The sequence below is a fragment of the Rhipicephalus microplus genome, chromosome X (assembly GCF_043290135.1).
Source record: "Rhipicephalus microplus isolate Deutch F79 chromosome X, USDA_Rmic, whole genome shotgun sequence".
Classification (NCBI taxonomy): Eukaryota; Metazoa; Arthropoda; class Arachnida; order Ixodida; family Ixodidae; genus Rhipicephalus; species Rhipicephalus microplus.
Window position 1 is genome coordinate 234,401,620 of NC_134710.1, and position 72,089 is coordinate 234,473,708.

General features: G+C 44.5%; 2 protein-coding genes across 4 annotated transcripts; one reads left to right on the top strand and one right to left on the bottom strand.

Annotated features, from left to right (window-relative positions):
* Window positions 1-7,216: 7,216 nt before the first annotated feature.
* LOC119187776 (pseudouridylate synthase TRUB2, mitochondrial) lies at window positions 7,217-41,242 on the bottom strand. Of its 3 annotated transcripts, none has more exons than XM_037435855.2 (7): window positions 41,143-41,242; window positions 36,377-36,493; window positions 36,192-36,272; window positions 34,992-35,135; window positions 18,452-18,524; window positions 16,583-16,719; window positions 7,217-7,597 (listed from the first exon to the last, which is right to left on the bottom strand). In XM_037435855.2, exons 2-7 carry the CDS (start codon window positions 36,480-36,482, stop codon window positions 7,311-7,313), a joined length of 828 nt encoding a protein of 275 aa, XP_037291752.2. In that variant the 5' UTR covers window positions 36,483-36,493; window positions 41,143-41,242; the 3' UTR covers window positions 7,217-7,310. The 3 variants fall into 3 exon arrangements, with proteins under 3 accessions (XP_037291752.2, XP_037291750.2, XP_037291751.1); XM_037435853.2 differs by lacking the exon at window positions 41,143-41,242 and adding an exon at window positions 40,717-41,000; XM_037435854.2 differs by lacking the exons at window positions 36,192-36,272; window positions 41,143-41,242 and adding an exon at window positions 40,717-41,000.
* A 20-nt stretch (window positions 41,243-41,262) lies between these two features.
* Window positions 41,263-45,152, top strand: LOC119187775 (sterol carrier protein 2). The gene is made up of 2 exons (XM_037435852.2): window positions 41,263-41,422; window positions 43,829-45,152. Exon 2 carries the CDS (start codon window positions 43,833-43,835, stop codon window positions 45,051-45,053), a length of 1,221 nt encoding a protein of 406 aa, XP_037291749.2. The 5' UTR covers window positions 41,263-41,422; window positions 43,829-43,832; the 3' UTR covers window positions 45,054-45,152.
* Window positions 45,153-72,089: the final 26,937 nt, after the last annotated feature.

The window sequence follows — 72,089 nt, forward strand, 5'->3', positions numbered from 1 at the left end:
GGACTTTCAGTGTCAGTGCAGAATAGGACACCACAGGGTCATTCGGTACCCTCGTTCTTTTGTGCCTTCCCCGCTTTTTTCTGTTCGCCAGTCGCGCCAAAGGGGAGCACAAAGGCCAGGGTGCACCGGCACTAATGAGATTTAACCTGAGCGACCACGAAACACACGGTGTTATACGTTTTGCTGACCAAACTTCTTGCATAGCTTTCACAGCGTTGCACCCGATACTCACGGAACACCGACAGAACGACTGACAGGGCATCATGCTGCACTACATATTGCACTGGGAAGCTGATGACGCTGGTGCGGCTTTGTGCAAAGCATTCAAAATGAGGAGAGAAAAAAAGATTGCTGAACAGGTTACTGGCTGCAAGCTTTTTAGCAAACAATATTTAAGAACTGTTTTTGGCTTTTGGAATGGTGCATAACTGAACGGGCAGCATTATGCCCATAAGAAAATAAATAGAAGAAAACTGCGATTTCCCTTCTTTTCCGGTTTTCTTAGCTGAGCATCCTGTTATTGTTTCCTGAAAGAATGGCGACACCAGCTAAACAAAGTGCAATTTTTAAGCTATTCGTATTGAGAACTGTTTTCTAAAATGCCTCTATTTGCATTTATAAACTAGTTAACTTTAACATTAGTGGTGAATACATAGTAACATTTTAACTAGTTAACTTTAACATTAGTGGTGAATACATAGTAACATTTTAATAAATGACCCACAATAGCTTGTAATTATAATCGTGCACAACCAAAGCGCCATCGTCAAAGGGCACCATTTCTCACCACCAAATGAATTTCCTATCTTGAAAGGCTCCTCACCATAGTTGAGCATTAAAAATAAATGAATGCGACATATACCAATTTTCTCAGGGGGATTGATGTCTACGAAATATTAAGTACCTGAAAGGAAGTAGTTGGAACTTAAAAACAGGAAGTGTGCCCTTTCTTTTGAAGGAACCACACTTCAAGAAAGAGTGGAAGTTGCACACACATGCCCATGCAGCAAGCACCCTTTGGAACATCACTGACCAGGACATGTAACTTCTTAACTTCTTCATCCACTGCTCGGCATGTGATTTTGCTGCATGTGAAATTCATGCAGCAAAATGGGAAGGCAAATTGCAGAAACATAGCCTATGCAAAGAGATTTTGTTGGTTTCGACACTAGAAACTCACCAACTTGAGGTACGGTAACGGTACGGTCGCATGTCTTTTACTTTGTTCTTTAATCAAGATAATGAACGTATTTGAAAATTTATTTCTGTAAAACATTCCCTAAATGTTGTCTAGAGCTTCTATTGTGTTACCTAAGTTTGCTAGCAAGTCTGAAGAGGGGCCTCTTAAAAGCCAAGGCTTTGGCAAATTATAATTTCAGCTGCAGTGGTACGATTTTACGCATCATGACATGTTCCTGAATTTGCTTGATCACACAAAGCACATGGTTCATGCAAAATGTGCCTCTGTGTGCATGCTTTTAAAAGATTTTGAACGAAAATTCAAAATGACTCTGAAGCTGAAAGCATTGAAATTTTATCTTGTAAGATGCAACTGTTCTGATAAAGAGTGGTTATTACACATTTTTTTATGGCTGCATTTTGGAGGATTGTGGGGGCACCGTGGCGTGTTGACGCTGCAGCATCAAGAGTCTTGATGTGAGAAGCAGAAGTGAGCAGTGAGTGTGCACTTTCTAGTCCTGCTACTTCTCTTTCTCAACCTTTGCTTGACTTTGCACTCTGCCCCTTACAAAAAGGCACTGATGCCTCTAAATAGGAGGCTGAGAGGAACTGCACGGCTGCTGTTTCATACTGGTTCATATGATATTGCACTGTATTGCTCCGTGACAGGTTGAGAGCGAGACACAGGTGATGGCTGGCAATGTTGATGGATAAGCAATTATGCAAGGAGTGCATTTTCCACCAGTTTCTAGATAAGGGTAAATGTTTTCATCTGGAGCTGGTGCCACACCGAGCTTTGTGTAGGAGTAAGGGAGTAGTGAGGGGCAAGCAAATCTTGTCTGCCATTCCTGTAATAGGATATAATCCTATGACAAGAGTAGATTACCTCTTCTAATTTTTTCCCAATTTGGGTGAGCAGTCCTCCAGGGTCCCCCTCTGTGGTGTATGTTACCCTGCTCTCTATCCCAATCCTTCCATTTTTGCGTGGTAAGCCGCTTTTCGGGCCACTTGCTCAGATGACCAGCTGAGGCTGGTGGACCAGGCCTGCCTAGAGATGTTGGCCAGGGGACTCCTGGACGTCTAGGGGCCCAACCACACTCACTTAGATTACTTCGAATGAAGTTGTATCCATTCATCCACCAGCTTCCAGCGAGTTCAATTATTACGTATTCAAGTTCATTGCACAACTGCTGGATGAGGTAGTTTGAAAAGAAAGCATTAAATTCACTGTATTGCTCTAGTTTTGTCCTTAAAACATGGTTGTGTCTGCCATTTTCAGCAAACAAGCTTTCAATTGGCTTGAAAATCTTTGCACTAATCGTTTTTTTTTTTTGTACTAGCTATTCCTTTCAGTGTATCTCATTAACCTCAGCAAACAATTTTTAACATCTGTGTCAGCTATTGCAAGCAAACGCTAGTAACAGATGGGACTTCTTATACTTTGTTGTATTTCAAGAACGTCAACAGAAAGACATAACCCAATCAGGCTTTACTGTTACACTTGGGAACGTGCACTGAACAGCAAGCATCATTTGACTGTTATTGTCTGACCTATATTGAAGTGAGCTGAATAATCGGTGCCGATTTCAAGCTTTCTTTTCTTGGACATCATTAATTGCCTTGTTCTATTGCACACTGGCAAACATATCAAGCCCCCACAAATCAATCAAATCAATCAAACATATCAAGCTGCAACAGGGTGTACCTGTGTAAGGCAACTAGTGAGCAGCGTGGTTGCAGCAGATCGGCAAACCATGCATCAGGCATGCATATTCAAATAACCACTTTAGACACCCATTAAATGAAATTGAACAGGAAGACAACTATTCATAATCTGCATAAACTCGCAATAATTCAAACTCCAATAATTCATACTTTTGGCTAATTCAAACAAAATTCAATATTTTTGGTTGGCCCCCCATTCTTTCAATGTATTTAAAAGCCTCTTAATTCAAACTCGATCATTCGGTTAATTAATACTTTTTGCAGTTCTATACCAGAAAATATCTGCTGCTTTCCCTCTACTGTTTAAAAATGTCTGTGCTTATATAATTCTAACAGTCTAAAAATGAAAAATAAGCACCTCAGGCCTTCAAGGAAAAAGGCTTTGATAGTAAAAAAATGTTTGAAAAAAAAAAAAAAAATACACCAGGCCTACGAAGAAGGCACAGCACAGTCACAGCGAAAGCTTGAAGAGTGGCCTTTCAGAGCCTTTTCTAAACACTCATTAACTACTGCAAGCACACTTGCTTGATGCCCACTATGGCATTAATAATAAAAATTGTAGGGTAGTAGGCCGGCATTCGCTATGCTATTTCTCGTCATTCCTCTGAGAAGCGTGGTATCCACTAAACCAATGGTTCTCAGCCATGGATGTTTCGAGAATCCCATGTGGACTGGTGGAAGTGATGGGGGACCCCTTGCAGCGGAGGGGACGCAGGTAAATTAACACAACTGGAGCGTGAAACAGGTCCCTTTTATTAAGCTTGTGCAAATAGTGAATTTTGGGAATTGGAAGTGGATAGTGATTTTGGTCGAATAATATCAAATTGAGTTTAAATAGTATATATGACATACTGTGGGGGTGCTGACACCCCCTGTAAAGTTGTCTGCGCTGTTTGGCGCACGTGTCTCTCCCCTAGGCCTCATTTCGGGTGACGACTGCTGGGCGATAGATGGCGTTGTGTTCGCATTGAGTACCACTGTTGGTAGAGTGGTAGCGCCAGCGGTGACCCCTGGGGGAAGGCAGGCCTTGATGGCAGGCGAGAGTTAGCCTCTTCTGCGCGTGGAGGCTAACTCTCGCCCGCCACCAAGGCTAACCACGCGCAGAAGAAGCGAGCCTGTTCTGCGCGTGGCGGCTGCCGCAAACCGTTGTCTCTCGCGGTGGGTCTGCCGTGGACGGCACTGCGGGCCGCCTGCGGTAGGCCCACGTGGTAAGACAAGCGTTGGCGATGCCGCTTTGGGTATGTTAATGTCTGTTTGTCATGTTTTGGAGTGTATGGAAATTGTGTGTAAGGATGTATTAGTGGGTTGATCACGATTGATGTATCGATTCGGCGGACGATATTATCGTTGTAAATTAGTTCAATAAATGTATGTATGTTATTTGGTTTGTACCGACCGCGTCTTCTGTGTCTGTTCACTCCAAGAGCGTGGCGTGGTGCTCGCTCACCACGTCGAGACCCCACAATACAAAGAACAAAAAAATGGGCTGTAGGCCCGTGTGCTCAGATTTGGGTGCACGTTCAAGAACCCCTGGTGGTCGAAATTTCCGGAGCCCTCCACTACGGCGTCTCTCATAATCATACGGTGGTTTTGGGACGTTACACCCCACAAATCCATCCAAAGATAAATGGGCATATTTATCATGACCTAACTAACCAGCACAATATATTTTTGTTTTGAAATAAGACCTCTATGCAAATGTCTTTTTTTTTTCATTCACAGGAAGTTGAAAGAACTTTGAGTAGTAGCGAGATACGAGTTCGGTAGGATGCAAGTGATAACCTGTAAAATAGGTAACATTTTAAATTTTAATATGCTTAAAGCGTATAAGCTCTCATAATAAGCTTTTAAGCTATATAAAATGATGAATTGATTTGAGGGTAACATGTTCATTTAAAGCGGCTCTGCAACACTTTTTTCAAGTAGCAATAGAGCCAGTAAAAAAGCTTGTTGCCTCCCAAACTTACCACCGCAAAATTTTTAGGATCAGTCCAGTACGAGCAGCGGAGTTCCAAAAATTAGTCGTACGCTGCAATTCTATTCTCTCTTCTCATCCCGACGAAATAGCTAGAAGCAGGGAGGAATGGCACGGCGAAAGAAAATATGTCACACGCACCACGTGACCTCGAGCACTTCTTTTTCTTTTTTTTTTCTTAAAATACATTGCTCTTCAGTGTGATTGCGCCCGCACATGTGGACACGTCGCGGGCTCCTGCTGCAGTTCCAGTGACGACCGGGCGCGCCATGTTCAAATTGGCCAATGGCTGATGCAATAGCTATGACGAGTGATTTTCGAGCTTGTGGTGTCATTTGCCGAGAGAAGCGAGCAATTTTCAGCTGGCTTTGAGAATTTACTGTGAATCGCAGGACACATGCTGCGCTATAATATTTGGCTTGCGTGTTCTCGGAAGCCTCGACTACCGATCGGGAGCGTTTTCTGACTATGCTCAAAAATTGTTGCAGGGCCCCTTTAAATTTGCAGGGGGGCTTTGTGGCGAAGCGGATTTTCCCTGGATGGGCGCTTTCATGGCTTAGCACTCCAACACTGCAGCAAAACTACCTTTACAAGCGTTTCGTTCTATGTTAATTAATATACACCTATTCGTTCTTTGCGAATACTTCGAAATTTTCAATAATTTAAATTTGAATTGAAGCGAATTTGAATACTCTATTATTCGTTTGAATATTTGAAGCATTCGAATATTCGCACAAGCCTACCTTTAATTGCTACCAAAAACATCAGACAAACGTGCCACATCACTTCATTTTGGACAGTTCATCAATACGTGGCACAGTCACGCTTAAAGAAAAATGCGGGTGAGGGTTTCGCGGATCATATAAATGGCTTTGCCGAACCCCTATGGTCCGCGGGCTCCCATTTGAGAACCACTGCGCTAAACTATTGCAAGGAATTTTTCTCCAGTTGTTCATGCAGTGGTTGACGACGATGAGGAATTATGCCTGCAGTGGGTATGCGGCACAGTCAATAGCTAAACCAGAACAATCTTTTGTAATGGGTTGGAACATTGGACAACCCACTCATTACGCTATTCGCATTGTGCGAAGACTGCTTGTTCTTTCACTGTTTTAAAGCGCTTTATAAGTCGTATTAACGCGATTGGTTTTCCGACATCAAGCCTGCCTAAAGCAAGTTTGCCAACAAGTCCCAAGCACTGGCGTGACTCAGTGGTAGAATACTCGGCTGGCACCCAGCTGACCCAGTTTCAAGCCCCACTGTGTCATTGGTACTAGGTTTTTTTTCTAATTTCGTACGTTGTGGTTACGGACACTGGTGGATAACTACGGCAGCGCGTGACCCGAGTTTTGATCTTGTAACAGCTTTCGCTGTAACAAAGCACACGCATGGTAAACCGTGATGCTAGTTTTGTGCTGAAGGCACATACCTATACCAAAGAAGCAGTTGGCAGTACATGATTTATTTAAAAGGTCTGATCAGCAGTAAATGGCCAATAAACTTGTGAACCTTAGACCTCTGCTTTTTCTTAGATGCAGTTAGGGTTTAAAATGCTTAAAAATATTTAAATGTGATAAAATCAATGCCTAATCATAATGTGTGAAGTCACCTCACCCACTGTCATCTATCTGAGAACTTCTGATAAGTCAAACTTCTTGATAATTCAAACAAAATTCAGAGGTCCCTTCTAATTTGAATTAACAAGAGTTTACTGTATTAAAGCTTGTAATTCATTTCTTGCAGTCATATGGAAACATAAAATTGTTGGAACAGTTGATTGTAGTTGCTGGCCACACACAATGATCTTTCTGGTTTGTCTAGTACTTCGGCGAGACACTCTTTTGGCATTCAGTTTATGCACATCTTTGTGCAATGATTGAAGGTCATGGCACTCATAAACAAGGTACTGAATATCACGAGACAGTGTCAGTGATATTAGGATGTCGGACAATCTGAGCCTGTGCTTTTTCCACTTCCCCATGGCTTTCCTCATAAGGTCAATGTAGGTGCTGCACAACCACAGGTCCTGCAGCTGTCTTGGTCTGGTCTCACATTATTTTGAGCTCTTTTCAATCATACAGTACCAACTCACCCAGCAGTCTACTCTGAGTTACAGCGGTTCAGGAAATAACCAATGATAATATGAAAATAAGAGATGGAAACCAACAAACCTAACCCAGCTGAGGCAATAGAATGAGTGCTTCAGAACTAAAAAAAGTGTTCGAAACACAACAACAAGGTTTTATCGTATAAAGTGCGCAAATACTGTAAAACTCCATTGTGCTTTCAGAAAAATAAGTTAGCACAACTAATGAAAAGCTTCAGACATAGAGCACATAAATTATCATATATTGTTTTAATTACAAAAACAATAAAGCTAAAATACGCTGACTGCTCAGGGACAGCATCAGCTCACTGTTATTATCTTGACCTAAGAATCTGTTTCACTGCAAGATGACCTGCTAGCTTCATTCAAGTCAATAAAATGTGGTGATTTAGGCTCAAGAAGCTCCTGGTCCACAAGCTGCCGGCAGTCTTCAATATTTCTCAAGATGTATTCTAAAGTCCAGTGCTTTCGTAGCAATGCTAAATCGGTGTTAAATAAACCATAGCGTATAAGTCGTACACGATGGCAGATGGCACATGAACGAAGGTGCAGCCCAATTTCGTGCACCAGCTGCAGAAGATAGTCCTCAGTTTCATGAATGCAACTCAGTTCTGTAAGTGAAAAAAAAAAGAGAGAGAACAAAATATTAATCATGAGAACTCAAACTGCGACGTAAACTTATGTAGATTATAGTAAAAAGTAAATATAAGAGCCCCTGAAAAAACTAGTTTGATGCTTATTGGGCTAGTTTCTGACCAGCCTAGACACGAAATATTGGGGAAACATGATACAAATAAAGTTAAACACAATAACATAGTTTCTGTTACCTTAAAAGGGGTTGAGACATTGAACTTGTGGCTAGCACATTCTTTGTTTCTATAATAAGGATGCTTATAACACTCACGAAAATTCTCTAATAGGGAATTTTTGCATTTATAGCATGTACAGTATTCCAGTATTGATAACTTGTGACACTTTAAACAACCACAATTATAGGCATGTTTCTTTGTTTTTGAAGAGCCTCTGACGAAATAATGATTAAAAATGCAAGATGTCTCAGAAGTGGCACTGCTGCTGAGAATTTTCACCAGAAGAGAAGTAGAGTACACTAGGTTTCTACAGTAAAAATTCTGAGTGTGCCTGGATCAATTCACTGCCACATGTTCCCACTTATATGGCCCCTTGTGCTCATGGCTACAGTTACCCAGCAAGACGCTAACTCAAAGAAGTGTGCATACAAACTAACATATTCTAATGTTGTCCTCGCAGTTTTGCGTTCCAAGTGAGGCACTTTGCAAAATGCCAACAAACTTGGCTAGTTCGGCAACAATGAGAAAAATAAGCAAATGTGCATTCGCTGCCACTGCTCTCTAGGCTTGCCCAGCGCAGCAGTGAAGCAGCTCGTCACTTAATGCATGTCACTCGGGTGTGTTGTAATGTTACTACAACTTTCGTTAGGCTTCCTACACAGTGATATTGGTGTCAGTCAAGCTAACGATGGTTCTTGATTTCGAGTATGAGCATCTGGGAACACTTTGGAAATGAGCTAAAATATATTTTAAATATTTGCTGGGTCCAACATTTAGTGTGAAATGTGTTTGCACGCAGAATTTGGTGTCTCAACCCCATTAAGCACTGCTGATACGCTGACTTGAATAACACACAAGGCTACCTTCAGAAAGGAACCACAGATATATGGTACAGTCAAGCCCGACTATATTGAACCCTAATATATGAAATTATCCCGTATATTGAACAATTCCTAAACAAGGTAAACTTACATTGAGAATATATAGCAAAAGTTACTGTTTTATCTAACGAAAATAGCAACGACAACTGATATATCGAACTCCACGTGCCTCAAAAGTGCCCCAGCAAGTTGGCTTTCCTTCGCAGTGGCGGGGAAAACTGCCGGCACCACCCTGGAAAAAGTTGGTTAGACCAGGTTGTGCACGGGCGAACACCCCCCTGCAAGAAATAATCCTGGCCCGCTCGCAGTGCTTCAGCCAATCAGAGGCCGTCGTGCTTTCTCCGAGGCGTGGAGGCGATAGAAGTGAGCGCCATTTTTTCTTTCTTTATGCTTGAGTGCCTGTAGCTGCCTGTTTTCCTCGAGTCCTCACCCAATGTAGTCTGTGCTGGTGGTGTTCCCTGTTGCTCTGTGAACTGTGTTGGCGTGCTGTCGTCATGGCTTGCACAAGGAGGCAGAATTTGTCGTTCGCCGCGAAACTCGAAATCATAAATCGAGTCGAGCGCGGTGAAAGGAAGCCCCGACGTCGCCGCCGCGTACAAAATTCCTAGGAGCACCTTGATTACTATCCTGAAGAACAAAGCAGACATCAGGGCCAAGTCGGACAAAAGGTCAGGTGCCCGTGGCGCCTGACATGTGCGCACTGCGGTGTACGAAGATGTTGAAGCGGCCATTTACAAGTGTTCCTGGGTGCTGTCGACGGATCGACATTTGACGAGTTCGTCAGTGCAGACGATGATGTCAGTTGCAAGATGAGGACTACATTGCAGATGATGATGAATCAACATTTATTGGGCCCAACATTGTTGGTGGTGCGCGCAGGCACCAGACGGGGCGGTTCCCTAGTTGCAGGACCCGTATGTATCCAGCAGCTCCTGGCCCCTGTCCGTCAGTGCACGCTGAGTCGGTAGGGCGGGGCTGGATAACAAGGTCTCCCATCGCTCAAGGGGTTGAGGATTCGGGGTGTCGGGAGGAAGGGACGGTTGGGGGTTCTTAAGCTTTGTGCACTCTGCCAAGATGTGCGGCAGGGTGCCATTTTCTATTTTACAAAACGGACAGAGCATGTCGTGTTCCGCAGGATACATGCAGTTCAGCAGTACGGGATGCGCAAGCGATCCCGCCTGCGCTCGACGCAATATCGTCTGTTGTTTTCTGGTCAGATCGGGGTGCGGTTCTGGTAGTCTGCACCTTCCCTCTCGGTACATCTGGGTAATGTCCCGAAAGTTTGTAACCGGGTGTGGTAGCTCTTCCGACTCATGCTCGGCCCGTATTGCCATTTCTCGGGCATGATAGTCAGCAATGGTGTTGCCTGCTACCTGCGAGTGAGCCGGGACCCACACGAGCTTCACGGCTCTTCCCGAGGCTTGCATTTGGATAGAATGGCTCGTGCCGCAAATGAGATTACTCCCTTGCGGAAGCTTCTATAGGCTGTCTTTGAGTCGGTGACCACAATGTCCACGCTCGGCTGTACGAGTGCGAGGGCCACAGCCACTTCCTCTGCAATTGCAGAGTCTTTTGCCCTCAGGGACGCGTTGACGATTAGCCTGTCAATGGATGTAACCACTACCGCAGCACGGTCACTGTGTTTTCAGAGTGAGGCGTCCGCATACATGACCCTGGGGTTCTCTTCCAGCTTTCGGGCCATGGCTTTGGCCCGCGCGGTGCGCCTCTCGTCGTCCTTGCCCGGCGTCATGTTCCGGAGAAGAGGTTTCGTTTGAATTGTTGTCTTCCAGTCCTCCGGAAGGGCCGCCTTGATGGGTACTGGCTCGATCTGCCATCCTATCTTGCGTAGGACAGCTTGTCCGTGCTTCGTGTGACTGAGCCAGACTCTCTGATTAGAGAGGTGGGCTTCGATGAGCTCCTCCACCATGTTGTGGGCGCCAATGTCTAGCAATCTTAGCGTAGATGAGTATATTGGCACGCCCAATGCTTGCTTCTTTGCCTTTCATTTCATTTCATTTTATTTCCTTAAAGACCCCTTGCGGGGCATTACATAAGGGGTGGGTACATAAAAATTGAGCAGAAAACAATCGCTTGTCCTAAAGTGAAAGATGATTAGTGATACTGGTTGTGAAGGTAGAAGTACAAGTAATGGCAGGAATGTTGCCTGAAAGGCCATTCCAGGCAACTGCTGTGCGAGGAAGAAATGATGTTGAAAAAGTAACGGTGCGTGCACGTGGGCGTGCGACCTGAAGAGGATGATTAGTTCGTTGAGAGATGTGCGCTGGGGGAACAAAATAAGGTGGCATGCGCATCGAGCTGTGAAAAAACTTATGAAATAACGAAAGACTGGCGATACGGCGGCGGAGGGAGAGGAGGGGCAGTTGAAGTTCTGCCTTTAGTGAAGATACGCTGACATCATGGGAGTAAGAATTATTGATAAATGTAAGAATTGAAAAGTAAGAATTATTGTAAGAAAATTGATAAAAATTATTGAAGCATCGTGTCGAGGGTGTCGCAATTCGCCTTCGTCAGCTGGAGATACGAGCGCAGTATGTAACCCGCGACACGACGAACGCACGTACCAAGCGCATGACATTGTCCTCTTTCAGGCGTCGGTTTCTGTTAGATACCCTTCGAGTCATCTCAAGAATCTGTTCGATTGTAGGCTTGATCTTTGTGACGGCGGCTTGTGCCTTCCTATCACTCTGAAGCAGTAGACCGAGAATCCTGATTTGCTGTGTTGGTTTGATTGCTATTCCGTCGATGGTGATAGTCACGTTAGGCGGCGGCTCTTTCTTAGGTTTTCCTGGTTGAATCATGAGCAGCTCCGATTTTTGGGGAGCGCAGCTCAGTCCACATGACTTGGCATACTTGTGCACGGTCGTCGCCGCCCGCTGCAAGGCTTCCTCTGCCCATGTATCAGACCCGGCTCGGGCCATCCACAACGTGATGTCATCGGCGTAGAACGCGTGGTCCACACCTTCGATTTGCTTGAGCAGACCGGGTAGGGGCAGAAGGACCAGATTGAAGAGCAGGGGCAACAGGACCGACCCCTGAGTGGTGCCTCGATCACCAAGCTCGACAGGGTCCGATTTCTTCTCCCCTATCCTGATGGTCGCTGTTCAGTTTGACAGAAAGTCGCTTATGTAGCCGAATGTCTTGCGGCCACACCTGGTTTTGTTCAAATTTTGCAACACGCTCGCGTGCGACACGTTGTCAAAGGCTCCTTTCAGGTCGAGGGCGAGTATCCCGCGTGGTGCGTGCTTCGTTGCTTGCTTGACGACCAGCTCGTGGAGTTGGATCATCACGTCTTCGGTGCTGAGATGTTGCCTGACGCCGTACATCGTCTCCGGCATCTGATCTGTTTCTTCAAGGTGCTTCTGCAGTGGACGAAGGACCATACACTCCATCACCTTTCCCACACAGGACGTGAGAGAGATGGGCCGCATGTTGTCTATCGTGAGGGCCGTGCCGGGCTTTGGAATAAAGTGGACCTCGGCTTCCTTCAATTCCTTCGGCAACCGCGAGCTCTCCCAGGCTTCGTTGATGTGCTCTAGGAGGCCGCGGGCCACTGCGTCGCTCATGTTACCGAGCAGTTTGTAAGTTATGGCGTCCCTGCCGGGTGCGCTTCTCTTGTTGCTTTCGTCTATCCCTGTCCACATTTCCGTGCTTCTGCAGCCGGTGAAGGACCATACACTTCATCACCTTTCCCACACAGCACGTGAGGGAGCGGGTCCGCATGTTGTCTATCGTGAGGGCCTTCCCGGGCTTTGGAATAAAGTGACCCTCGACTTCCTACGATTCCTTTTGCAACCGCCAGCTCTCCCAGGCTTCCTTGATGTGCTCTAGGAGGCCGCTACGTCGCTCATGTTACCGAGCAGTTTGTAAGTTATGGCGTCCCTGCCGAGTGCGCTTCTCTTGTTGCTTTTGTCTATCGCTGTCCACATTTCCGTCACGGTAAACGACCGATCGAGCTTTTCGTTATCGGGTCCCTCGTACCTCTCGGGCACCGGGTACTGGCCTTTCTCTGTCTTTAGTCTGCGGCCGTCTCCCTTGTACATGTTCAATACTTTGGCAAGGTTGCGATTGGTCACGGTTTTGCTACTCAGCGGGTCGATCAGATGTGTCAAGAGGCACCACGTCTTCCGTGCCGAGAGCTTGCCCTGTAGGTCGTCATAGGTCTTCAGCCAATTTTTTTTGGCCGCGTGCTCGACGATTTGTTTGTTCAAGACTGCTATGCGCTTGGCCAGCTTTTGTTGCGTCTCTGACGCTTCCACCGCCGCGTTAGCGAGTCTTGGGCCGCCCACATATTGGTTAGTCTAGCATCCACGTACGGTGTCTGCGACGTCGTTGCGATTTCTTGGGTAAATTTTTGTAGGGCCTTTTTCTGGTCCCTCGCCCATTCAGTGTAAGTCTGTTTTCTTTCAGATGGCTTCGATTCTTCCTCGTATGCCTCTTCTTGTTCTTGGGTAAACTTCTTCATCTTGTCCCAATCCGTGATACGTGCCTTCCCCAGTACAGCCCGGTATCGGGAGCCTCTGATCGTAATGTCGATCACGCTGTGGTCAGACCCCAAGCCCTCGTCTTCCTTTGCCCAGGTGACGTCTAGTGTGCCCGATAACCACGTCAGGTCTGACGTAGTGTCCCTCGCGACACTGTTGCCTCTTCTGGTGGGGGGGGTTAAAGTCGCCGAGGATCAGGAGTGGCCTAGTTCCCGCCAACGCCTTTGCCTGTCTCACGATGCGGTCAAATTCATACTGACGTTGTGACGGCCGGCAGTACACGCTCATTACGAATAGATTGCCCGAGCTGCCAATTTCTCTTGCATGAATTTCTACCAGCGTGTGCTCACATCCACCCTGTGCCGTGACGTGCTGAGTAGCCACCACGTTGCTCCATACGAGCACCACCCTTCCATTCTCCGTGGGGTCAGTGTATGTGACGTACCCCAGGAGTCTTGGTTTCCCATTCATTTCTTGTAGAGCAATTATATCTGGCTTGTTTTCTTGCCCGTCAATGTGTAACAGTAGCTCCGCTTCTTTATAGCGAATGCCACAGCAGTTCCATTGGTAAATCACGGTAGTGTCCTCCCCGGTCTTGTTATGCTTCTTACTCAGCTTCTGCATCATTCTTTCCGGACGTCTTGAGTCGACCGCGCCTTTTCGCGATCGCGTCCTTTATTCTTTCGGCCGCTCCTTTTTCTTTTTCAGAGACCCGAACTGGTTCCAAACTGACGTTGAGGCTACTTTTGTTGCTAGGCGGTCGCACTTGACCGGGAGCGTGTGACGCTGACTCTCAACAGCGTCGAGTCGGGCATCCATATTGCCTAGCCTTACGTTAATTTGGGTGATTGCAGCCAAAACGGCCGCCAGTTCTCCTTCTCGCGGGATCTGCGTCGTTGCCGCGGTCGTGGTCTCTGCAGTCACACGGCTCTCATCAGCGTCCATAGCCTCTTGGTTATTTTATGTAATTCAATAAATAGGCGAAATCAGTGAAAAAAGAACAGAGCGAAAGAAACGCGCACCTACGCTCGACGCCAGGTGACAGACTCTCCTACATTGCAGACGTCGTGCCGACCACGAGCTAAAGTGACAGCAATAAGGAAATTGACGATGACCCATTGCCTACATCCTCTGAGGTGATTAGTGCACTTGCATTGGTCCGGCGCTATTGCGTGAATGTGGAAGGTTACGGCCTCAGCTGCTCCGACTCGTTGGACAATGTGGAGGCATGCATGCTGTCGCAGGCAGTGAAGTCGTTGACCCAGAAGAAAATTCGAGACTATTTTGTGCCACAGTAGGGGTCGAAAGTAAGCTGCCATATTAAAAAACTACTTTTCTTATAATTTATTATGTGCCTTTGTGTCAAATCCTATACTGGGCCTATATCGAATTATGCCATATATCGAACTAATAAATGTTTTTGGCGAGTTCGATATACCCAGGTTCGACTGTAATAATACATGTTAGCACTCAGATGTATTTCAGGACTGGCACACTATTATATACCTTCCACCACATGATGTACAGGTGTGCACGGGCTGCGGGTAGCCCAAAAGCTCAAGCCGGGCCCAAACCATGGGCTGGGCTTGAGTAGGCCATCCCCTTCTTATTTCGGACATTGACAAATCTGGCTGCCAGTGAGGGCAGTGAAAGGAACTTAATTGACAAGACATGAGATGCATAAAGAATTCAATGAAGCCTGAATCATTGGACAGCTTGTTATTTCGCACGAGAGCTGGTAATCTGTGTTTATAGTGACAGTCATGCTGTTTATGTTTCACTTTAATATGTATAGTGTGAAATTCCACATTATGGGAAAACAATATCTTTTCTCTACAGCAAACCATCATAATGTCGGACCAGGCCAGCCCCAGGCTATCGTTTATGTACGTCAGGGCAGATGGGATGGGCGGGCTCGCACCTCCTTAGCGCTGGGCTCGAAAATGTGGCCTGTGCATAGCTCTAAACATGAATGCAAGATTCAAAGACAAATTTATGAAACCTATATTCTTATCAGGAATGGTACTTGCTGCAATCTAACTTATCTAATAAAATAAATTTTATTAGATAAGGGTTTCCGTGTAGCAAACTTTGTTTTTAGGCTATGGTATCGATTTCAAATGAATTTCAGCTGTAGCATGATTAAACTGATGCTACAGAGAAACACTAAATCAGTTTTGACTTACACATTATTCTTCAAAATCTCTACTGTTATTAACAAAGACATTATCGGTTCATTATCACATGAGCAAATGAAAATCATGTTTTCATATTTCAGGCCGTGTTGGCTCAATAAAGGTTCCTGAAACTTCTCGTGTGAAGTCTTTTGCTTTTTTAGATCACATTGCAATCCATTTTTACCAATACATAATTACACAGGGCTTAGTGGACAGCTTCAAAATCCATGATATCATGGTGTGCTGGGGTGGCAACATCAAGGTAGTGCTGCTACTAGTCTTTCCTTCCTTACACCTTTTCTGGTATCTGATCTAGGTATTGTGGAAACCCAATCTACCTATACAGGTAAAATTTTTCTCTTCGTGTGCCTTTAACTTGAAACACTAGGATACTTTCTTCAGTCAGCCAGTCCACAAAGTGTTTTTTTTTAGTACCCTAGATTTTCTTTTTTAAAAGGCCAGTAAACAACCTCGAAGTTCAAAAATTGTTATGAAGAGAAATATGCACACTTTTCTTTTGCTTTGTGAACACCCTGTCGCAAGAATTTTGTGATTACGTGCTATAATAAAGAAGTTACAGGGGTCAAAACATCAGTTTCAGCTGGTTTCAAATTTTCGCCCGGCTTCGCTACCTTTGTCTGCCATAGGGACGAGGAAGGAATAGTCTGTAGTCTTGACTCCGTCCACTTTAACAATGTAACACGACATCAGCGATACATCATCGGCCTGCACCCAATGGCCGAGCAGGGAATCACCGACATGAGCACATGTCATAAGGGCGCAGGGAGAAGGAAGTGCGATTCGAAAAGCACCCTTCCCCAAGCGGCAAAGTAGTGTGATGCCTCTTTCAAACACCACGACTTTAAAGTCGTGGTCCGTGAAAACTAGAGGTATAGCCTTTTTTTAAATCACAAAAGCTGCACGTAATAAAGATGGTATTCATCATTGAATTATAATGATGATATCAAAAGTGACTGTCCCCGGCATACAGAAAATACAGCCACTCTATTACGTCAAATCGGACCTTGTAGCACTAGTTTAAAAACTGCTCTTCTTCATAACATTTGGACAAATAACTATAGGAAAATACAAGGAAACATTTACAGTAAAGCATTTAAAATTAATATTGTTCTTTAATATGCTCAGTCTTGACCAGCTCTGCAGCTGTAGAAATACAGCAAGACAAACTACTCATTTTTTTTTAACCACCTGCAAACCTTCTCTTACCAAGTGTGAAGTAAGGCAGATCCAGTTCAACACAGCGAATGTTGTATACAAGAGGAGGCGACTTGTCAGCAGGTCGCACTGTGTCTTTGGCTGCCATTTCAAATGCTGCCTGGCTGTTCAGGGGCACACCAGCATATCTGGAGATATATACACATACAGTCGACTCTCGTTAATTCAAACTCAAAGGGACCTCTTTGAGTCCCTTTGATTCAAACTCAAAGGGACTCAAAGAGTTTGAATTATCAAGAAGCTTGAATTATCACAAGTTCTCAGATAGATGACTCCTGGTGAGATGATGCCACACATTATGATCAGGCCTTGATTTTCATCATCATCAGCCTGACTGCATCCACTGCAGGACAAAAGCCTCTCCCATGTTCCGCCAGTCAACTCGGTCCTGTGCTTGCTGCTGCCAATTTATACCCGCAAACTTCTTAATCTCATCTGCCCACTTAACCTTCTGTCTCCCCCTAACCCGCTTGCCTTCTCTAGGAATCCAGTTAGTTACCCTTAATAACCAGCGGTTATCCTGTCTATGCGCTACATTCCCGGCCCATGTCCATTTCCTCTTCTTGATTTCAACTATGATATCCTTAACCCCCGTTTGTTCCCTAATCCACTCTGCTCTCTTCTTGTCTCTTAAGGTTATACCTAACATTTTCTTTCCATTGCTCACTCACTCGTCCTCAATTTAAGCTGAACCCTCTTTGTAAGTCTCCAGGTTTCTGCTCCATAGCTAACTACCGGCAAGATGCAGCTGTTATATACCTTCCTCTTGAGGGATAGTGGCAATCTACCTGTCATGATTTGAGAGTGCTTGCCAAATGTGCTCCACGCCATTCTTATTCTTCTAGTTACTTCAATCTCGTGGTTCCGCTCCGCGGTTATTATCTGCCCTAAGTGGACACGGTCTTTTACAACTTGAAGCGCACTATTACCTATCTCGAAGTGCTGCTCTCTTCCGAGGTTGTTGTACATTACATTGATTTTAACACATTTAAAATATTTAGGTGTTTTTAAGCCCTAACTGCATGCAGTAAACAGAAAGCAGAAGTGTATAGTCCACAAGTTTATTGGCCATTTACTGCTGATCAGACCTTTTAAGGAAATTGTGAACTGCCAACTGCTTCATCGCTATAGGTATTTGCCTTCAGCACAAAGCTTTCTATACCACTTGAGAAGCATCACGGTTTAACACGCGTGTGCTTCGTTTCAAACATTTGTTTATTTGCAAAACCTTTCTCCTTGAAGGCCTCAGGTGCTTATATTTCATTTTTAGACTGTTAGAATTATACATATAAACAAACAAATTTTTAAATAGTAGTGGGAAAACAGCAGATATTTTCTGGCATAAACCTGCAAAAAGCATGAATTAACCGAATGATGCAGTTTGAATTCAAAAGGCTTTTAAATACATTGAAATAGAGGGCCAACCAAAAAATTCAATACGTTTGAATTAACCAAAAGTATGAATTATCAGAGTTTGAACTATCGCGAGTCTACTGTACATCAAGTACACTATGTTCACCCTTGAAAGCACACTCCAGGGTAATATTGGTGTTTTCCAAACAAGATCGGCATTTCCCGACAGCCCTGTGGGCGTCAAAAATGGAGGGCCCCTTCCCCTCCTATTTAGGAATGAAATGAAATCTTGGCTGTGCCCCTGTGTAACCTTGTGTTCAGTCAGTTAACTAAGAGAGGCAATCCAAGTTGTCTGGCAACAATGATTAGACAGCAACTTAGAAATCAAACACTCAGCACCAAGAAACATGCTATACTCTGGCAGGTTTCCTCTGTGTGGCAACTGTGGGGTCAACAACCATACACTTAAGGGAAATCAAGAATAAATGAGTAAATATATAAACTTACTTAAACGCTTGCACTTGATATGATGATTGGATGGAGCCTAAAAGTTGTTCCAGTTTTGCAGCCGTGATGTGACCTAGTAAAGAGAAGGGATACCTTTAACTGGTGCGTGGCTATTTCTTGGAGCAGTTCTTTATGTTACACATTATTTGGCTCCCAACTATAATTGAACAAGCTATCTATCATCTCAGTGACACCTCCTAATAATGTACAATATAAAAGCAACAGTAGGTGTAAACAAAACTGCTATGGTGGTGCTTGCTCATAGTAGTACAATTCAGTGAAGTCCACAAATGTAGACTAAAAATTTTCGTAAGTTGCCATTTTTTTTTTTTTTTGCTAGCTTTGCTTTCTTCCGAGTCATTCCGTGCCAAGCGTGTGACTAGGACATTGCAGATCTTGCATGCGATTTGTGGCTTTTTACTGAACCACATAGAGCATTCTGGCAAAAAAATTCTGTATAAAACAGTTTTTGAAGCCTGCTGGTGCACTATTGAATTTGACTCTCCTTTATCAAACTGTGCAAAATAGGAAATTTTTTTTAATTTGTCTTTCTATCCTTTAACGTTAAAAGTGCACTTGTGCCACTACAGAGGTTTTGTTCAGATAACGAACAATAAAATTCTAAAGCATTTTTGATTTCTTGCCAGTTATATTATCAAAAACAAAAAAATCTCCAGAGTTTCAAAAATTTTATTGAACAAGCTCGCATTTTTTCTGACTTTTTATTATTTTTATGATTGTCAGGAAAGTCTATTTTCATACAAAAACAGTAGGGTCAAAATATGCTTCAAATCTCCCTGAGTACATACACATGTATAAAATATGCAGTTTAATGCATTTATGACCATATTTCTCATACTGACACTGTTCAAATAGAAATACTTTTTATGTAGCATTTGATAGAGTGAATCATTGACCAGGAATGAAGAGCCTTATCAAATCATTTTTCCTTTCAAGAAGAAAAATATTTTTAAAACTGGCTCTGAAAACGCACTTGACATTTAATCTCATTGCCACTTTTCCACAGAGCATGTAGCTGCTCTTTCAGCCAACACTTGGCGCTGCAAGATGCAAGGTGTACATCAGCTGTATATTAGCAGGCGGTGAGCGCTCGAAAGTTATGTCACATCGATATCGTTTACAAGTACTGAATTTGCGTTAGCAGGCCTAGTGAAAAATAGACTCCTGAGATCACCTACCAGAATTTTTCGCATGGTGTGCACACAGTAGTATACACAAAGAAGTGTACATATAACATACCTAAACTATTAAGCCACATAGTATATATTATTTCCTGTGTATACTAGTTGTGTGCATGGCCCTAGAGCACAGTGTTCATAGCCATGACATGATGCCACAACCTTGACTGTCATCAGCAGCAGCCAGCAAGTTTACTGCATGGGTTTGTCTAAGAGATTGCATAGCTAATTATCTTGCATCAGGCAAGCTTGCCCCAGGGTTTATCTTGTTTGTATTTGTGTTTTCATGCCAGTACTGTTTGCATAATAATAAATGATCAAATATTAAAACAAGAAATAAAATTGAATATCTGGTGATAACACAAGATCATAATCAAAACTGCAGACAGCAAAGCATATTGAACTTCATGATACGTCACCTTAAGTCATGAAAAAAAGGCAGGGCACTAGCATAAACTTGAAACAAAACTGCTTTTTTAATGTCCACTTGGCTAGAAGCATCCTTTACGATACACGATAAAAAGACAACTACAGTGCATCAAAACAGCTGGTAATGGCAACACAGCCAGAGCCTACAGTGGCAGCTAAGCAGACTGAGTTGAATTTGATCAAATCTGAATTACCAAGTTTACTTTAGTCGCTGAGCATTCACTCGGCAACTGACTTATCTCCAACAAGGCGGTTCCTGCCTCGACAAAGACCAGTTCACTTGCTAAAGCGTTGGCTTCAGTTCAACAAACCTCCCTCTTCCTCTCATACTTTTATTTTCTTCGTACTTAGTCTCTTGATTTGCACGTCCACACAATTTTCGTACCTCTGAGATATAGCTTTCAATGACAAAATTTTTTTTAAAGCTTAGTCTCGCATACTGGCATCCTGTCTGTCTTGTCCTGCCGCAGCCAGCACGCAAGGGTGCCCCAGGGTGCACCCGCATTCCTTTAGGGCTTATTCAGAAAAATCCTTAACTATGGAGTTTCTCCTGTTTAAGGATATTACGTATTAAGCTTATAACATTTTTGTTAGAACCCATGACAGTGTCATGAGAAATGAAGTCATACTGTAAGATACGTAATGCCCTTTTTTTTTTCACTTGATGAGCACATACTTGTTTACATTTTATTTTCCTGGCTTTTTATTTCATGTTATGTGTTGCATTTGCTGCAGTCACGAATGTGGCAGCACTGAAGAATCGGATAAGGCCATGAAAGCCAACGGGACAGTGCCATGGCCATATGAAGGGGCAACAGCCTCCTTGATTTTACTCAGTAATCATAGAGAGTAGTGTGTTCCCATCATTTACGTGCTCTTCTATAGGCATGATGCACAGAATTAATATTCAAAGATACAGTTCTGTAATCTCATAAAACAGGAATGACATATATTTAGCTGCAGTTATGACGGGCTACTGTTGAAACAAGCTATCAGCCATGAATTCATAGCTGAGGACATCGGCCAATACATTGCCACTGAATTTAGCTTGACAAGGCCTGGTGAGCCTCTGCTAATAGAAATCCTGACCTAACTAGAATGCCTTCAAGCTGAATAGATATTGTGGCCAACAGTAGCATAACCAGTGTTGGCAGTAATGCGTCACATGTAACACCCTTACAAGTAATCCATTACCTTTATCGGTAACATAGTAACGTACTGAATACTATCTGGGAACTGTCATGGGTAATGTACTGAAGTTACCATTTTTTGGTAATGAATGGTGTGACATTAGTCATTAATTTTTTATTTTATGGGTGCAATTGTCCCATAGAACATCCTAACGAATTCTTATGATGCACTGCTGGACAGCTGTTAAGCTGCCAAGCATGGACAAAGAATGTGCAAGCGGAATTGGTTTTGTCTGTGGAAATCGCAGGTAGAAATTTCTTAACACACGCCGACTCCCTGTGGTGAAGGTTGAGCCATTTCTACACAAAGCTTGAAGAAAGCCGTGGAATCTGCCATGAAAACTGTATGGACATGCTTTTCATGGAAGTGGATTGTAGCAGGTGCATTGATGCCACTTGGCCTTTCTGTGACCAAAAGACAAGCTGCCTAAAATGAACGTGCATGGGCCAGTTTCATGGGAATCGGCAGGAGATGCGAAAGGGCAGTTTCCCTGCTCCCACCCTGGCTCACTCCACCGAAGAGAATTTTTTATTCTTCTACGGACATCGGTGACCAGAGACTTTCCAGAATGGTCTTTTCAATCACGATGTCAAAAAAAAAAAAACAGTCGAGAAACATTTCTACTGATCTTTCTTCTGTGTGAATGCAAGTAGCCAGGCACCAAAAAGGGCAAATTCAAGCCATTCACCTGTGAGAGCCTTTTACCCTGCAAATTCTGCCCCTGGCATTCTTCCAATTGTAAACCGAAATTTTCTCTCAAGACAACTTTCTTTGACCTTGCATGAGCTATGCATGGGTTCTTTGCTAGCGACATGGTGCTTTTTCGCTTCAGATATTTTCACCTGGGTGAGGTAAAGCCCCCGCCTCCCCCATCGCATTTCTTTTAAGTAGCGCCAAGCATTGTTCTGCGCCGTCTATTTCCGGTTCCAGAGCTTCAGAGAGGAAGTTATCAAGCCACCTCCTTCCACCTTTTCCTTCTATCTTGTTTCTGTACACGCTAGAAAGTAAATATTTTCATTTTCTTCTTCTTATCACAAGTGTTGTCTTGAGTTTCATCCTAAGCTCGCAAGGAATGCCACCTCGCTGCTGCCAACAGGCTCGACAGCCGATCGGTGGAACAGCATGAATGAGGCAGGGTGGGAGAGTCAGCTGGTGTGAGCTTTCTTCACTTCACCCTAGTCAGGGGTGCGTGGAATATGACGTGGGTCCATGAACCAGAGAGGCAGCAGAAACATCATGGCAGCACCTCGGCTTCCGGTGGTCGGAGGACTGGTGTAAAGAAAGAGGGAGAGAACGAGTTGGTGCTACTTAACCTTGAGGGCAGAAAATATGTGGAGGGGCTTTACATTAGCTTAACGAACAGCATCAACCACAGACCAGAAAAACAAAGTATTTATACCATTTAGCAGTCGATCCTGCCTTTCCTTCTTTAGTTTTTCCCTTCCTCTGTCACCATGAAGCTTAGCAGAGAGTTGTCACTCTGTTTGGGTGCAGCTGCTGAACAGCAGAAACGTGGGAAAAGCACAAAAGTATGCGGGGCTAAAATAGCTAGGGGTCCCCGGCACTAAAACTCTGCCATAACCTGGTTTACATGATATTCTTGGAAACATTTCAGTGCGCACACAATAGATAAAAAAATGAAAGGCAAGAAGACAAACAGGTGCTTTTTTTGTCTAATTTGTACGTGCCGAAACGTTTCCAAGAACGTTCTCAAACCAACTCGCCCAACTTTCCATACTATTGATGTTTACATGAATGCGACTATTGCTGCATCGCATCTATGTACACAGGTTTGCTGAACCAACTCGCCCAGGAAAAAGTTACATGGAAGTATATGTGCTAGGAAGGCATACCGTACTAACGCGCCAGGCGAGATAGAATTCGAGGGGTAACTGAACTCACGGCCCCTAAATCAAGGGGAGAGTAATGACGGCCTTCCGTCATAGCTGCTTCGAGTATGTTGAAAATCTTCCACTTTGTCCGAATCGTTGCCAAGTCTTTGGCCCATACTTGCCTTCCAAAGCAAGAGGTTAGGGATTTGGACACCTGCGTGATGTTCCTGTGAAAGGGATGACTGTGAGGCTCGTACTGCCCCTTGCTGAACCAGACAGCGTCGATAACAAAACCACAGAAGAGAAACATTCCAACAACGAAAAACGAAACATCCTCAGCTGCCTAAACCAGTTGTAAAAAATGAAATAAACTTTTGCTAGCATTCAGAAATCTCAGCATCATCAAACTATCAATAAAAACTTTTTTATAACACAGTAAAATCTCAGCATCATCAAACTATCAATAAAAACTTTTTTATAACACAGTAAGTTCTTATCTGCGAGCACACCCTCCGACACCACGTGGCAGCTAGGGGAAGAAAGCAAGGTAAGCTTGAGAGTAACAGTTGCTCATATTCTGTTGCATTGAGTAAACACAGCTTATGAGGCACGAGATTCACACAGTAAATTTTAAGACGCCTTGGTTGTTCTCGTGCACTTTAGCTGGAATATTTCCAGGGTGAACGTGCCTAGAACGAGAAAACTACTCTGTGAATGAGAAAATCCGTGTGGAAAACATTCTTGAAAAAAGCAAGCCGACAGATTTCTGCAAAGTGTCAATTCTCGAAAGCCCTTCTCTAATAACCTTTTTACTCACGGCTACAAAGCGCACCCCGCCATAGTGAAAACAATAACTTGTACCCGACAGAACAGGAAAAGTTTCGTTAGGGAAGGTCGCAGCCTCCCTGCGCCAAAGTAAGCGTGCGTTCATGAGCATTGCCGAGCTGTTGTACAGTGCCATCGCAAAGGGAAAATGGACATCAGAAGCTTTTTTAAACGAAAAGCTAATAAAGACATTGCGACATGTTTGATGAAGAAGATGCAACTTTCTGAGCTGGACCACGATCTTTAATCCGAAGATACTTCTACCACCTCGCTCGAACTTGAGAAGACTAACATCGAGGCACATTCTCGAAATCGGCTGCCCCCTCAAGCCATCTCTTGCAGGTAAGCTTCATCACAGAAAATAGTACGGCTCCAGTCTTTTCCATAAAAAATATTTCAGCACATTTGAGCACGTTTTCAAATGGCCATAACTTTTCTTTCGACAACATGTTGTTCTGAACGTTTTTTTAGCACGATGCGGTGTGTGAAGAAAGACGTGGCTTCGTTCGATGATGTTAGACCACCACCTGTCTGGACTCTACATGCTCTGGCTGTATCGTGAAAAACTTGAAAAGGAGGGACAAAAAGCTTTCGCAGAGAAATTTGTACAACAGTTTGCTATGCGCACGCCAAGACGCATGCCGCTCACATTTAGAGACACTGAGCAACTGTAAGGATAAGTTTTTAGCATGTATAAAATTGCGGTAGTTCTACCTGAGAACGTCATTTAACTGCATGTCATTCAAAGCGAAAAGTCTATAGAAGAGGAAACTTCAAGTTTCTCAGCAATTTCTGACTGCCAACTGTTGAATCGCATTGTTAGCCAGAAAATCTGAAGTCAAGGCTGCAGTAATATCAGCTTAATATCCAGCTTTAAGCAGTAATTTGCGCTTTGTGGTCTCATAACTTCTTAAAATTCTATCTTGATGTCGGAGTGTTCTTATTCTTTTTGTGTGTGTGTGTGATGTGGGCGTTATGAATATTCTAAAACTTTTGTAACCCTTAAGATCCGAAAGATATCTCCATTGTTAGTTGTTATGAGATAACAAATTTGCCCCTCCCTCCCCCCCCCCCCCTTCCCCAAAGCAGAATCCTGCCGACACCCACGGCCGGTTTAATCCATACATGTTCATTGCGACACTCCATTCATGGGAAAAGGAAGAAGTTCCCCGAAGGCAACGTCTCCAAGTTCCTATGAAAAAGAAGTACAGTCGCTGAGCACAGCATGGCGAATGACCGCCGCATCAAATTTGACAAGTTCTGCATCTATGACTTAAAGGCCAATCACTATAAGCGGCCTTTTGTGAGATCCTGGCCCATTCAGCAGACAGCTAGTAACTGCAACAGGTCTACAGGTGTGCTTCCGATTGAGTATCTGCCTCAATGAAATTTTGCGCATCAGCGAGAGTAGAAAGCAAGTGAGAAGCAAAACGGCAAATTTTTTCTTGCAGCGCAAAAAACAATTTTTTTTACTCGCTATGTTGATTGGCAACCCTCTGTTTCAACTAAAGCCCATTATTAACTCTTTCGTTACCACGTGAAAATGGTTATTTTTCATATGTCCCGGGAAAATACTTTTTGCCAGTCTGAAAAATGCTCCAGCACTATTTGTAGCATACCAAATTTTTCACAATGAAATGCTCTTTCCAAAACATATATGCTGCTGAGCACGAAAATATTTTGAAGTTAATAAAAATGTGAAAAGTGTAAAATTTCAAGTTGCCAGCTGCTAAATAGTGCAATAAAAACACTATATATAAAAAATATTCAGAACATAGAAAATGCATACTATACATTTTTAAGATAAATGACCCAGGAATAGTATAAACAATAATAAATTTAGTACAAAATGTTTCTATTCACATAGACAAAGAAAATCGGAACCCAGGTGTTGCTTCATTACTTGTGCCTTGCAGTGAAACATTGCTGGGTTTTCGTGAGACACAAATGAACTCATACATTTTCTCAGTCAAATTTTTGTTTTTTTGCGGTAAGAGCCTATAGATGCTATATATGCATGCCCGTAATGTAAATAATCTCTCTACAAATCAGATGTCCAATAAACTTTGCTATTTAGTCTAGCCTAATCTCTTTCCATGAGCCACTTTACTCCACATAGATTGGCGCTCTAATATATGCATCCAAGCATGTTTCGTAGCATTTTTGTGCATTGTATTAACAAAAAAACAATATCGTGCGCAGTTCTAAAACGTGTTGCGCTGCTCTGCATTCAGGGCCAAGATGTGCCCCGGTGGCCTTCTTGTCGTGAGGAGAAGCTCTGCTGCCAGCGCCATCAGACCACGCCCCAGTGATGTGGAGACCTCACACGTAACCAGACTAGCTATAAGATTGTGCACAAACGTTAGCAACAAAGGTCAGCAGCCGGCAACTTGAGGCCGTTAACAAAACAAACTGATGAACGGCTGCGGATGCCTCAGGCTGATGCAAAATATCATCGCCATAAAACTTTAAGCTCAGGTGCTGCCATCCTCGAACTCTAAGCTTGTCCTTATTCACTTCAGCTGCAATTCGAAAACAGTTTCAAACAGCACGTGTTTTTCGCAGCGCAGTTGCGCTGCAGAAAACACTAGTCTCTCCTATGGCAGCGCAGTTGCGCTGCCATAGGAGAGACTAGTGACACTAGATGCGGCCCTGTCTCTGATATAACAATAAAAGCAAAACCAAAGCTGCTGGGAACTGACTGAGAAGGTCAGTTTCACACTTTATACATGCGGTGAACCTTCCGAAATATTTTTTGTGCAATAATTCTTCCCTCACTCTTAGAAACAGATGCCCATTAAATAGCTAGTGTAAATATCTGGCAATTATCACTGCTCAACACTGTGAGATTGTGAAGCTGACACTTTAATTTGATATTTGACTTACAAAGGTTGTTTTGATTACAGAATTTTGATGCTACTGTACCATAACCACAGGGGGCATGGAGTTATGCCAAGCTCACCAGCCAAGTGCATTTCCTCAACAACACTAGCACATTGGTTTGCGCAAAAGTTTCTCAAAAATCACTATGTAGCCAAAATGGGCAATTGCAAAATGATTTTAAAAGTTGAGTGGATGGAAAATCTACTAGAAAGTTGTTGGGGCAAGGAAACAAATTCAGCATGCCAAAATCGACGATCCAAAGGGTCGATCACCAGTGATCGATTTGAAAAGGCGTGGTAACGAAAGAATTACTACCGCTGTCACACGAACACTATGGCTAAACACAGTTACAGGTACAGGGCAGACATAACCGCGGTTAGTCTCTCAACCGTGCTGATCATAAACGGGCGATTCTATGCGAGATCTACATGGACCTGTAAATGAATATTTTAGATTTTATTGCGTATTTTATGTTTTATACACATAAGTCGAACTATTTCCAATAAAACAACGAGCTAAAGTCGCCCCTCGTCTTATATAGCGGTGTCTAGCCGACAATGCACCGCTGTCTGGCAACATGTGCCTTGCATGTGCATGAGAAGCTGGACATGGCCATATTCGCATTCAATTCCAATAGCAGGTTGTTTTTTTTAAAGACGATAGTCTTCTTTGGGGACTTTCGACGCAAAAACTTTGGTCTGTCTGTCTGTACATTTGTCTGTTTGTCCACCGCTGCCACGAACCGGGTACTTTAAACAGCACCACCCGTTACCCCGAACGGCCGAGCCCATCCACAGCACCCACCAATGTTGCTCAAGGATCAGCGTTCATACGTGTGCGATTGTCAATTAAAAAGTAATTATTGTGCATATCTGAGGCACCATAACAACACGTATATATTCTGCATGTTCGTCTTTTACTAGAAAAGGCATACATAAGTAATTCTAAGGACCGTAGCGCTTATCACGCTGCACTGACTATGCAACGCTTGCACGGAAAGGCGAGTGTTTCCAACGATTTGCTAAGAAGACACGGTGGTGGCCCCTACCCGTCGCCTTGCGTTCTACACCTTATCACCTCTGAGACCGGTGTGCGCGCCTGTCTCAAGACAATGCGCTTTGTTTTCCAAAAAAAAAACTGCCAGATGGCGCTCATGTCTCACGTGTGACGTGACTTGATGTGCTCGTTCACCTCCACTGCACGCTTGAGGCACTCCAACGCAGCGCCTCCGAAATACCATTCGCCAATTTTCTTGCGCAGTACATCAAATAAATGTTTTGTTCACTCTCTCCACACGCAAGACCATCGTCTTCCGATGACATTTGCAGATTACATGCAGATACAGGGCCAATTTTTTCTCTGTTGTCTGTTTTTTGTGTTCGTGATTTGCCTCCGACTTGTAAGTTCTCGCTCCGCTTGACATTGTGTTTCGTTTTTAGTAGTCTTTTTCTCGTTCACTGAACTTGAGTAGCGGTACGAGAAGGCAGTACTCAGTTGCGTTTAAACTACAGGTTGTTTAGTTCGCAGAGGCCAATGGGAATATGGCTGCTCAGCGCCACTTTGGTGTATCAGAAAAAAGCGTGCGCTATTGGAGGGTGCAGAAAGGGAAGCTGCAGATGTGCATTCCTCAGAAAATGTCATTTCGTGGGCAAAGTGCGGTTCATCCGCAGCTGAAGGATACACTAGAAAACTTTGTGTGGGAAGTTCACGCGTGCTTGCAGCCAGTGACCGTAGATACCATTCGCAAGAAAGCTGTGGAACTCGCTCGTGAAGCTGGGCTCACGTGAGAAGAGTTCGTGCACCAAACTCTTGGGTGCGTGGATTCATGAGACGCAAAGGATTTTCTTTCCGGTGGCACACATCCATCTGTCAGAAGTTCCCAGATGAGTTCGAGGATAACCTTATAAACTTTCAGGGCTTCGTGAACGGCTTTGGGAGAAGAACAACTACATGATGGGGCAGATTGACAATGCCGATGAGACCCCTGTGTGGTTTGACATGCCTTCATCAACCATGACCATGCAGCGTGGCGCCAAGAATATGAAGCTGTTGTCCACTGGCAATGAGCACTCACGCTTCACCGTCATGCTGGCATGCATGGCAGACGGTAGAAAGCTTCGGCCCTTCATCATTTTCGAACGTAAGACAATGCCGAAGGAAGTGTTTCCGCCCGGCGCTGTCGTTTGCGTCAACAAAAAGGGATACATGGACGAGGCCATGATGCTTGAATGAATACGAGTACCGTAATTACTCGAATCTAACGCGCACCTTTTTTCCGGTTAAGCGAGTTCATAAATCGCATGCGCGTTAGAATCGAGTACGAACAAAAAAATTACGGTCAATCTATTGCCATCGCAAATCCAAAATGGCCGCCCCCTACGTGCGTTGGCATGGTGCGTCGGCTATTTCTGCCTATGTGTTTACCATGTGCGGCACTTCGTACGTGTGCTGAGAAGTTCGTCATCTAGTAGTGCATTAGCATCGACGACTTGGAAGGGCCGACTCCAAAAACTCGAGTGCACCACGATGCCGCTTTTAAAAGAAAAGTCATCGCGTGTGCAGAAACGGACGGAAATCGGGCCGCATCGTGGTCTTTCTCGAAACGTGCGTGCGGGACCGGCGGAAACAAAAAGCAGAAGATTGTGGACAGCAAAGCTTCACGCAAAGGCTTCAGTGAACCACAGCAGGGTCGGTTTCCGCAAATTGAAGAGCTGCTCCGCGAGTATGTGCTTGAGGAGCGAGTGGCACAGCGGCCCATGACGACAGAACTGCTCCAAATGCGGGCTATGCAATTAGTCTTAGAAAAAAGTCTAATGCGGAGCCTGTTTAAAGCGAGCAGGTGCTGGCTAATTAACTATATGAAGAGGAAAGGCTTTTCCCTCCGAAGGGGAACATGCATATGCGAAAACTTTTGCGGAGAAGTACGATGAAAAGCTTTACAGTTTTCAGAGGTTCGTCCTAAACTTGCGGCGCAACAACGGCTACCTGCTTGGGCAAATCTGGAATGCCGATCAGACGCCTCTTTACTTCGACATGCCTGGCACCACAACTGTCGAGAAGAAGGGGGCGAAGCAAGTTCGCGTGCTGACATCGGTCCACGGTAAAACTACAGTGACGGCAATGCTCTGTTACACGTCAGATGGGCACAAGCTTCGCCCATACCTCATATTTAAATGGAAGACAATCCCGAAAGGAATCGTTTTTTCGAATGGTGTGATCGTGCGGGCCAGCAAAAAAAAATGGGTGCGCGTTGCAATCGATGTCTTACGTTTTTTTTTTTTTTCGCGGTGGAAATCGGGTGCGCGTTACAATCGAGGGCGCGGTAGAATCGAGTAAATACGGTAGTCTGGAATTGTCAGCCAGGTGCACTGCTGCGTCTTTGCAGCATGCTGGTGTTAGATGCGTTTTGTGGTCACTTAACCGACGCTGTGAAGCGCGCACTAGGCAATGAAAACACGGATCTCGCCGTGATACCTGTGGTATGACGTCCACCCTCAAACCAATCGACGTTGTGCTAAACAAGCCGTTCAAGGACCGAGTGCGGCTGGAGTACCAAAAGTGGATGTCCGACGACAACCCAAAGACACCGACGGGCTGCCTACAGAAGCCTCCGCTTGCGACTGTTTGTGGCTGGGTGCTTTCCGCCTGGCGTTCCTTGCCAGATTCCACGGTGGAAAATGCTGTTAAGAAATGTTCCATCAGCAACTCGCTGCATGGCACGGAAGACAACGCACTGTGGGAGGCGGCCAACGACCAACTCTCGTCTTCAGAAGACAGTGGTGCTTCGTCTGACGAATAGGAACAGTTGCGATGGTGGTTGAGGGGAGCTCCGACGATCGGGGTGTGGTGCGCCCAATTCGCAAATAAACGTCCTTGGGCAATTTTTTCCTTTTTTCTTTTTTGGTGACCAGAACTTGGGGAGTCGACCTATATTCCCACTTGACCTATAGTCCGGTTTATACGGTACCACCCGGTATTTCGAAAAGAAGTTTTTTTTAGAGCCTAATTTAGGAGGCAGAAAATATTGAACACAATCAAGTGGGGGGTACAAATTTCATTATCCGTTATTCCCAACAGTTCACGATGATATAGTACATAAATGTCACCATCACAAAGAAAACATTTTGTGTATGAAATGTATGCACAACAAAAAGTAAAATAACATTCTGAAACTTGTAGAGTAAAGAAAAGTGCTTTTGAAAAATGTATTCATAAACAAAATTTTGTGATAGTTGCTGCCCAGCAGTTGCTACAAAGTTGACAAGAATTATCAACTTCGTTTTGAAAACAAATTTTCCTTTTTTCTCTCTGCAAAGGCAGCTACGTTTCTGGTAAATGAACTTCTGAGTGAGCAAAGCTCACTTTGAACACCCTGACTTACACTCACAAATTTTTGTGCTAAATATACAGGTTAATGAGAACAAAAAATGTTTATGCACCGATTTTTATTTCCCTGACTGGTCCGTTAAAGCATTTCTTTACTGTTACATATCTATTTTGCTAGTACAAGCCCGCCATCAAAGTGGTCTTTCACCTTACAAAGTAAGTAAAGGACCACTTTACCGAGTACGTAAAGACTGCGCATGACCTTTGGTGGCCAAAACGCAACAGCTGCGGACCAAGAGACATCTAGTGTCACAAATGTGCGAATGTTTCTCGCTGCCCCCCTCCCCCCAAAAAAAACGACGCCAATTCAGACCTCCGTGATTTCCTACTGGCTTGTGGCGGGCAATTTCGGATGCCTAAGGCCCAAGACCAACACTTTCGATTTCAATGATCTACACTGGAGGTGCTGTTCGAACCCGAGAAAGCCCAATTACTGTAAATTTCTTCAGTTCACTGACGCTTTCTTTGCGGATAGCATGGATGACTGAATATAATATTGCATATAATGTCACACAGAGAAAAATAGCTTCACCATGTATCACAGACAAAAGCTATCACATGTAACTCTGCAGGCATCCTTAAGCTACTACAACATTCGTTGATAAAGTCCGGTGCATTAAAGTTTGTATAAATAGTACTCATTAATTGAGCATTTTGGGTATGGCTTAGTCGTTTTATGTGAAACAAATTTGAGATTTAAAGTTTACCATTGTGGATTCCTGCAATAAAAACACATTGATTGAAACTTATCATTGCGGAGTAACAGCAGTGGTAACGACAGCTACTTTTTGTCGATAATGATAATGCGTTACCTTTTTGTGCATGTAACGTAAGGGCGGTAACGCATTACTTTTTTGTTTCAGCAACAAGTAACATATTTAGTTACTTTTTTCCGGTAGCATGTACAACACTGGGCATCCCCACCCCTGAATGTTTTCAATTTTGTTTGCATTTATACACACACACACACATGCAAATGCATATGTAAAGTATGGTTTAACCCTCCAACCTTCCCACCTCAAAAAACAATTTCTGCCAACGCCCCTGGAAGGAAACACAACAAGCACAAATCTATTGGTCTGAAAAACATGCTGCATGAAAAGTGAGCGATGCTGTGTGATCTGTTGAAGCAACAGTTATGCACTGCCATTCTTTTACGCTTACGTATGCTTAGCGGTTTACTGTGAGTGCAGACGAAGAAGCCACTTCATAAGCTTTGATAAAATATCATGACTGTTTCCATGATGGTCAAAGAAACTGCCGTCTGTCAGTTTCCATGAGCCAAGATGGTTTTTCGAGAATTCCATGACAATTTCCTGACTTTCCAGGTATGTCCGAATTCCCTGGCAATGCCAGGTTTAGCAGGTTGGTAGACATTCCATCTAACTGTTTTCAACATATAGTTTTTGTATGTCCATTATTTGGGCACAAACAACAGCATCTACAGAATAAAGAGTGACTAGACATTAGTAGCGATGTATTGTGACATTTCATTTAACTGCGATGTCTTAGACAAATATTTTGTCCTCCAAGAATGCTTTCTGAAGGACATTTTAAGAAGGCGACATCATCGTGGTTACACCACACCAAAAAAATAACATTAACAGTCAAATAAAGTCTATATGCCTAATGCAATCATAGTTCTGTATTTCTCGTGTTACGCTCCGTGCCACCATCCCAGCCACTACTCAGTTTCACATTGCCAGTGACCCGGTAATCAGCAAATGGTGGGACGTTTGCAGACAATCTAAAATGTTCTAGTCCAACTGAGAGCACAGGGTCCAATATCATTGCGCGCGCGCACGCATGCACGCACGCACGCATGCACACACACACAAAACAAGCCTTTCGGCATATCTCTCAAATTTTTTGGCATTTGAAATCGCTGCCTAATCCTACCCCACTGGAAGCGATTGCCATTTTCGCATGGCTGTGCCATATCAGGAAACGACCACTGCTGATCTGAAATTCTGTCTTGCTCCATGTACTCTGGCGACCAGTGATGCAGCAAAGGTGTTTCTCTACTATTTGGTCTGCAATAAGTTCCATAAAAGTATTGCGAAGCATATGCCAAAACAAAACGATGCACGAGCTGTATAACATATTTCGAATTCCTACAATTGTTTCTGGTGCATGCAGAGCAAAAATGCACAGCCTTCAAGACTGGCTTTTATTAACCGAGAAAACCATTTCCAGGGCTGCCAGTTATTTTCAACATCACTCGGTGTCCCCAGAATGCTTATCGATCAGGCTTGAAATAGAAAATATCCAAATTAAATGTTCTGCAGTACTGAATCAATGAAATCGTGCTGTTGGAAGTGTGTGGTACTAATTTGTATATATATTTCAAGCTAAAAAATTTGTTGTCATGGTTGCTTTATCAACAAAGCTAAGTGTATGAACTTACACAAAACACAGTTATTTCTGTAATTTTCTATTAATGTTTTAGTTTCGTGATTGGTTATCCTTCAGCAGCCACAGGTGGTGAGAAATGTAGAGTCATTTGTGCAAGGTATTGGCTTCATAACAGGCATAGGATAGTGTTACAAAATAAACATATATGTAGTTTGAACACGTTGAAATTTTGATACTAGAAAGCCGACACCTGACAAATAACAACTGTTTCCAAGTATCTACAAAAGAAATTAGCTAAAATGAGATTGTTTAGCAGCTGATTCGTAAATAATCTTTTTCTCTACCTCTGTGCAAGACAATCACCTTTGAACGTTCCACGCATGGAAAAACATCAGAGGTTCAAAACAGAATATAAGCACGTGTGATACACTAATGAGATCAATAACAAAATTTGTTGGATCTACTTTTAACCCATTTATATCCTTACTTGTGGCTTATACAAAGTTTTTATGACTAAAGCTTTATCAAAGAGGCTGTAGATGCAGGTAATTGCTGTAGAGTGCAGGTAATTCAGAAACAAGATCCCCAATATCCCATTGTTTTTGTGCAAGTATAGCAAAGAAAATATTTTCAAAATGGTTAAAATGTGTTTTGTTCAAAAAAAGTTGGATTCAACTGTCTTATTGACCTGTTTGAATAATCTAATAAATACCAAAACATACCGTAGGCAAGGAAAAACTGCAAGATTAAGAAAGTGTTTCAATCACTAACATCATATTTTAATATAACATTCCTGGGAGGGCAAGATAATATATGCTACATATGCCACTACCATAGCATGCTTCTAGTTCTTTACGATACCACTTGAGGTGAACTGACTATAAATAAGTATTGTGTACTTCTGCAGCAGCAATGGTAATGTTGCAGGGCTCATAAATGTCTAACGCACTTAACAATCTGTGATGACTATGGTTGTACCTGGTGCTTAGCAGATATGACATAAATCTCGCACAATGACCTTTGAGACTTCCAGCATATAAATGCCACATCAGCTTAGAGGTTATGCCCCATGCCTCCCTCTTGTTTTCAACAGAGTTCATGCTCTCCAACATTTTCAGCAAATGTTAAGGGCAGCATTTTTCATTTTCTTTCCGTATTGGTAAAACATTTATTTTGGAAGCTTCTCATGGCACATATACTTGCAAAGAAAACCTAAATTTCGTAATGAAAGTGCTGTATACGTAACTGAAACTATAATTTATACATTGTGCAAAATTTTGTTGTAGTTGGCTAAAGTTGTGCTGCAAGTTCTTCAAAAAAAAAGCATTTTCAAAGCCTGCCACCTACAAGAGAAAGTGCAGACAATAAACCGTTGCAAATGCTTAATGTATTTAGCACTGAAATTCTTTGTATATGCTTAAAGAGGATGTTGTGACTTACGATATGTTGCTTTCTCAACAATCTTTGAAAGTGGTGTGTGCGTATCTGATGCCTTTCCAAACTCTCCTCGGAGCTCATAAGTACGAAGTTGGTTGGAATCGCAAAGCTTTTTGATCTTGTGGTAGCCTCCATTGACCCTCATTACTGAAATAAAACATACTACACTTTTAATAGACACCAAGTGCTAGCCAGATAGTGTTACCAACTGTTTCAGCTTTCTACAAGGTTTGCTCATGCCAACCATTTGGGTTAAGACTAAAATAAAACACTAGTACTCTAAGCATGAACAGGTGCACACTTGTTTAATGCGTTATCCTTGTCTGAACGTAGCAAGTCAAATGCTGCCAAATTCACGGCAGTATTCAAACACATACATATGGTCACAGCTGGCAGGAGCATCTGTCCAATCAAATGTCCAATGCATGCCGAAATCCCACTCCTGACCCAGACCATAAGATCATGGACATTGTGACAAATACTGGGTCAAGGAAATTGTAAACATGCAACTGTTCTAGCAAGATGTGCTTCCTTTGCAAAACTAGGCTGTGTGATCTGGTGCTGCTGTCCATATGAAAAGCACGTGCACCTAGTGCCTGCATGCAAGTCATAAAAAACAAAGTTCAGTCCTAGTCCAGTACCAACAATGTCAAGCAGTTTAAGACACACCAGCAACTAACTTTTTCTGCACTCTTTCTAAAGAGCACAAAGGGGGGTCTACAAAACTTTACAAACTTATTAATAGCACAGACTACAGTAGCACCATAGAATAAATTCAAATGTCCAGTGACATAATACAAAGTACATTTTGAATGAAAGCTAGTTTATTATGTAATAGATAACATTGTTATGATACAGCAAAATAAAGAGCACAACTATCAATACTGGATAACAACAGTATGTACAAGCCCAAGTATCAAACTAGAATCAATATTGAAATGTAATGCAAAGCGAAAACAGACAGCATTTAAAAACTAGCAATATTACAACTCATGCAATAATAGCATAATATTTTTTGTTAGCAAAAGTGAAACAAAAGGGTTAAAATATTGAACCTCCTCGTCTGCCATTCACATTATGCCACACTATCTTTGCACTGGCTGAGCTTAATGCTTGAATGACTATATTTGTATAGGAGCAACCTACGTTTATGGTAGCTGTAGCAGTAAAAGAGGGCAAGAGACTTCAAGACTGGCTACTTACACAACACTCCAGAAGTATATTTTCCAAGTTTTATACCATGGACCATTTTAAAATCTTCAGGCTGGTACCTAGGGCCTACAACTACAATAATGCGAGAACGAAGAAGAAAGAGGTAGAGATGACTATCAGAACAAGTAATAACAGAACAAATAATAACTCGAATATTGATCACAAGGCGTGCTTACTCAGAGGGTGGTCTGCAAAACTTGGGCAAGACTTCACAGTAAGTTGTGCACCATTAGACACAGACCCTTCGATAGAGACAAAGTCTGTCGGGGGTCGCACTTCCATCTCGTTAAGGTCTGAAAAGCAACAGCATTACCAGTGACTTATCAGAGTTTATATCAGCCTACAATTTGGTCTGCAGATACAAAACAGTAACAAATAGAGATAACAGCAGTCGGCTATCACAGACTTTCAAGCAAAGTAAGAATTTTTGTAATTCAGAAAAGCTGCATGTTTCCACATGAAAAACTGCAGGATGTGGAAGTTGTGATATTGTAGGCTTCGCCCACTAGCTGCAGGCTCAAAGATGAACTGTGCCATGGTGACACTGTTATGTGGCATCTTGCCTTGTACCCCAAGAAATTGAGAATGGGTCTGCAAGGCGAACCACTGTACCTCAGGAAATTGATGGCCTAGGTGCAAAAGAAGCCAAGAAACTTGATTGAATCAGTCCAAGGGGCAACAGTGAATCAGAGGGGAGCATAAGTCTGATGCCCAAAGAGCACATAGCTCAATGTGTTTACTCATACTAACCTTATCCATGGCCCTGTCCTATTTACATTCCAAGCATACACCTACCCCAAACCAACATTTCTCACCAGACTTTCATTACTTTTACCTTGACATCACATCAAAACCTATTGGCACTTACTCAAAGCACAGCTGGAAAACTACATTTAAAGCTTGCACCAATAGATCATGGACACTGCCTGTTTTTACAGATGCTTAACCGTCTTAAAAGAATAATAGTCCACGTAAAAGCTCCTGTACAAGGCTATTTTCACTTCTGATTAAACCCACTACTGTTCCTGGACCGTTCACCATTATACTGATCTGAAACCAATGTGATTGGAGTGATCATATCCAGTGGTTCAATTTTGTATTGTTACGACTGGCCTTTAATTTGCACAAGCTTAGTTTCAATGTATACATGCCTTACATCTATGTTAATTTAAACCAGAAATGGCTTGACTTCCCTTTGTGCCTCCCTTGTCAAGTCTGCCACAAAATAGTGGGAGAAGTGCAATTCATGATTATTGTTGTCTTGCAGAGTTTCTCATGCATATTTGTACATGGCCAGTTATTTGGGTGGCATTAGAAGTGCTCAAAACTCAACTAGCAGCTGTTATGCCCCATACTTAGTGACAGGACACAAATGCAGAAGAAATTTTGCCTGAAAAAATTTTATGCACCTACTCTCTATTCCTGAGTAACTAGACATAGTTCCTATAAAAATATCACTCAGGTAAAAGAGTGCGTGCTCCAGGTACTCGACAGCAATGTGTTGACCCTGGTTGTAGACCACATGAACAAGCTGCCAATATTGTCAGTCCTGCATTACATCAAGACAATTCACAGCCCAAAGAAGTCATTTGAGAAAGTATAAAAATAATGTCTGCAATTCCTTGCCACAAACATCTCAGTGCCAAATTCCTCCCTCCCTTATGTATCTCACACCACTAAATTCTGAACTTCCCAGTTTAGTTTTCCATAGATATGGGTATGATTAATATTTGACAATTAACAGGCTCACCCAGTAAACTGAAAAGCTTAACAGTAATGAAGTACTTAAACAAGGCAAAAGAAGGGGATTCATTTTTCAAGGGCTCATTTTACTTTGATAGACACAACATTAATTAGAACTAGCAGACAGCTTTTTCTTGGCTTTCTTGACAGCTAGTTCTAATTAATGTGTCTAAACAAGGCAAAAGCCTTTATATGGACATCAAGAAAAAGCAGAGGGACAGTAGGGATGAGGTGATTTGCTGGCATAAATGTACCCTTTGAGGGGCCCTTGCCTTTGTATTGTTGGCCAGTCATTGATAGTACTTCAATACATTCACTGTTCAGCATCTCAAGCTTGAAACAAAGGCTTACCATCATTGAGCCATGAACGTCATCAACACTTTGAACAAGCGCAAAGACAGCTCGAGGAATTGAACACATGACAAAAACTAAAAACTTCACGCTACAGCAAGTACTGATAGCTTGGACGGTCACAATGTTGACGAACTGCTCCCACGATCATGAGCTTCAATTAGAGGTGGCTTTAAAGGGAGACAATTTGACAATATTTCTTCTCGCACCATGGCTGCTCATTAACACAACCGAAAACTGCCAATTTATGCTCATGTTAGGTGCCCGGCTCTAATGCAAAGCAGACATGCTTCAACACGAACACCTTCCATAGCAACTCCTGCTATTTCCACATTTACAGGAAGGCATCTTTGTACCTCCATGCTTTCCTTTGCAATCTCTACTGCATCATCACATCTTAGAGCAGCAGGCAGCTCTGAAGCAGCAATCAAGGTTTGATACACACCTGCTGTGGGTACAAAAGTGACTTTTGAAATGATCAACTTTAAGATGAGGAAGTATTGCCAACAATAGTACAAAGATGGCACCTAATCCTCTGTTAAAAGAAATTTTAAAGGGTAAAATGATTTTTTTGCAGTAGTATATTACTAATTCATACCGAAAATACCCCTCTTACAGCGAGAAGACCCTTGGTAAGGTGAGAAAAATGCATGAAAACGTAGGTGGTGATGCTCCCTTCAAATTCCTACATTCTTTACACCTACACCTTTGCTGTTTTGTAGCCGTACTTAATTAGGCAACAAATATTAAAACAAGTATTGCTAAACCTCTTTAAGGCAAATTAAGAAAGGGTATTTGTGCACATTTTCTTAAAAAAGGCAGGTTGTTTGGAGCAAATAAAACTGAAGCTCTTTTAAACCAAAATATCTTAATTTTGTTTACTTGAAGTCGCCAGTTTGTTACAGCTAATCCTAATACTTGTGCAGCTAGGTGCATTTTTTTCTTGCAGCAGACGTTTATATACCTAGAATTCAATTATGTGTTATTTATAGTTCATGTATTAATTTTTACTATTTAGCAGTAAAAAGCTGCATTACTTTTGTATTATATACACCATGGTTAATTTAAGGATAGTAGGCCATCTGAATGACGAATTGAGGAACAAAAGCTTAGGTGGGACAACCAATGGGAAGTGTGAATGAATATTAAAAGAGGTGTTACAGTTTAGTGCCACTTGCAACCATGGAACTACTAAAAATTAAATATCAATGTCATGGTGTACGCAATAATTAAGAATTGAGAACCTTTGACATGCACAAAGCATGTATTGTTTGCTTTTTTTTGTACACATCAGAAGGCTTTTATCTCTCTTAACAAAGAATTTAAACTTTCTAACATGATAAACACTTCACTAGTGAAATCCTGGGTTATGCACCAAAAATTACAAACAATACACTGCTATTTTGCAGCTCTATATGAAGGATTTAATCATGCGGTGCTACTTTCCCTCACACAGAAAAATTTTGTCTGCTATCCACTTAAAATATATTGTTATCAGTTTACCTTTAGCAGTGTGATAGCCACTGCAAACATCCAGCAAGATGCAGTTACATAACGCGGAAGTCAAATGAAGCAACTATGTAAAATATGAGGGAGACTGCTCCGTGTACACATGTTGACAGTTTGCTTCACATCAAACAGCAACATTATTCAAAACTGTTTGCCAGAAAGTTTATGGTAGGTTGGCACAAGTTTATCCTTCGAACAATAATGTCTTATTTGTGGTACACTATTACACATAGATAATAATGCCCTGTGCACGGGTACTTCAGCAGCTTATCTTAAGTCGACTAGCACGGCACTTTGGCTCGATCGAAGATTTGCAACATGACACATTGAACTACACTTGAAATCGGCATGGTGCAATGTTTAATTTGCACCACGCTATGTATAACATGCACAGTCACGTTCAATGTGAGTTGACACATGCTGTCTGTGGTCAAAGTGACCCTAAGCCTGAAAAATGCAGCCGACAAGCGTTAAACTGGTTCAGAAGGTACCGCTGAGAGTTCAGCCCATTTTTTTTTTCTATTTAGGTGCCACTTTGCAGTGTTTGCACCATTTTGCGTACAGACAGCGCGTTGCAAAAAATATTTAGCGCGACTGTACAACCAGCCTGAATCGCACTTGTCTGTTAAAGTGTTCCTGTGGCCAGCAGCGAACGACAACAGCGTCGACGGCAGCTGTCTCACTCTTCCACTCGTTTATCGCATAGGCGCAAGTCCCTAGCCTATTGCATAATCATGGGTGATTTCACTGCGGCGTTAGTCAGTGCTTGTTTTATTTATTTGTTGCAAAAAGAAAAAAAGCACTTGCCAAAGCGGAACGCTTGACCACTCCAGACAAGTATGATTCGGGCTGTACTTGTAACACTAACGTTAGAAAGCGCCATCGTAATATCATAAGGGAAATCAATTTATACCCCGACATAAATTTCCTATGAGAGTTTGCCGTACAGCTGCGCAGGAAATATTCGCAGGCTTGTAGACGCAGAAAATGCCTCGTAACATTTGGAAAGCTTCCGCGGCGTGCGTCACCGTTTGCAGCGACGCGTTGGCCATGATGTCGACGACTTTGGCTTGCAGCAACACTTCACCCTTAATACTACACAGTGCGACCAGAAAAAGAAACCTCACACGACCACGGAGAAGGGCAACACAGAAGTTACACGACAAACGCTGCGCCGCACACACGCCGAGCACGCCGAACTGGTGTGAATCGCCATGTTTGTATGCTTGCTTGTTTGAGGCCTTATTCACGTATTCAACTTCTACTTTAAAATGCCACTTTCGACAAGTAGTGTAGTTTTTATAATAAACTTTATGCGTTTCTAACGCTTAATACTTACAATTTGTTTGCTTTGTTGTTGTTTTTTCTCGATCATTCTTTCAACTCCTTTATGCCTGCTTTTCTCCTCTCCGCTCCGTGCCACTGAATACGTTCCTCTTCTCGATCGCTCACTCGGTCTCTCTCACCGTGCTGGAAGCAGTGGACCCTCCGCTAACCCCATTTCCGAACTCTGGACGGCTGCGGTGACGTTCGCGTCAACGTTGCGATTATTGGGCGTTAAGTTAGCGACAGTCGTACTAAGCACCAGTGCTGAGATCCAGTGGCGCAGCATCAGAGAGGTGAGTGCGAAATACCACCGTGTTATCGACGTGCGCAACTTTTAAAGTTGGATCAGAAACCACAGCCGACGACTGGCAAAACTTCGACTACCGATTGCAAACGCTTGTGTTTATTTGTGTTTCTGACTCCTGTTTTGTCCCAGTCTTATTTAGCGTGCGTTACGCTTGTTTCGGCGCGTTATTGAGCGTTAGAGGACATCGACCCGAATGAAAAGCGGCACAAGCGTGCGCTTGTTTCGCCTCGATAAAAATAAGAAAACGCATGAAGCTCAAGCGGCCCCCGCGGCTGTATTGTTTATCTTCTCGGCAGCTGGAACATAGTCCGTCCAGTAGCTAGGGCCTGGCTGTGCGATCTTTTACGTTGCGCTGATTTGAAACGCGTATAAGCTTTCGGTTGGGACTTCGTCACTTCAGTGTCAGGACGGTTCCAAGTCCTGGTCATTCATTGACCCCGGTGTTCTGTTTGCGTATGCGAAAGCAAATCAAATTGGCGTCGTTACGGTGGTAATCGCGTTCTAAGGCTCGCATGGAAGAAGGTTCGGTGGTTTTTAGCTCGCGAGGAATTGGCTACCAGGGCAGACAGACGCAAGCGAGCGGTCAGGAGAACTGAACAGTCTGTCGAGGAAAACGCGCAAATGACGCTGCGGCGCGCCTTCCCCCTTTCTCGGTGCGTGTCTCTTGCATGCAAAATAAGGTATTTATTAGGAAGACTCATTCTTTTTTCTCTTCAGCATTACTCGAAGAAACATTTTGTGACCAGAATGATGCCATTGCTTTCCTGTGGCTATGCAGACTATCATTATACTGAATCATATCATTCCGTACGAATATAGAATGTTTATTATTGTGAGCCTCTTATCAACAGGATATGTGTGCCTATGTATCGTAAAAGATTTGGTATGCTGTGTTCTGTAAGCAAGAAAATCTAGATCGTGGCGAAGTTTTTGAGCCTACAAGGCCAGTGGATACTTTCACTTTCACAGACGACCGAGACTAAGTGCTCAAGTCACGAGGAAACGTGATTATCTCGGCACTGGCGTGCTCAACAAGTAAAAGTTATTCGCAGTTGTGTCTTCCAAACACAACTCTGTTGGTGTGAGCTGTAAGCGTTTTGCACGCCGATATTGGACAGCAACAGCGCACATGCTGTGCCATACACGACACACATGCACAAAGGCAGACAATGTATTTTCTGTGTTACGAAACGAACGGGTAGTGTTGACTTTAAAAAAATAACAGAACTTGTCATTTAAAATATGCATCATGAAACATGCAGGAAGTTCGCACCGACCTGGACCTAACGAAGTACCGACCGTAGCCTTCAGAAGTTTAATTATTTTATATGTGCGCACTCAAGCTTTTTGATTTGGTACAATTATCAATTACTGTATACCGAGGTGTAATAAATGTTCACTAACAAAGTTGACAAGATGTAATTTATTTTGTGTTCAATTCATTCATTTTATGTGTCTCTTTCCTCATTACATGTGTAGTCTTGCTCTCACTGATTTTTTTTTTTTGTTGATGATGTTATGGATATTTTTGTTCGATCCAAATGAGCCGTTTATATGTGTATGTATGTGTGAGCGTATATAATGGTGCGCATGTGTGGGCGCAAGCCGCATGTGTGTACTTAAAAGGTCCTCGCTACTTCGCCGACGCCACGACCATATGTGCACAAGTATAAGCTCGAAGTGTGCCCCCGAAGCTTGCGGCGTTGCTCTGTTTGAGGATCACTTGCCGACTGTAAATGTTTGCCCAAGGCATCGCTTTTCTAGTCTTCAAAGGGCACACACAAATAAGCGACAGCACGCGCTACGCGGAGCCCGTCCGAGCGGACGTGAAACGGTGAGGAGTCATGTGCATCGGACCATGCGCACTTGAGTGAAGAAATCGAAAGCAGCGAAAAAAGTGTCGTTTCCGCGGTGGCCGGGAAACTAGGAAGCCGTTGCCGAGTGCACGGACTCGACTGGCGGGTCCGCATCTAGGTCGGCACGTTCTGGCCTGGATTTGTTGGCCGCGACGTTGCGTTTTCCATACTCCCGCGTTGTATTCGTTGCGCAGTTTCAATTTTTTTTTATTTGTTCGAATGAAACCGTCGTGAACTATACGCTGGAGAACTTCTCATAATGGTCCGTTCAATGACAGTGCGGAGAAGTAGCACGAGACTGGCATCATTAAAAGCTGCTGTACCGTCTGGGCAATAAATCTTTCTGCTTGGACGAATGGATAGCGACAGAAGGCAGATGTAGCCGAGGAAAGTAAAATTAGGGCTCGCGCGAGGTACGGTAAACTGGAGAGAGGCCTTCGTCCTGCGCGGGACATAAAAGTATGCTGAAAATGGTGACGATATTCAAATGTCTTGTGAAAGAGACAGCCGCATTATTTTTGGGCACCTCCTTTCAGGGACATGGCAGCGGAGCGCACCGGCCGCCGGGTGTTTGTGGTGGGCGTGGGCATGACCAAGTTCGCCAAGCCGGGCGACAAGAAGCGTGACTACCCAGTGCTGGCCAAGGAAGCCGTGACAGCGGCACTGCAGGACTGCGGTATGGAGTATGCCGACGTGCAGCAGGCCTGCTGTGGCTACGTGTACGGAGACTCGACGTGCGGCCAGCGTTGCCTCTACGAGATGGGAATGACGGGCATCCCTGTCTACAACGTCAACAACAACTGCTCGACCGGCTCGACGGCGCTGCTGTTGGCCAAGCAGATGGTCGAAGGTGGCCTGTCCGACGTGGTGCTGGCGCTGGGCTTCGAGAAGATGGACCGCGGCTCGCTCACCTCCAAGTACCGCGACCGCGCGAACCCCGTTGAGAAGCACGCCAAGGTGCTGGCTGCCACTCACGGCCTGGCGCCGGCACCCATGGCCGCGCAGATGTTCGGCGCTGCGGGGATGGAGCACATGGCCAAGTACGGCAGCACGCGCGAACACCTGGCGAAGATCGCCCAGAAGAACCACCGCCACTCGGTGCACAACCCGAACTCGCAGTTCCGCGACGAGCACACGCTCGAGGAGATTCTCGAGTCTCCCGTGGTGTTCGGGCCTCTCACCAAGCTGCAGTGCTGCCCGACGTCAGACGGCGCTGCGGCTGCCGTCCTGGTGAGCGAGGCCGTGGTGCGGCGGCTGCATCTCGAGGCGCAGGCAGTTGAAGTGCTAAGCATGCAGATGGCCACCGACCTGCCGTCGGCATTTGCCGACAACTCGTGCATCGAAATGGTGGGCTTCAGCATGACGCGCAAGGCAGCCCAGGAGGCTTTCCGGCGCGCGGGCCTCACCCCCAACGATGTGCAAGTGATCGAGCTGCACGACTGCTTCTCGGCCAACGAGCTTCTGGCGTACGAGGCCCTCGGTCTCTGCCCTGTCGGCAAGGGGGCCGAGCTAGTGGACCGCGGCGACAACACGTACGGCGGCAAGTACGTGGTGAACCCGAGCGGAGGCCTTATCTCCAAGGGCCACCCGCTCGGTGCCACGGGGTTGGCGCAGTGTGCCGAGCTGTGCTGGCAGCTGCGTGGCGTGGCTGGCCCGCGCCAGGTGCCCGGCGCCCGCATCGCGCTGCAGCACAACATCGGCATTGGCGGTGCAGTCGTGGTCGCCTTGTACCGCCTCGGCTTTCCTAGAGCCGCACTCTGAGTGCTGCCTGCAGTGTAAATACTATACGCTACGGTATACTTGGGTCATGGCTGTTCTCTCCCAGTCCGCTAGCACAATAAAAGAGGCTTTAACACTGTTGCCACGGTTGCTATGCACGCGAGAACCGCTGCTGGCACAAGCCAACATGCCGTTCGTGACAGTTGCAGCGTCTGTGCGCTTGCTTTACATCACTCTGCCGGGGTTTGCATTAATTCACAGCAGCAAACAAGTGTATTATGTTGGTTGAAGTTCTTGGATATCATGTTGTAACGATGAGTCTAGAGAAAATGCGCACTTGTAAACTCGCCTCCATTGCGCGTATATCTTCGGCTCGCAAGTACGAGCAGTGGTGTGAATGGCAGTCATAGACATCATATCGTTATTAGTAACGTGTATCCGCTGACAAGTTACCTTTTTTCTGGTAACTTCTGAACGTAATTCGTTACTTCGACTGTAACGCTTTCTACGCGGTAACGGCAACGTTACTCCGTTACAGTTGCTTAGACGTTCATATAGCGGCGTCTGATACGTTCCGTCGGTGAAAAAAAAAAAGTCTACAAGGTTTTTTTAATGAATACGCCACTAAAATAAAGGATCCAGTGCCGGAACCTCTTGGTCTTATTGCGATAGCAATTATATGGACAGCCTCGGCTGGTTTTTGCCGCCGCCACCATTCACATGTATGTGTATGTATTTATATACGGGGAGTGATGCGTTAGCGTCCTCTTTCTGCGGAGCGAACATTGCCTTTCCGGCCGGGCTCGTCTGCGCGCGCGCCTATCTCGCCAGCGAACAAGGGGGAGGGAGCGCTTATCGTTGCTGCGCTATCGCGGCTACGATCAGCGCGCGCCTTGTGCCCCAACAGCAGGCGGCAGCGTCTACGGGCTGCGCTCTCAACACGAAAAAACGGTGGCAAAAGTCTACCTGGAGCGGCCGCGTTCTCTTACACCAGCGTTTTGTTGAGTTAAGTGAGATCGGATCTAAATGAGTTGACTGCCAGCCCCACTTCGTATATCAACGCCGCCACTACGCACGAGCCTTGTTGTGGGCATCTGTGACCGCGCCGCAGGAAACTTGGGTATTTAGCAAGCGCATGTTTACTACAATTAATATTTCTTCTAAAATGCTGTAGTCTTGCTTCGTTTACATTCGAATATGTTGCCATCACATTCATTGCTTCGCCCTTTTGGCGAAACTGTGACTTTTTTTTATGATTATTCGTGGTCGGTGGCTGTTTTTTACTTACGCTCAAAAGCGTGACTCAAATGTGACTACAAAAACGGCTCGCACCTTGTTAAGCTCGCGCATACATTCTTTAATTTTTTTGCTTCGTTTTTTTTTTCATTGTGCCTCGTCTTGTGTTCTTGAGGCATGCAAGTTTACTCTTCCACATTAGTTTCCGTCAAATAAAAAGAATATATACATAGTGTTTAGAACATTTTAATCGTTCTTACAGTCATCCAGAAAAACTAACGTAATTCGTTAGCAGGAACTCCAACTGTGACAGTATAGTACATCCGAAATGTTTCAGCATGTAATATAAAGGAGGGTGACTGTTCTGCTGCCATGTGACAGTATCGTTGTAAATATTCATTTTAACTTTTCCCATTTTTTCAGAACAATGACAAACCGTAAAATGCGTATTGGTTATTTTAATAGACCCATAAGTGCAACTGGGAAAGTGCCCAATGGCGTCTTTCCAAGTGTGCTTATCGAGTAAATATTTTAGTTCTCTTCGATGCGCGTAAGGGATTGGAGCTTCGCAATACATCCAGTGTATAGATGCACTGGTTTGTAGCACCGTGCTACATTGTTACACGTGCAGAATCTCTCCTGAAGGTAAGGAAAGAAACCATGGCGTCACGCGGAAACCTTTGGCGCGGAAAGTTGAGGGAACCATCGGCGTCGCACCGGGATGAGTTAAGCTGGCTTCGAAGAGATTAGTGTGTGCTCGAGAGTGTCGCTGCGTTACATAGCATTAGTGAAAGCAACGTTATAGACCAGCGATGCACGATGAAAGTGTCTTAAACGGCGCAAGTCTCCTGCGAACACCTTCGACTTTGTCACGAAAGAGGGCGGCAGGGACACAGTTTGGGTTCGCCGCAGTTGGTTCTCAACTGCTGACCCGGAGGTGACGGGTTCGATCCAAACCGTGGTGGTCGCATTTTGATGGAGCCAAATAATAGAGGCGCGCGTACTGTGTGGTGTTAGTGCATGCCAAAGAACGCGAGGTAGCCAAACTTTTTGGAGCCCTCCACTTGGGCGTCATGCGTATCGGAGTATCGGGACGTAGAACCCCGGATATTGTATATTATAGTGAATCTGTTGGTGTAGATAGGTTCAGTGTCCCAGTGGCAAATAGGCGTTGCGAATGGCTGAGAAGTCCACGACGAGCAGGGGTCGGATGATGACGGTTGCGAACGATAACTCTTCAGGTATCCATCTTAACTTGGTTACAGCGCAACACGGACAAGGAAGGACAAAAGGAAGAAACGTGCAGCTATACTTGTTCGTGTTGCGCTGCAGCCAAATAAAAGATACCAACTGGCCCAACTTGCCGTCTTGCTGCAACCTATTTCCACGTATGTATACTCCGTCTGTGCATGACTTATTGAACTTTGATGATCAGTGTTGGGTGTCCGTACATGCAGTAACATTCGTAAACATTTGTTTACAAATGTTATTGCAATTACAGTAGTAAACGCGTACTCGTTCGAAAGACTTGTGCAGAAAATTGTGAAACCTGTTCCAAATGCAAACCCCAATAATTTTCCGCTGAAGGGCCCGTGTTATCATTGATAGTCTGCAGTGATGGAAACATCCGTGTGGCGAAAAAGTTTTAACAGAAGTCTTTGCTTTAGATGAAGCGGGAGTCTTTTCAGGTAATAATAGTATAATACTAGTAATAAGAGCTAGAACTCGCACCGGAACCAGCGCACGTCAACCTTCCCTGTCCGAATAAAGCGTGCATGTAAAAAAATGCCAGAGTGAAGTATGTAATTATCTTGCTCAGATATTGCAAAAATGTGTTCCTTTCGAAAAAAAAAAAATGGCCCATCCAAGTTTCGAAGGGAAGTGCTGCGCAGTCAGGGTTGTCGTCGGTGGCTACTTTGCGCCCCTTTAGTACCCCGTCTAGCTACGAAAATTTTAGGTTGGCGTCAGCACTACTTTTTGGGTACATTGAACGTCTGTTTAGACACAGTGAATTTTTTTCATTATTTGCTTGTAAAAGAACAAGAAAGCCGAAAAATGAGGCACTGTTTTCAACCTGTTCTGTCGCGTAAGCTCTAATGCGAGCGCATGTCTTGGTCTCAGCAACAGGCTCATGCGCACCAAAGCACACCCCCGTCCCCAACCTTTCGCTAAACAAACATCAGCACCGCAGTGAAACAGGTCTGTTAATACGGTAAATCTAGCAATCAATTAGGTACGCGGCTTCAAAAACACACTGCTTAAATGTTTAGCGTTCCTTCACTTGTTGGCGGGAATGCTCAAAATTCCATTCCCTCTGGGAACAGCTATCCCGCATAAGTATGTGCAGACACAGCGAACTTAAGCTAATGCTAATTAGTAGCTGCGCTACCGGGTGCAAAATTTGATTCATGGAACTAAATGTCAGAAAACGCAAGGTTAATTCTTTCCCGAAACACTAACATTCTGCCTATATACCTCTTGACCAGAGTTGCATTTTATAACCTGTGATTAACTTTGAAGATTTATAATTATTTCTGGCTACGAGCGCTCTGCTAACACAAGAGCCGTGAAATGCCGCCTTTTCGCTCTCTCTCTAGCAGCGCATAGAAATTTTCGCCGCTTAAGCTTGTTTCATCGAATATACCAACGATGCGGGCTCCATCACCTACCTTTTTTTGTCACCGTATATGGGTCATCCCTTTGGTTATCCCTCTGAGGTCATTCTAGCTTGTAAAGCACGATGTTTACCTATCTGTTGGAAGTCTGCTTGCTCTTTTTACTCACTATGTTTTTTTTTTTCATTTTTTACGTATCGTTTCATGCACTCTCAGCAATGCTCTTGGCCTTGCGGTACATAAGTATATAAATAAATAAATAAATTCTACTCACCTGTAGCTTGAAGACCAAGATAGAAAGTAATATTGTCTTATTTCTATGTTTTTTTTCATACTCAAAACCATATGTGTTTTATGCAAAATCGTGTCGTAATACCATTGTCTTCTATTAAGTGCGAAGCATTTCTTAGCGAACTTCTGCGACTTTGGGCTATCTATCTATCTATCTATCTATCTATCTATCTATCTATCGCCGCTTACGTTTGGGTGCTCTCGTGGTCACCCCCTTCACTTGGAGTGAACCAAAATTAGCAAGGGAGGGTAAAATAATTTGACGAATATGACGCGGTGGTGAGGACATGAATAATGTCACAATCTCGTCGCGTACGTCGTCAAACACTTCTCGCCAGACAGTGGCACACACTTACGGGCGGGTATGTGCCGCTGGTATGCGGGTATGTGCCACAGGTGTTTGACACTTAGTATCTACCGAGGAACGACGAGAACACACATGGGCAAATTTAACGCGCGAACGTTAACAAATACCTGACTTCGGTAGCGTCGACCCGACGAATGCAAAGAAGAAATGTCAGGGTCCCAGCTGGAATCGAACACAGGCATTTGGCGTAGCAATGAAGTGTTTTACCACAGAGCTACGCCAGGTCTTGGAACTGCTTTTCAAATATAGACGCTAATCTCCATGAAACGTCATTAGTGGTCAGTGTTGCCTACACAATTTTATAAACATTACATATGTACTCCTCTGATACAGCCGTCACGTCGCGTTAACGTCAATTGTGGTTAGTTTACATACGCTGAAGTCGATTTACATAGCAGTGTCCAGGGCCATCATCTTCGCGAGCATCAGCGCTTCATATCAGCTTCTAGTGTTGCTAATACGCATGTTTCAGTTTACATCGTTGCGCAAGTGCAAAGAACTGGTTATATAAACATCTGCAACTCTCGAACATATGTCTGTGCGTGCAACATTTGAACATAAATTTAGTGTCATTTCATGACGTGCGGCTCAATAAAATAAAATTGCAACACGGTCACCTTCCCTACGCATGCTTCGCATAACGCGGATTTCCAGGTATGTGGGATCTGCCGAATTTTGTCGGCTGCAAATCTGGTGAAAAACTTAAATTACATGGCTACTTTCAGCTTGAATCCCGACTCCTTTTAAAATCTTCCCAGCGCCAAACCTGTGCGAAGAGTCAGTTATTTCGTCTCGCGCGTGCTCCTGTTGAGACCACCACTGTGCTTCATCGCATAGGTTTCCGGAGACCACGGTGGCGCTTAGGATCAAGTCTGATGTGGAAGAGCAGTAGATTTCGAGCAATCGGTGAAGCAGACGATGGAGAGCATTCTATGCGTCAAAGTCGTGCCCCTCCTGCTCCATGAAAAGCCTACGCCTTGTCGCATGTGTAACTTGCTCTCAGCGAATGTTTGGCCGAGTGAAGCATAACCACATTTGCACCGCTGATATACGGGACTGACAGCTCTCCCTTCTGAAATACGGGGAGGAAACGCGCGTGGAATTGAACTTTATTTCTATCTTTTTTTTTGTTTTACAAAATTTGCAAATGCTATGAGTATCAATAACTAGTTTGGGTCCCCAAAAAATTATATAAAGGCACTTCAGTAAAAAGCAACAAAACAAAGATATATATTATATATCGAATAAAGAATCAGTTAATGAGCAATAAAGCACGTGAAATAACCACCCAAATAAACAAAAGCGAACTCCTATTTACATGCATAATAAAAATAATTAGTCGTCAGACTAAACATGATTTTACATACACAGATAAGTTAATCAACCAAATAGTGATACTGATTCTCCTAAATGTTGAAGGCACATTGATATGACGCCAGGAACGGCATGTAAAGGCTGCAAAGAGGTCTCAAAAAAGGGCTTCCAAGAAATACTGGAGAACTCCTTTGGGCTCGCTGTGTATAATGCCCAAGGTCCCTATTTGTGTGAATACCGGACTTATTCACTGATTTTTCGGAATGAAATGTGTGTTCTATACACCTTATACACGTATAAGACAGAACCTGTATGTTTGTCTGGCTATGTCTATCTGGGTAAAGCCACAATGTGAGAAAACTTACAGTTCGATTCCTGTGACCGCTGTCAATGGACGGTGACGCTAAAGCTTGCCATCGCGACAGCGTGTAGCGTCATACAAATTCCACAGAAACACAAATCACCGTCAGGAAAATTGCGTTTACGTACTATAGCGTCGGCACGGGGCCTGTAAAAGGGTCACCAACTCATGGTAGCTTCAGCACGGAAACATGGAAGTTGGTTGATTGTTTCTTAAGAGTCCTGGTGCAAATCAGCGCGAGGGATCGGCCATGAAACGGGTGGTGCCTTGATATATAAATAAATTTGTTTACAATCTCACATTGTTTAGCGATTGATAGTTTATTCAAACAATGCATTAGCTTAATTCATGAAAACAAAAAGAAAAAAGGGGCTAGTATTGTATAAGAATAAGCTTGATTTAGATAATTTTAGCATTCGATTCGTTTTGTCTTGCGTAGGAGACTGATCGCGCGAACACAATGTCATTGTCTTCTTTCTCGCTGGCACAGAGCTGGCGCCGATGGCAGTACATACCTATTATACATCAGGAGAAGTTGGTGCCCATGTATGGCGCTGGTTACTCCTCTTACGTGATATATATGTCGGAAAGTTGTCGAAAATCACAAAACTAGCAAATAGATATGTGGATGGATCAGCCATGTTTTTGTTTTCTGATCAATAGTAGACTGACGAGAAAACAATAGCAGCAATTAAGTGTTTATGCTCTGCAGGATGCTAATAAAACCTCAACTTGTTCCGATTCGCGCGGTCGCGGAGCGTACCGCAATTTTTTGTATATGCACCTTACAAGGCAGCTTCTGCTAATCAAATATAAGCTATACGAAGCTTCGACGTTGGTAGTGTGCTGCATTTTCGATGGAGGCGGAAATGTTGTAGGCCCGTGTGCTCAGATTTCGGTGCACGTTAAAGAACCCCGGGTGGTTGAAATTTCCGGAGCCTTCCACTACAGCGTCTCTCATAATCATATGGTGGTTTTGGGACGTTAAACTCTACACATCAATCAATCAACGTTGGTAATCTATCAGGCATCAATCACTTCTGGCGGATCCATTTAAAATATTCAGAAAACAAATATATCATCAGCACGAGCAGGGCCGATAAAATCGCTCGCGCATGTTGATTGATCGCTGACGTGATCCTTTCGTTACAAACTGGACGAGTTTAGGCGCTCATATTTATGCTTCAAGGCAGTGAAAACTCTTTTCGTTGATGAGTAAGCACGACGGAAAACGCGGAATCTGGTTCGGTGACTCGAAGCTATAGCGCGAACAAACCTCGCATTCTCTGTGAAGGTGGCGCGCAAGGGATGCCGATTGAATGACATATATCCTGAAGACTCGGTTCATTTTCTTGCGGAAGTACGAACATACAGCCCTGGCCAAGCCGCCACGATATTTCGTGGCCTGCAACGGTGTTAACGCACGTAGGACACAGAAACGATACGCATTCAACATGCCTGAATGCAGAGACTAGGATTGATTGATATGGGAGGTCTAACATCCCAAAACCACGATGTGATTATGACAGACGCCGTAGTGGAGGACTCTGAAAATTTCGACCACCTGGAATTCTTTAACGTGCACCCAAATCTGAGCACATGGGCCTTCGCCTCCATCGAAAATGCAACCGCCGCAGCCGGGATTTCATTCCGCGACCTGCGGGAGAATGCACAGATTACACACATAAGAATGAGAAACCTGTTAGCGTATTTGACTGAGCATCAACAGTTTTCCTCACCAAACGCTTCAATCCACCGTTATCAAAGTGCTTGCTGCGCACTCTCGGAAAGCCCATTGTCGTTGCGACACCTGAAAAGTCACACTCGGCTTTGTTGTGCGTCGCCGGAAGCATATCTCTGGCTCTGTGTAATACATGCGACATTACGGAACCGAGCAATACCTTTCCTTGGAAAGTCAAAGGGAGCGGAGAATGACGATATGAACAGCAGCCCCCGTAAACGTCCACACACAGCATGGGCGACGTATCCACAATAACGCAGCAATGCTGCTGCCACCTATAGGTGGATAGCCCGGCCTATATAAGACGGTGTATCTACAAATGATTCATTTCCCGCTCACTAGTTTCTGCAGTATAAGTCAGCACTTTGAGTCAATTTAAAACTTCTCGTTCTTTATTTAAGCAGCTGATGCTTGATGTAGCTGCACAACTGGCTTCCTTGCGCTCACACAGGTCCGGTATGCTGTTTTCTCATATATGACGTTGATTTATTTATCTCTCATATATTTAGTTTTTTGTCCCACATCTGTAAATGTTATATTTAATGACCGGTTCTGTGACGCATTTGACCACTTCCTCCACTGTTAGTCAACCCACTTAGCGATTCTGGAGAGTTAATGAAAATTCGTGACTCAAAGGCGTCGTCAAACACTGTACAGAAGAAAGAGTCAGTTTCTCTAACCACACGGTTATTTGTTTCCCCCTTGGGATGGTTTGGGCCAGGGTTCGCTAACTTTTTTCAGGCGGGGGGCCGAGTTGCATGAAGCCGACACGGTGGGGGCCGCACAGGAAATCGGGGGTGCTTTTGCTACAAAAAAAAATATATGAGGATTTAATAACACGTACGAAACTGCAAATAGACATAATGTTAGTATACCGAAATAGCTTTTTTTTTTTTTTGCCGTTGACATAGGACATAGTTACACTGACAGTTACGTTGACATAGGACACGGGGGAGATATGGGTCGGACGTCGTGCCAGAGGGCGCATAATGATACCCCGTGAGCCGCAGGTTGCCGATCCATGCTTTGAGCTGTTTGTCGTCACGTACGATGTGCGAAACCTGTGAACGTTATTCTGCTTTTTGTTGTCCTCGACGCCCATGAATTAGTCGAAGAATTCGAGAACATCATGAATTAGTTGAAGACACAAGTGGATGAACTTCAAATAAGTACCAACACAACCCAATAAATGTGAAGTATTCCTTGGCAATATAGAAACTGATATAGAACCGATAGAAAAAAAAAAACTGGCAGTATTACAACGACGAGCTGTTCGTTTGCTTAAGTTTTGAAACAAATACATATAATCTTCCATAAATAGTCTTACAAACGTCTTCCAAAGTAATGGCGGGCTGCAGGATCCTTTAACATTAGAAACTCTTACAGAGTAAAGATTTGTATTCGGCTATTTGAAGAAGTCTCTGGCAACTCTGAGATATTCTCAAACCGATACCTCAGTCGATACACAGGATATAGTTTACGTCACACATCAATGGCAACGAATAAACCCAGGACAAACTATGTGGCATGCAAATTATTGAGTATGAAACTACGTGTTTATGCAATAGGTATCGTATATTGTTGTAGAAACAATCAAAAAATAGTAAAACAAGTCCTAAAATTAGGTAATTAATCAGGAACATGTTTGTTTCTCCCGACGCGGATGTGTTGTAAAAAATTTTGTTGTAAATATGACTAAATAATAATAACAATGTTCGGTGACACAATCATGTTACAAAATATTATTCTCCTTAGTATAATTAGTTACGTCATTTGTGATGCTTTGTTCTTTTTTCTTAAAAGTATGCTTATGTTCGTATTGTGACTGCATCGTTTCACTATGTTTATGACTGTCATTATGTTACTTCTGTAACTGCTGATTATGTGCTTACTGTGTTAATGAATGTGCCCTTGTGTATTCTTTATGTTTCAAAGTTGATCCATTATTTGCAAATCCGTTGTTTCTGCTGCCCAAGTGTGGTAAGGCCCACTCAGGAGGTCTAAGTCCTCCTTCTGTCTTACCTCGTGGAGAAAACCAGTGCATGTGTTATGTCCAAAACAAATAAATAAATAAAAGCCGCAGCTACTTTGGAGCTGTCTGCGCCTTAGCGGTTGTCCGCCTCAACGCACGCGGATATTCGAACATTGGCGCGCAAGGAAGGGATAGCAGGGCAACTTTATCCGCACAAAACGCTGCGCATCCAGAGGGCGCATGAGCGAGGTATCACGTAACCATCGACGTCCCAGCATTGTCTGGTGCCGAGCGGTAAAACCGGGGGGAGCGTGCCTGCATGGCGGTGCTCTCTGTTACACGCTGCTGACTGTTGCGATTTCTTAGTTTAGTACAACAACGACGCATCACGCAAGGTTGCCGCCTCAACGCTATAGCACGGCGCTCCTGGTGGCTGCCAAGCTTCACGATGAGCAGCATCGTTATACTGCCGCCCAGTTCGATAATGCGGCCTGCACTTTCCTGCTCAAGTCAAGCCATGTAGAGGAGGTTATGTATACTACACAACAGCGAGAGTTTCGCCATGACAGCGTCATCACAGTGAATCTTCTTTGATTAACAGCGAACAATGAACACGGCTACACTGTTTACACCAACGAATTCGTCCACCTCGTAGCGTAATGTAAATTTAATGTAAATTTGATGTATTTAATGTAAAAGAAGACAGCGAAGCCTTTCGCCCGCTTCCCAGAGTAGTATCGATAGTGCCGTAGCCAGAAGGCGGGGTGGAGTAGTATTGAAAACTGGGCAAGTTGATAACAATTCATGGCTGGCCGAGGTTAACAGCGCAAAAAACGGAGACAGATAAAAGGAATTCAAAACACGAGCGCCGACTTTCAACTGCATGAGAAATTTAAGGAATACAGACCAAACAAATACATTTTTCGCGCATGCTCTCAGAAGGCAATAACACTTAAAACACTTCTCTGTAGTCATGAGGCAACTTATCTTAATAACTTTAGCAGTTACAATAATCTAAAAATGATAATTCACTATTATAAAGGGCAACTGACGACTGAGTGACGCAGCCTTGCCCCGCCTTGCGAATTCTGTGGGCCTCGAATATTTTCCTTGTCAGTTGTTCGCGCTGGCAGAAAAAAAACCTGGTCCTCGAAAAATCTGCAGTGCACCCGCAGTACCGGCAGTGAACGGCCAAGTGTGTCAAGGGCACAATACCTCCGAGGGAATTTCAGTGCTCGTCCAGTCTCGAGTTTACACAACGCCCCGTCTGACCAGCATGAACGCTTCCGCATGCGAAGGATATATGTTGTATACAGAACTCCAATGGAACATGGTACACGCATATTCATGTGGTTAATGGAACGTACATTATTCACCAACGGGATGTTTTCGGTGCGTTTGCGTACCGCCGCGCAAACATTGCCGACCTTATTTTTGGCCACGAAAACCCCTTCAATACCAAGACGTGAACCCACCTTCTTAAGCCTATGCGACAGTTGGTGAACGTAATGTAAATGGACTTCTTCTCCTTTTCTTTGGCTTGCTGTGTTATGTCACTCTTCAAATTTCGCATGAGCTTATCGAAAGCCAGCAAAACCACACCTTCCGGATAACTAGCTTCATTTAACCTCAGGATTTGTGATTGTACGCTCGCTGACATCCTATTGTCACATGACTTAGTTATTGCAGACGTGAAGGTGGAAAAGGTGATATCGTTTTTTTTTATGATTTTCAAATTAGCAGAAGGGAAGGAAAGCAGAGGCTTGGAACGGGGGGGGGGGGGTCATACCTTTCACCCTCACATTCACTTTTCACATTTTCTATGTGCATACGCTTGTATACGCGCTATCACATACAAACACATGAACGAACATTCATGAAGAGAGCTCAATGCTCAGACCTCCCTCTCCCAAAATTTCCTTTTTTTTTCATTTCTGCGCTTCAAAGTATACCGCGCTGCTTTGTCGTGCTCAGTAACTTTTTAATGTTTCTGACATTTGTTCTTCTCCTTCTATAGCGAATTAATGTGGGTAACCTCCAAGATCTCTCACCATGATTTAGGGCACAATCGGTCAAAGTTTTTACAGAAGCGGTCATAGCGACTAATTTTAGTGGATAGTTTAAAAATATAGTTAGTTTTACTCACATAAGATTATCACCTGTTACATGACGACATGATAATTTGTGCAAAGGGTACAATGTGGCATGCCATCAATATAGCACTTTGTGCATCACCGTTAACTCCAACCATGAAAGATGAATCGTAGTACAATTTTTGCAGGGAATTAACAATACGGCACAAATATGGCTAAGCTTCTCCAGTCTGTCTAATTTCTCTGTACGGGTCCATTGTCAAAATTGTGCTGTTTTTCACCTATCATACAAGACCAATTTCCTCATATTTGTGATCTAGCCAACGTTCAACCACTTTATCAGACGTCACTCATGTCAGCGTTGTGAGACGCCTGTGATGGTAGCCGTTAGGGAACTTCTCAGCATGATGTCTTCGAACCACGCAAGGAAGACAAGTGCAACGCAGCAGACTTTGCAATCCCATGGGCAGCGCTTTGCGCATCGGGTGGTTCTTTTTCCTTACTGTATTAAAAATGCCCAGAAGAATGTCTGCAGCGTTCACATCTCTATCCACGGTGGGCGTGTTGCCCTGCCTCGTGCTAGTACATTAGTGCTCTAGTGGGCTCGCGATATAAAATGTACGGGAACAATTAAAGAAATACAGGTTTTACCCTTCAGATCGGCTTCGTTGTTTCCAGCGCAGAAAGGCCCATTTGTTGCGGCGGGTTTTCCCGGCCGATTGAAATTAATACACGTATGCACTATCAAACATACTTGTTACATCTTTATGTTTTTGCTGCGGCGGCTGCATTTCCGATGGATGCGGAAATGTTGTAGGCCCGTGTGCTCAGATTTGGGTGCACGTTAAAGAACCACAGGTGGTCGAAATTTCCGGAGTCCTCCACTACGGCATTTCTCATAATCATATGGTGGTTTCAGGACGTTAAACCCCACAAATCAATCAATACATCTTTATGTTTATTGAGATGCTTTTCATTTTGGTGGTACGGCGGTTTATAAACATTATTGAAAGACGCAAGCGTGACTATTTCACGCAGGCATTCGGGGGCTCTTGAGTTGCGATACTATTCTCTTGGCGACAAAAGTGAGCGGGGTAGGAACGTGCCCCCGGGGGCCGGCCATCGCCGAGCGCACCTTGAGGTCGGTGAGAGAATCATCGGCCGGCCGCGATCTTTCCTCCTATCGCTGTCGGCCTTCGGGAGCCGAACGTGGAAACGCTTCCTTGATCGGCGCTGGCGATCGCGCTGAGTGAGGTCCGCCGTGGCGCAAGCCGGCCGGCCTTGTGTGCTGCTGACGACACATAAGTGCTGTCATGTGGGCCGCGATCATAATACGGCACCGTATCCATCGCACTCGGCTGGGGCGAAGCGGGTATCCTTCTCGCCGCAGACGCCAGACCCTGTACGGAATGTGCCACGTAGTGCTTTGCGTTTTACCTGTTTCGACGTCCTTGATGGTGGACATTATTCAAGGTGGTCATGTGTCCAGCTTCCACCATTCGCAAGTCAGGGGTACGCGTTTTCGTGCTTCTCGGCAGTCTCTTGCACCCACAACAACCCATTATCGGTCAGACGTTTTCAGTGAGGAGTTACAAAGTGCGTTGTATGAGCTGTAGAATGCAGGTGAACGCGTGCTGTCGTGATTGTTTCTCAATGGTGAAAGAGGTGTGCGTGGGAGTGGGAGGCACAGGTGGCCGCCCCCCCTAGTCACCTATGGAGGGGGGGGGGCAAAGTCAACCCTATACATTGTTATAATAGGAGGGGGGGGGGTGCTGAGACTCGGGGGGATGCAAAGTCAGCGCCACACGTTCACATAAGGAGGCTGGTGGGCGCTGCAATAAACAATTCACCCCCTCCTGAAGGGGAACCCTGCGCACGCCTATATTAAGCAGCCCCTTGCCCCCCCCCCCCCCCCCTCAGTCTTCCTCGTTCGTGGCCGTCGTCGGGGTGGAATAAAAAAACCTTTCCTAGTGCCCCAGTCGTGCGGGTGCAGCACGCAGCTCCTAAATATGAGTGATCAATTAAATCAACTTTCTAAGTGAGCTTCGACTCGTGCCACCTGTCCGTTTCCCGATATATAAGTTGTTAAGTGCACGCATTCAGCGTACGCAACCAGTACAGTCATGTCGGTGTGAAGTAGTGACTCGTCGCTGAATAACTGCAGCTCATGTACTCTACGGCCTTGACACGCGACCATGATGTTCTCAGTGCGAATTCACGATCCACATTTAGCTCATTCTCTCAAATGAACTCGAAGTTTCCCGCTGCCATCCTGAGATGGGCTGAAAGAATGTTTGATTTGTTGGAGGGTGACGTAGAACAGACGTGCCCGCCGCTGTGGCGTAGCCACCGTAGTCACGCGCTGCTCGGCTTCTGAGCCGAGTGGGAGGCGTAATGATTGATTGATTTGTAGGGTTTAACGTCCCAAAACCACCATATGATTATGAGAGACGCCGTAGTGGAGGGCTCCGGAAATTTCGACCACCTGGGGTTCTTTAACGTGCACCCAAATCTGAGTACACGGGCCTACAACATTTCCGGAGTGGGAGGCGTAGCGAAGCCACGTCAGGCTGAATGGCCTTTAGCTTCGCTTCGTCTTTCTGTATCTCTCCAGAAATAAAATCTGTTCATTCATTCGAGTTCGCGGGTTTCATCCCGGCCGTAGCGGTCGCATATCGATGGAGGCGAAATTCTCAAGAGAAGTGGTTGACTGAATTGAATTAAACGAGCTAATATGTGTTTCCCCGTCATAGGATACTCGTTAGAGCATTTTTTAAATATTGCGCGTAATTCAAGGTAATCCAGTCTCTTGTATAATCGCCTGATTGACCGTGAGCTTCATAATTGATCCTAACTAATTAATTATGATCGATTAAGAAATATTGCAAATACTCATACGGCAGGGCTAAGGGTATTTTGTTATGTTGTCACATTGTAGACAGCATTCAAAAACGGCCTTTTTTGTAGTTGTTGTTTTTTTTTGCAACGTACAGGCTGCAGTGGTGATTTTTTTTTTTTTGACGTTTAGTTGCCGTGGCAAAACTGTGGTAACTCCGGATTCACGAGTAATGAGTGGATTTCAACTATTGTGTCAGGTCGAAATGGTCGGACAATTGGTCTTCCCTCCGTAGCTGACGCATAAGTATACTTCATAGTGGGTACAAACAAGTCACCAGTGCTCCGCCTTGCGTTTGAAAACATGCTCTTTGAGGGCTGTAATTTTGCTTTAAATTACTTTGAACGAAATCTAAGTTGCCAGAAAGTGGCATGAAGTAAGGTTTATTTTTTTCTCCCAATTTAATGCGGCAGTGGCAATTTACGGCATTGCGGATACACTGCTCATCACATTTGGGACAACGCTTTTCGTGATCATTAATGTCGACTGAAATGTGGAGCCGGAGCGGTAGACAAATGGAACCTATACGCAGCATTCAGTGATGATGTAGACGAGAAGAGAGAAATGCTTGGCTTCGCGCCTGCTTTCCTTGTAGAACGAAGTGGGCAACGAGGAAAAACAAAAAATGAAACGTTCCAAGTCAGATACGGCAAGGCGGTTCTATGTGCACGCACGTGGTCAAGCATAAAATCACTATTTTTTTTTTCCGCGTCGTCGCCCCTGACTCACCTGCTACGGGAAAACACGGACTCTCGAAGAAACGTTAATACGGCGCGAGACTGATAGAGCTGCATATATGTTTGCTTCGTAGCAACCGTTCAAGTGATCGCCACCGCGGCCTCGCGTGGCCTGTGACGCAGGAATCTGTGTGACACAAAAGCATCTGTGTGTTCTCTGAAATAAATACGTCGTCTCATGCGGACGCTTATTAGACTGCGGCGAACGCTTGACCGGGCTTGTGCGTGCGCGCGTTTTTTTTTTTTCAATCCCTTTTCTTCTCTTTCTCCGTCAGTTAAGGATATATAACAACATTTTTTTGGCTTGGTTCACCTCCATGAGCATTCATTACAACTTCTGACACTTTTATTGCATGGGTGCAAATTTTAACCCAGTGGAATGACAAATGAAAGTAGATGCCTCTGGTTTGAAAACACCGCTCAACTTTGTCGACCGTGCTTGACGCGATGACTGCTTCCATCGTAATCAATGAAACACAGCGCGCTGAGCGGCGGATTTCACTTTTTCGTACTGTTGGCTCGTTTATAAGGGGATGTCGCCAGAACTCGGGAAGTTCCCAATTTCGCCAATCTCGGCCGATCCTGCATAGCACTCAAGATCTACCTTTTTAAAGACGATAGTCCTTCTTGGAGACCTTCTACGTAAAAATTTTGGTCTGTCTGTCTGTCTGTCTGTCTGTCTGTCTGTCTGTCTGTCTGTCTGTCTGTCTGTCTGTCTGTCTGTCTGTCTGTCTGTCTGTCTGTCTGTCTGTCTGTCTGTCTGTCTGTCCACGCTTAACGGTACCGGGTACTCTGAACGGACCAGCCGATACTCCTGACGGCCGACCCCATCCGCAGCGCCCACCAATGTTGCTCAAGATTTAGCGTTCATACTTGTGCAATTGTCAATTAAAAAGCGATTATTGCGCATATCTGAGCCACCATAACAACACGTATATATTCTGTATGTGCGTCTTTTACTAGAAAAGGCATGCATAAGTAATTCTAAGGACCATAGCGCTTATCACACTGCGCTGACGATGCAACGCTTGCACGAAAAGGCGTGTGTTTCCAACGCTTTGCTAAGACGATACAGTGGTGGCACCTATACCCGACGGTCTTGCATTCTACACCTTATCACCTCTGAGACGGGCGCGCACGCGCGTCTCAGAGCCACGCGCTTCGTTTTCCAAGGAAACTGTCAAATAGCCAAATAGCGCTCATGTCCCACGTGTGACGTGACTTGATGCGCTCGTTCGCCTCCGCTGCATGCTCGAGGCACTCTAACGCAGCGCCTCCAGAATGCCATTCACCGATTTCTTGTGCAGAACATCAAATAAATGTTTTGTTCACTTTCTCCACACGGAAGACCATTGTCTTTTGACGACATTTGCAGATTAACATGCAGACATGGGACCATTTTTTTTACTTAAGTAACTGTTACTGTTACACTGCTACTTTTTACTGGTGACATGCCCATCACTGCTTAGCCACTATAGACCACCTCGGCGGGGCAACGGGCGACTTATCAAGACGCCCTATAGATAACAGTGAACTGACGTGTGTTTTACATGGATGCATTGGACTGTGCGAGGTGTATGTCGAACACACTGTACAGGCTTATTTATGAGAGCCGCGAAGAATGGGCAGTTCTGTAGCGTCCGTCCGGGTCAAGGCGCAGCAGTCCGTGAAAACAATGCACGAATACTGCTATTGGAGGACAATTTAGATCACCAGCTAAGGCAGGACTTCGTTTTTGCTCACAATGTCTGTGCCAAGTGTGCCTTTGTGCTGCTGTATAGATTTTCTGGAAGATACTATAGCAGCCGGAAGGGAATTACAAGTGAGCGCAGAAAGAACTTCTTTTTTGTTCTTTCGTTTACTTCTTCTATGAGTGGCAATATATGCTAGTCGTACTGTCCGCCGCGGATGTAGTTACAGTGCTCGGCTGCTGACCCGATGGTCGTGGATTCGACCCCGGCCGCATTTCGGGGGAGGTGAAATACTAGAGGCCCCTGTACTGTGCAATGTCAGTGCACGCTAAAGAACACCTTGTGGTTGAAATTTCCGGAGCCCTCCATAACGGCATGCATCGTAACAATGTCGTAGTTTTGGCGCGTTACACTGCAGATATTATTATATTGTTACGCTAATTTGTCGTAAGGCGTTCATTGAATCTTGCTTAATTTTAAAAAATGCTGCTATATCAGTCTTATTACCTTCTCTCAACGAAACAAAAGAACGGATGATGGCAGGTTTTCATCAATATAATTTATTATAAGTCAATTTCAGTGATTTGCGTGCTGGCACGACAATCTCATTATGAGGCACGCCGTATATTTGCGGGGCCTCCGGGTTATTTCTTAGTGCGTGGAGTTCTCCAAACGTGCACCAAATGCCCAGTACTCAAGTGCTCCGGTATTCAGAGCCCGTTTTCAGGATTGAACTCGTGGCCCAGCAGCGCAACACCTTTGACATACCACAGAAGCGTGCAAGTATGCTGGCCAGTTAATGCACTTAGTCGACTAGACAATAGATGACAAGGAGAGTAAGCTTGTACATCACTGTGCCTCATACATTTGAGTATTAAGTTGATGTATACAAGGAAACTTGTAGGGAAAAGCATATATTTTAATTAAGCCTATATGCTTGCGCGCTGCAAAACAATCACGATGCAGCTGCCCGTGTTCTTCCAGGCGTTACGAATTGTGAAACCTTGAGTTCCTCTCGACAACTCATATTAGATAGAAGTCGTGAGTCATTTGTTTATACACGTGAACAATAAACACCAAGCGACGATGGGACGTGCACGGGGGCACGCTCTTTGTTCATTCGCTCGGAGGATTTCAAGCTGGACGGTTGTGCCCTCGCGATCTCCGACTTCAGCGTAGCTCCCGCCGACTGGTTCGCCCTCCGCGGTCTCCTGATGCCGTGCAGCTCTCGCATTGTGGCACCCCGCCCTTGGACTGCTTCGACCGGATCTCCACTTTCCTATCTCCTTCTTTTTTCCTCTCGTTGGCTGGCGGCTTCTTATCCATCTATTTTCCTTCTATTCTTTTTATCCCTCCTTCCTTCTCTCTATATCTTTTATTCCCCATATCCCATTCCTCTGCTGACCTGTTGAGGTGTCCTCGTAAGGAGAGACAGTTACGGGTCGGCACCTTTCTTTTCTTTTCTTCTGATATAACCACAATCTCTCTCTCTCTTTGTTCGTATTCGCGCGAAGTTGGCGAGTCCTTGTTCGTTCTGCAGCATTCGAGAAAAAAACAAGGAACGCTTTTGCATGCGCATTTCTTCACTGGATGCTGTCGACGGAAGAAGGACACAAAAATGAAGGTCCGTCAGCGACGTCGTTGACTTGTCTCCGAAATAGACACAAAAATCGCCGACGCACGCCCAAGACATCTTGCACTTTCCTTAAGTGCGTTCTTTGGGAGCCTGTCTACGAGCTGTGCGTATACTCGTTTACACAGGCGTACGTGTGTTGATGCCTATTCTTGTTTTTACGTATGAAATTCCCGATATGATTACGAGACGTGCCGCAGCGTGGACTCTAGATTTGTTGTTACCACCAAGGGTTCACCAACGCTCATCTAATTCTTGTTACTTTTTTTCTTTGCCCCGCCGCGGTGGTCTAGTGGCTAAGGTACTCGGCTGCTGACTCGCAGGTCGCGGGTTCGATTCCCGGCTGCGGCGGCTGCATTTGCGATGGAGGCGGAAATGTTGTAGGCCCGTGTACTCAGATTTGGGTGCACGTTAAAGAGCCCCAGGTGGTCAAAATTTCCGGAGCCCTCCACTACGGCGTCTCTCATAATCAAATGGTGGTTTTGGGACGTTAAGCCCCACAAATCAATCAATTTTTTTCCTTTTTTTTATTAAGGCGTCATGCAACACTTTTTAGAAATAATCATCGAATGGCTTCATAAAAGGAACGTATTGCCTCTCGAATAGGCTGCCGCAAAAATTATTAGAAAGCTTCAAGTATACGAGTGTAGTTAGGGGGTTTTGCGCACGCTTTAAAGGGACCTTGCAGCACTTTTTCAAAATGCTCATAAAACGCTGCCGATTGGGGGTCGAGGCTTCTGAAAACACGTGAGACAAAAATTGCATGCCCATCACGCGGCGTGTAATTTGCAATTATTCTCAAAGTAAACTATAAATCACTTTCATCACTATCGGCTAATGATGCCAGATACACAAGTGACGGTGCCATCTATATATAGCCATATATAGAGGATTGTCATATATGGCCTTATACAGATATGTATATATAAAGGATTAGGTATATCAGGTCACCGCCTCCTCTATCTTTTCAGTGCCCGGGCGAAAGAGCGCATATCAATGGGAAGCGGCCGTCGGTGCTAGTGCGGCGTTTCGCCGCCAGGTGCCGCAATTGAAGTAGAGATGCCGCCACGTCGTCTCTAGCGCAAACGAATGCCGCGGCTACATTCAAAGCTGCTATACGGCTCGGTTTTCGGGTGTATTCGAATTGTTTAAGAGGCAATAGAAACTTGGAAACTAGAATCGTGAAGCACTTGTTCTGGACACCTAGCTCATTTCACAGGCATGAGTCGTTCGTGACTACTTGACCGAGGAGCTTGCGCATCGTCTGCCAGGCCGATACCAGATAGCTGATGCCAGTAATCCGCGGAAGATCGTTTTGTCACTGTAGCGTTCGCTTGACTGAGAGTTGCTTTTTGACTAATTGAAAGTCGATTTTTGAGAGAAGCCCTTGCTAGGAGCTAATATGAAAAGCTTGGCTGCGTAATGTTCCCGTATGCTTCCTACTCTCTGGTGGCGTATCACTTTATGCGCAAGTGTGGAGTTCATGCACTAAATAACACAAAATGCCACTAGACTGCTTCCAGGGACATAGGTAATCATCCGTACCCTTCGCAAAGCTTTATATGTGCTGCCACCGAGAAAAAGCAAGTATCAAAAAAGGAGGAACTATGGCAGGTGATTTCACCATTTGAGAGCTTAAACAATGAAATCATCGTTTAAGCATCGTGAAGTTTAATGCCGACTCTCAACTTTCACCAAGGTGGCAGGCATGAAAAATGCGGCCTGGGGTCAGTTGCTTGAGCTGGGCATTCGGGGAAGGATTGCTATAGCCTTAATATCCGGCTGCTCAGCCCTGTTTCTTTCTTCTTCCTTCTGGCCTCTTAATTCGGTAGCGAGCAGAGTAGAGCCGAATGGCTGTGTGGTGCCCACGGGCTCCCATTCAGCTTCGGGACGTAATGTTAGCGTTGAAGACGGCAGTGATCGTGATGCAGCGTTGTTAATGGTAGACTCCTTTGTTGACTGTTCGGATTCAGTGCACTCCCATTTAGTGATACCAATTGTCATGTTGCCAAACGTGACGAATGATCTTTAGCTACCACTACTTATAATCTATAAAATACTCGGGTTATAAATGATGGCTACATATTAGAGTGTAGTACGAAGATTTAGTACGTGACCAATGACGAGAGCGTTCACCCGGGCACTGAAAAAATAGAGGCGCTGATCATATTGTGTAAGGCCCATATATTTCTACATCAGGAATAGGGCATGTCAGGTTATATGAAGCCAATATATGGGGATTTCATATAAAGCCTGATATGCCCAATTCCTGATGTAGCTATATCTGAGGATTTTTATATAGGTCCTTATATGGGATTTTCGTAAGGGTGAGGCTTAAGTCCAGGGCCATTGCCAGATTTGAACGTCGTGAGCTCCATAGGTATACCGCTGCCGCTGCGGCATGACGCCACGGGTCCCCACGAGTGCTCGAGATCACACTGAAAGAGGCCCGTATCTAAGGTACGTGCACCCCCCCCCCTCCCCCCAGAAATTTGGATGAAGAGGGTTTACCGAGGACATTTGGTAAAAATAGGAGTTATTCAAGGCCTTCAGCAAATGCGCCCTCCGCCTCCCCCCCCCCCCCCCCCCCCGAAAAACATTCCTGGCTAAGGGCTTGCACTGAAGCAAGCTGCGCGTTCGAAGAACCGGAAAAGTAACCCCCGAATTCACAAATGCTCCTCGACTCGACTTTCACCCTTCACTTGACAGAGTTGAGCGCGGCGGCACCATTCGGCTGAAAATGACACTGCGCTATTCAAGAATCGCAGCAAATTATCGGTGATATGCAGTAACTTGCTGTGCCTATAGAGAGCGCTCCCATCGGCTTTCTCAAGCTGAGTGGTAGAGGTCGGACGTGTTTTTGGAGAGCTCCGGAATGACAGCTACAGATAAGTGTTTTTGCATGTTTCCAGCTTGCCTCTATATGTAGCGTTATGAGAACGTAAGGCGCTAGCGTAAGGCTTGATTAGGTCTAGTACGGTGTACGGTTTTTTTTTATTAGTATTTTGTACTGTGTCTTTTTTTCTCCAGCCACCACGTGGCTGAAGCCTGCGCGTAGACCGACCACGTGCATGCGCAGGTGCTGTGAAGTGTAGCGTATTTATTTATTATTGTGGTTCTTTTTGGCTTAGACCAGTGTATTTTAGTACAGTTTTCTAACACGTGGGCATCGGTAAACTGAGCTAGCCATGGTCAAAAAGACCGTAAAGTGTTCCGAGTGCGGGGTAGGGCGGAAGGTGGAAATTAGTGCGGAGGAGAAAGCAGAAGATGACGCCAAGTGTAGACAGTGCGAGTTCGAGGAGAAAATGAAAAATATGATGGCGGTCCAGAGTGGGCTCATGGAGAAAATCGCAGCGCTGGAGAATGCATTGGCGAAGGAGCGAGAGAAAACGTCAGCCATGGAAGAAAGGCTCCGGGCAGCCGAGAAGGGCCTATCGAAGGTCGTGAAAGGGAACGAAGACGCAGGTGACGGCGGAAGCATTATGGCGACGACCTCCCGTGCGGGAGAGATGAAGGAAACAGGCATGACAAAGGCAGATACATTGGCCACAGGGCCCAGCTACCGGGAAGTAGTTTTGAGGGAGGGAGGGAGCAAACCAGCAGCCGTGACTCACGCTAGTCACCTAGTCAGCAGCCAGGTGCAGGTTTCAGAAGGAATGTCTGAACAGGTCATCATCGCCGGTGACTCAAATTTGGTCCGATGCGCAGCGGCAATCAAAGAAAGGGTGAAAGGCGACAAGAGAGTTGCGATAGGGACGTTCCCAGGACAAACGCTGGGGACAGTAATGAGTCAAGCGGGTGAACAACTCGCAGCTAAAGCTAACAATCGTAACCTCGTTGTAATTGCGGGAGGGTTAAATGACGTCCTGAAAAAAGAATCGTCAGGACTAGGGACGACCTTGGCGAAAGGGGTGGATGACATGCGCACCGTGTCCCCCCAGGTGCAAATTGTAGTATGCACAGTACCGGAAGTACCAGTACGCAACGTCAACCTGCAAAGAGCGGTTGTCGACGCAAACAAAGAGATATGGCGAATTAGTCGAGAGAAGGGTTTCGAGGTAGTGGATTTAAACAGGGAAGTGCACAGGTGGGGTGGATTCCAAAGAGACAGGATTCATTTCGATAAGAGGCTTGGACACGAGGTGGGCTGGCGACTGGCAGGACGCGCAGTAGCTTTTTTGGGGGGCTCACGGGCCCTTCGGAGTCCGGGGTAGCTCGTAACAGGGAAAACAACCAGGAGGACGCTTTGACAGGTAGAACTGCGAAAAACCAGAAAAAAGGTAAAAGAAAAAGGAAAAAGGCGCGTGTTGCAATTAGTTACATAGACATGCAGGGTGGCAGAAAGAAGGCAAAATGGTTAGAGATTGAGGAGCAGTTAAACAAAGAACAGATAGGCGTGTATGCGGTTACAGAAACACACCTTAGAGACTTGGAAGAGCCACCACATATTAAAAATTATGTTTGGGAAGGGTGTAACAGGACCATATCGGAAAGGAAAGGTGGGGGTGTAGGAATGCTAATTCACCGCGGAGCCAAATGGGTTAGAGTGAAACAGACGTGTTCAGAGCACCTCTGGGTTCGGGGCACAGTAGGTGGAAAGGAAACGTGGCTAGGGGTAGCCTACTTGTGGACGGGGAATAACTGCAGAGAAAAGAATCAGGAGATATAGTGGATTGCATGAGTGCGGATATTAAGGAATTTGGTAATGGGGCCGAAATCATCCTTCTAGGGGACATGAATGCCCACATACATGACCTTGACGGATATTCAGACACCAATGGGAAGTTATTACTAGATCTTTGCGAGCAACATAGTCTGGAGATAGTTAACACGGGGCCTAAATGTGACGGCCAGATCACATGGGAAGTCGGAAACAAGCAATCAAGTATTGATTATTGTCTCATGACTGAAGGAATTTACCACAAACTGACAAAAATGAGGATAGACGAGGAAGGCATTAACAGCTTGGGTAGTGATCATAAACGAATAACATTACAAATGGGATACGAAACTGAAAATATGAGCATGGAATCAAAGTCTGGCAGCTCGTATTTAAATGACAAACAAATAATAAATATAGCCGCAAGAGTCGAGGAAAAAGTAGGCGAAATACCAGGCAAGGACTGGGAGTATAGTGAGCTGTTACATCTAATGACGAAGGAGATAGGGAAAGAGAAGAAAACTGTTTGCTGGAAAGGAAAAAGGAAGCCAAAAAGTTGGTGGAACAAGGAAATCCGGGAGGCGATCGAGAAGCGACGCGAAGCCTCACGGGAGCATAGAAAGGCAAAAAAGGAGAAGCGGCCGCAGGACGAAGTCAAAAAAATATGGGAAATATATTTAGAGAAAAAATCCCTTGTACAGAAATTGGTAGAGGCAAAAATTAAAGGTGAAAGTGAACGCTGGATGACAGAGATACACGAAAAAAAGGAGGCCGCGCCTAGGATTTTTTGGAGCCACATAAAGGCGCTAGGTAGGAAGTCTGTCACAACGCAACAACATATTCTAGATGAAGGAGGAAATCAATTGGAAGGGTACGAAGCGCTACGTTACATCCAAAAGGTAACAGCCGATTCGTTTCAAAAGAGCGTCCAGGGGATCTCCCCGGTGAGTAAAAGTGTGGCGGAGAAAGCAACAGAGGAAGAGCTAGTACTTGATAATTTCAACTGGAAAAAGGCCGAAGGAAAAATTCCAAAGCGCACTGCCGCGGGTTTAGATGGGATTCCCGTTAGCCTCATTAACGAACTAGGACATAACACTAAAGAAGCATTGTTAAAAGCAGTAGAAAAAAGCTTAAAGGACGGACAAATACCGGACAGTTGGCGACAAAGTAGAATGAACTTAATCTATAAAGGCAAGGGAGAAAAGGACAAGATTCGCTCGTATAGACCACTAACCATTACATCGGTACTATACAGGATGGCGATGCAAGCAGTAAAAATGAAAATAGAAACATGGGCCGAACATAACGATATTTTGGGAGAACTTCAGAACGGATTTCGAGTCGACAGGCGGTTAGACGATAACCTGTTTGTTCTCACTCAGTGTATAGAAATATCTAAAATAGAGAATAGGCCCTTGTACGTGGCTTTTCTAGACATCACTGGGGCATACGACAACGTTAATCAGGAAATTTTGTGGGATATATTGAAAGGAATGGGCATGGGCGACGACTGTATACAGCTTTTGAGGGAGATATACCGAGAAAATACAGTTTGCATAGAGTGGGAAGGAATGCGTAGCAAAGAGAACGTTGAGGTTAGCAGGGGTCTGAGACAGGGATGTCCTTTGTCCCCGCTGTTATTCATGCTGTACATGGTGAGTATGGAAAAAGCGCTAGAAGGTAGCAACATTGGTTTTAATCTGTCACACAAACAGGGCGGCATGATGATTGAGCAGAAGCTTCCAGGTTTATTTTATGCGGACGATATCGTCTTATTTGCGGACAGTCGAGATGATATACAGCAGCTGGCGAATATATGCGGAAGGGAAGGTGAAGCTCTTGGACTAGGATTCAGTGTAACGAAGTGTGGATTGATGGTATTCAATAATCCCTGTGATCAGACGGTGTCCATACAAGGCCAAGAAATACCGAGGGTAAGTGAATACAAGTACCTTGGAGTATGGGTAAATGAGAGTGATAGATACATGGAGGTACAGGAAAAAGCCTCGGCAACAAAAGGAAAGAGGAATGCGGCAATAATGAAGCACAGAGCGTTGTGGGGATACAATAGGTATGAGGTGCTTCGAGGTCTGTGGAAGGGTGTAATGGTTCCAGGGCTTACTTTTGGGAACTCAGTGGTGTGCATGAGGGCAGAGGTGCAATCGGGAATGGATGTAAATCAAAGGACTGTGGGACGCCTCGCGTTGGGTGCTCACGGGAAGACGACAAACGAGGCTGTAAAGGGCGATATGGGGTGGGCAGGTTTTGAGGCGAGGGAAGCGCAGAGCAAAATAAGGTTCGAAGAAAGGCTAAGAAATATGAAGGAGAGTAGATGGGCAGAGAAGGTGTTCCGTTATTTGTATAGGAAGAGCGTGGACACACAGTGGAGAAAAAGAACTAGAACACTCACTAGTAAGTATACGGCTGGTATTGTAAGCCATATGTCAACAAAGAGCGTTAAGGGAAAAGTCAGGGAGGCGGAGAGGATTTACTGGATGGCAGCTATGGAGAAAAAACCGGCTTTGAGTAACTACCGAAAGGGCAAAAATGAAATAAGGAGGGAGGCATTTTACGATAATTCAAGGGGAAGCGCTTTACTGTTTGAAGCGAGATCGGGTTGCCTTAGAACGCGTAGTTATAAAGCAAGATTCAGTAAAGAAGAAGAACAATGCACATGCTGCGGGAAAGATAAGGAAACGGCGGAGCATGTTCTGATTGAATGTGGAGATATCCACCCAGGTGTACGTTTGGGCACGAGCCTACAGGAAGCCTTGGGTTTTAGGGACAACAATGGAAAGCTGAACACACCCGCGATTGAAATAAGTAAGAGACGGTTAGAGTATTGGTGGCAGAAAATTAGAGAGAAAGGACAAAAATAAATATTGGAAAAATAAAATATGGACAGTGTGCCGTAAATGGCAGAGAACTTAAGCTGAAAATGTACCTTTTTTCCATTAAGATATAATTTATCGAAGTAGAGGCATTAGGCCAACATAAAAAAAAGAAAAAAGGTTTTTTTTTTTTTTTTGTCGAGCCTGGTGGCATACTTGTCACCACCCCGTTATAAAGGGGACGCTCATAGCATCCATCCATCCATCAAGTGAAGGTGAAGCGTTGAGGGAAGGGACGTTCTAGAATACGGGGTAAGGGTTCAAGTGTAGTTCAAGGAAATGCTGGGCGCTGACGAACATGCGTGGTAGGGCGCCTCAGCGAGAGCGCCCTCTTAAGACAACCGCGTCGTCTGCTAGTGCAACGGCGAAACTGTCTTGCATTCGCCGGTCGTGCTGCTTGCCGTGACAGCAGTGTCTCCTGCTTGCACTAGGCACGTTTGTATTTTACTTTAGTTTCAATATATTCATTCCATGCTAGAGAAAAAATAAACACGAGTAAATATCCAGTGACGCGTCCACTAGCTCGAGAGGATAAGCGAGGTTATAGGGTTCTCTATTGGGAAGGGGGGAATGTTTATCG

Excerpts from the sequence above, each read along its gene's own strand:
- LOC119187776 (XM_037435853.2), bottom strand. The coding sequence starts at position 40,855 with ATGGCCAACGCGTCGCTGCAAACGGTGACGCACGCCGCGGAAGCTTTC. Across the intron at positions 36,273-36,376 it reads TTTTGCAGACCACCCTCTGA|TTGTAGGCCCTAGGTACCAG; the intron begins GTAAGCACGCCT and ends GCATTATTGTAG. Across the intron at positions 35,136-36,191 it reads ATATACTTCTGGAGTGTTGT|TAATGAGGGTCAATGGAGGC; the intron begins GTAAGTAGCCAG and ends GTTTTATTTCAG.
- LOC119187775 (XM_037435852.2), top strand. The coding sequence starts at position 43,833 with ATGGCAGCGGAGCGCACCGGCCGCCGGGTGTTTGTGGTGGGCGTGGGC.